We start from the raw sequence: 72,089 nt of genomic DNA, 5'->3' as shown, positions 1-72,089 counted from the left end.
AAATTCTTTGAAAAATACAACCTACCAAGACTGAATCAGGAACAAATAGAAAATCTGAACAGACCAATTACTAGTAAAGAGAGTGAATCAGCAATCAAATTTCTTGCTCAAAGAAAAACCCAGAACCAGATGGCTTCACTGGTGAATTTTACCAAACATTTAAAGAAGATTTAACACCAATATTTCTCAAACTCTTCCAAAAAACAGAAGAGGAGGAAACACTCCCAAACTCATTTTACAAGGCCATCATTATTCTGAAACTCATTTTACAAGGCCACCATTATTCCAATACCATTATTCTGATGCCAGAAAAGGACACTACAAGAACACTATAAGCTAATATCCCTGATGAATATGGATGCAAAAATTCCCAATAAAATAAGAACAAATTAAATTCAGTAGCACATTAGAAGAATCATTCACAGTTACCAACTGGGATTTGTCCCTGGGAAGCAAGCATATTCCAGCATACACAAATCAAAAAATGTGACATCACATTAATAGAATAAAAGGAAAAAAATAGATCATCTCAACTGACGCAGAAAAAGCATTTGACAAAATTCAATGTCCATTCATGATAAAGACTATTATATTAAGTATAGAAGAAGTGTACCTCAACATAATAAAGACCATATATGATAAACCCACAACTAACATCATATTAAATGGTGAAAGATTGAAAGATTTTCCTCTAAGGTCAGGAACAAGACAAAGGTGCTTACTTTTACCACTCTTATTCAACATAGTACTGGAAGTCCTACACAAAGCAATTAGGCAAGAAAAGAAATAAAAGACAACAGAACTGGAAAGAAAGAAGTAAAATTGTCTCTATTTGCAGATAACATATTTTTATATATAGAAATTCCTAAAGACTTCACCAAAAAAATTCCCAGATTTAACTAAAAAATTAAAGTTTCAGGATTCAAAATAAATATACAAAAATCAGTACTGCTTCTATACAGTAACAAGAAATTATCTGAACAAGAAATAAAGAAAATTATCCCATTTACAACAACATCAAAAATAATAAAATACCTAGAAATAAATTTAACCATGGGGGTAAAAGAGCTCTACACTAAAAACTACAAGACACTGACATTGATAAAATAAATAGAAGAATGTACAAATAAATGGAAAACTATCTCATATTCATGGATTGAAAGAATTAATATTGTTAAAATATCCATTCTACTCAAAATCATCTATATATTCAATGTAATTCCTAACAAAATTCCAGTGACATTTTTTATAGAAGTAGAAAAAAATCCTAAAACTTATATTCAACCACAAAAGATCTCAAACAGCCAAAACAAGAAAGAAAAAACAAAGTGGGAGGCATCACACATCCTGATTTCAAAACATATTATAAAACTACATTATAGTACAGGAATAAAAACAGACACATAGAGCAGTGGAACAGAATTGAGAGCTTAGAAATAAACTCATGCATATACAGTCAAGAAGTATTTGACAAGGGAACCAAGAATATTCAATAAAGATAAAAGAGTGTCTTCAATAAGTGGTGCTAGGAAAACTGGATATTCACATGCAAAAGAATGAAACTAGACTCCTATCTTACACCACTCATAAAAATTAACTCAAAATGGATCAGAGTTAAATGTAAGACTGGATACCATAAAACTCCTAGAGGAAAACATAGGAAAAATGCTCTTTGACATGAGTCTTGACAGTGGTTTCTTTGGATATGACACCTAATCCACAAGTAGTAAAATAAAAAAAACAAGTGGAAGTACATTGAACTAAAAAGCTTCTATATAACAAAAGAAACAATCAGCAAAATGAAAAGACAACTTATGGAATGGAAAAAAATATTTGCAAACCATATATCTGACAAGGGATTAACATCCAAAATATATAAAGTATGCATACAACTCAATAGTAATAGAAACAAATGATCCAATTAAAAAATGGGAGAAGGACCTGAGTAGACATTTTTTCCAAAGAAGATATACAAATGGCCAACAGGAACATCATTACTCATCAGGGAAATGGAAATCAAAATCACAGAGATACTACACCTGTTAGAATGACTCTTACCAAAAAGAAAAGAGTTAAATACTGGTGAGACTGTAGAGAAAAAGGGAATCTTTGTGTGCTGTTGGGGGGATTGAGATTGGTACAGCCAATTACAGAGGTTCCTCAAAAATTTTTAAATAGAACAACCATATGATCCAACAATTACACTTCTGGGATTGTATCTGAAGGAATAGAAACAACAAAACACTATGTCAGAGAGATAATTTCACCACTTTGTTCAGAGCAAACATTATTTACAATAGCCAAGACATGGAAGCAACTTAAGTATCCATTGACAGATGAATGAATAAAGAAGTTGTGTGAGAGAGAGAGAGAGAAAGAGAGAGAGATTATATATATATATATATATATATATATATATATATATATATATATTGCCACTAGGAAAAGGAAGAAATTCTGTCATTTGCCACAATATGGATGGACCTTGAGGATATATTGCTAAGTAAAGTAAGTCACACAGGGAAAGGCAAAGACCATACAATCTCACTTATATGTGGGATCTTATAAAACCAAAAAACAACAACAAAATGAACTTATAGAAACAAAGTAAAGATTGATGGTTGCCAGACACAGGGGGTTGGGGATGAGTGAAATGGGTTAAGGGGGTCAAGAGGTACAAACTTCCAGTTATAAAATAAAAAAGTCCTGCAGTGTGATGTATAACATGGTGACTATAGTTAATAATACTGTATTATGTATTTGAAAGTTGCTAAGGGAGTACATCCTAAAAATTCTTGTGAGAAAAAAATTGTAACTATGTGTGGTGATGAATGTTAACTAGACTTACTGTGGTTATCATTTTGTTATGTTATATACCTGAAAATAATATAATGTTATATGTCAATTATATCTCAGTTTTTAAAACGTTACTGAACAACAAACAAAATATAAAAGTAAAAGGTGTCTTCAGCTTTTAGTGGGTCTAAAAGGATGTAATTTACATGTGATTTCCCTTAATATGTCTTATGTCTCAGATGTAGTTTATTGCAAGGCTAATAAGCAAAAAAAACTCACAGTTGTTTCAATGGATCCACAAACTTATTCTTCATTTACACATAAAATACATATTTTAACAACTAAAATATCGCTATTAATGGCTCCCTGGTCCATGGGTTATTTGGTAGAAAGGTCCAAGTAGAAGTCTCTGAAATTTTCTTTCCCTAGCAAAATAATAAAGCAAAAACAATGCTGCATTCCTTTGAGCATTGCAAACCAACATGCCACCATAAAAATTTTGATATTGGGACCAGTGTCTAGTCCATATAGCAAGGGTGTGTAAGTGTAGTGGCAGATCCTAGATTACAGCTTCGACAGTAATTTCAGTAGCAGACTCCCACATCCATTTCTGCTTAAAATCAAGAGGTTTCTATTTCCTGCCTCTGAACTGTGGTTGATATAACACTTAACCAAGATGACACTGACACAAGGCAAGTAGCCAAGGATGGGTTAGTCAAGAAGGTATTTAGATGAGATCAGCAATGGAAACTTTGCACATCTCAACTCCAGATGGAACTGGAATACAGAGACATATTCAGTCAAGTAGAAGTTCAGCTACAGCAGGATATACTTATTAGCACGAGGAGGGCACTGTTGCTAAAGTTCAGAGTCGGTCAAAGATCTTATCTTCAAGATGGAATAAGAGGAAGCAGAGGAGACTAATTTAGTAGTAGAAATGGCAACCAAGGTTGTTCCTAAGAGAACTGGATAATCTCAGTGGACACTTGTTGGAAAGTGGTATCTTTACATAGGTTTGTCTTAAAGGAGGCAGGTCCATCCAGCTTCATGGTGATACAAGTCAATCTTTATATGTTGGACTTCTCTAGTTCCATGAAAGAGGGAATGCCTATCATGCACAGAAGACACTGATGGAAGTTACGTAGAAATTTAGTTGTTTTCTAAAATTTTCAATATGTGGGATTAGAATTCACAGAAGTATTTATTTAATCAGGGCCCTGATCATTGTTCCCAGGCAAAAAGAGCCAAATCATTTAGAAACTCAGAAAAAGGAAATAATATTTTGTAATGAGTAATCAGAAAATATTTCATAGAGAAAATGCATTTGATCTGAGGTTTGAAATACCGAGAGCAATTTGTGTGACAATTGTGGGAGAACAGAAGACACAAAAATGGGAATTAGGAGGTTCAGATGAATTTGAAAAAGAATTTTAGGAGAAAGAACAAGAAAATCAAAGGGCCAAAGGTGGTGCTCTATGATCATTTCCATTTTAGGAAAACAGAGTATGGAGAAATCATACAGGAAGTAGATTACGGCAGAGTTTGAAATTAAATCTCTAATTTCAAACTCTGCTGTAATCTACTTCCTGTATGATTTACTTGATATACCTCTCAGCTTACTCATATACCCCTGATAATACTATAGAAAAGTTTAAATTAAATAGCATATGTTAAATGCTTAGACTTTTAAGAAGTTTTTTTAAATGTTTTCTATAACCCCGGAAACTGTTTTTCTTTTATAAGACTTTTAGTTTTCCAAAAAAGATATTGTAAAAAACAAAAGCACTTGAGACAGATTAAGAAAGGCTTCTCAGCTAAAATTTAGGTTGAAACAGACAAAAAAGGTTTCCTACAAAATGAGGCAGAGGTGAGTTACCCAGGGAATAAGTGTCAGCATTAGAAAATTCACATTTCTTCCTGCACTCCCATCTCCACCAGGATGGCTCTTCCTAGTTAATTCCTAAGCATTTTTCAAGTTGTTGCCCATACCTTTTTAATGCCAAATTTTCTGATATTTCCAGCCAGGTAAGTGTTTCGTGCTAGTGATAACCATATACCTTATTTGGTACCATATACCATATACCTACTGGACACATATGTTGATATATCTGTCCCAGCCCTACCCTGAGAGGTCACTGAATGAAAAAAAAAAACATGTTTTAATATTGTTTGTATCCTCAGCAACTATAAAGTATCTGGAACATAAAAACAGCTTAATAAGTGCTTGCTGGAAAACAAACCAGAAGGAAAATGATAGCTGCTGACAGGAAACCCAAAAGCCAAGTGTTAACAACACATTTTGCTTAGAAATTTTGTCTAAAGCTAACTTTTATTTAATGATGTTTGTTGCTTGATATAACACATAAAACCAGAAGGAAGGGAGGGAGGGAGAGAAAGAAGGGGCAAGGAAGGAGAAAAATCATTATCCCAAAGCCAAGCAAAGAAAAAAGAAATTCTATATAAGAGTTATTGTAATGAATTGTCAAAGACTTTTGAAGCTTTGTGTGACTAGGTTAACAAATATCTTACTATGAGCCATCTGTTATGTTTCTGACATTAACTTTTTCACAGGTCATCATCCTTTTTTTTTCTGATATGAAGACACTCATAATAAGATATTATTTATTCAAAAATGTTTCATGAAATGTTGGTCCTTCTGGTTTGAACTTAGATAGAGTAGAGGATTGGGTAAAGTTCTCTGACTTTCAAATGGAAATATTTATAATTAAAGCCAACATATGGGGGTGGCAGGTGGTCAACTCCCGCAATAATAGCTATGATATGAGTTAATTTAGAAAGCTTAATTGAAGAGCAATGAGTTCCAAAATGTATAATCCACGCAAAGAAAATAGCACTTTGAGGCCTATGCCCATCAGTTATTAACTGATTCAAAAGAATTAACCCCTTAACACCAAAAGCTTTGTTAAGCAAATTTTATGGTACATTCCAGTATCCAAAGCACAGCGATTCTGTTATCTATCAATTCCACAATAAGCAACTAGGAGGGAAAAAAGTTATTTTTGTGAAATGCTTGGAAAGATACAAAGTGGTTCATGAGAACTATTTTTTAAAATTCCTTTAAACAAGTAGTTTATCTCTGGTGACAGGACATACCTCCCCCTCAACATATTAACCACGAGTAACTTTAAAGATGGGATTACATTGTTTTGCATAAGATTAGGAAATTGTCTTGGCCATATGCCATTCACCATGCCAAGCGAATAAGGAGATGGCCCTTCCAAACCTGATTCAAGTAAGGAAGCATTCACAAAGTTATAAAAAAATCTTGAAGCTGTGCTTCCTCCTATCTTTACAACCAAAGGGTGATGAAGCCATGCATCTAATGTTTATTATGTCCAGAAGACTTAACTCAAGTTTTGGCTTTCCATGTTAACACAACAAAACAATCCACAGTTAATAAACAAGGGAACAGAAATAAATACATTTTGAAAACATGTGAACATTTATGTTGATTCCACCTTGAAGAAATAACATCCTTTGCTGGAAGAGAATGGTGGGAATAAAGAACCAATAGTTCTTTTATTCCTCACTCTAATTCTGCTTTAACACTAAAACATGTTATGATCATCATGAATCACTGTACTATTTATTAGTCCTTACTTAAAATATAATATCGGTCAACGTCCAGTTCCCCAGTATGAAATTGTAATCATATAAGCACCGCATTTTCCATTAAAAGTCAAAGACAAGAAAATTAATCTGCTTCCATGAAGATCTTTAACTACAGATATTAGATACTCCCAGATGGGATCTAGATGGAAGCCAGATGTACAAAACAAAGAGTTGACAGTCACCAAGCAGCAAGAAGTGGATCAATATAATCAGTTTGTGTTTCTGTTGCCTAGACTATTTTTACCTATACAATGCCATAGTTCCACAGACTTGCAGGACTAAGATTTTGGTTTCCTATTCTGTCCACAACAAATTTCATACACTATACAACTCAAGTTACATCTCTGAGCCTAATTCTTTTTGTCTCAATTATATTTGGCCTAATGTTCTATGACTATAAACGTCTATGATTGTGAATCTATCCTAACAGGGTTCTTAACAGCAACAAAATTGTATTAATTGTCTTGTGTGTTGAGGGTATTATATTTATGTGTACACAAACACATAAATGTAGTCTAGAATTCTACATTAGGACCAAATTGTGAAGGCTATTAAATTCTGGAATGTACTGAAGTATGTTCTGAACTGATGAGGACACATTCAAAAACTTTTTAAGCACTGGGGTAAGGTGGCTATATGATGTTTTTCAAAGATTGCTATAACATAGATGGCAGAGTAAAAGGATAAATGGGACTTCCCTGGTGGCGCAGAGGTTAAGAATCCGCCTGCCAATGCAGGGGACATGGGTTCAAGCCCTGGTCTGGGAAGATCCCACATCCCACATGCCACGGAGCAACTAAGCCCACGTGCCACAACCACTGAGCCTGTGCTCTAGAACCTGTGAGCCACAGCTACTGAGCCTGCATGCCTAGAGCCTGTGCTCTGTAACAAGAGATGCCACTGAAATGAGCAACAAAAACCCAAGGCAACCAAAAATAAATAAATAAATAAATTTAAAAAAAAATAATAATAAATAAAAGGATAAATGACTAAAGGCAAGGATATCTTACAGAAAGCTATTTAACAGCAGATGAAATGAGGGTATGGTGTAGGAAAGGAGAGGAAAACCACAGGTAAAGTATTTTGGAAACAAAAACAACGAGACTCAGTGATCACCTATCTGTGGAATGAAGGGTAGGTAAGGCCAATCTCATGTGAGGTCAATACAAAGGAAACGGTGGCAAGAGCAGCCTTCTAGATATTTATAGCAAAATGTCATGGTATTGCATATGATCACCCAGTTTGAATATATATATGGAGAATGAGGAAAAATTAACGAAAAGAAATTCTAAAGGTCACAACTTCTAAGAGTAGGCAGGGGGTGGATGACCTACACAAATTCTGTAAAGAAAGCATTGGAAAAATAGAAAGGGAACCAGGTTTAATCAATCTATAAAAACCAAAGGAATAAGTAGTATTTAAGAAAGAATCTGTGACAAAGCGAGAGAGAGGCATGGACATATATACACTACCAAATGTAAAATAGATAGCTGGGGGAAGCAGCCACATAGCACAGGGAGATCAGCTGGGCGCTTTGTGACCACCTAGAGGGGTGGGATAGGGAGGGTGGGAGGGAGGGAGATGCAAAAGGGAAGAGATATGGGAACATATGTATATGTATAACTGATTCACTTTGTTATAAAGCAGAAATTAACACACCATTGTAAAGCAATTATACTCCAATAAAGATGTAAAAAAAAAAAAGTCACAGTAAACTCTCAGAAACTTAATAGGACATAAAGCAATCTTTATTCAAATTTTTCCATAAAATTTTTTACTGAAAATTTTTGATGCATTTGATTTTTATACATGGCTCCTGTCATATAAAAGTTTACCTGTGTTCTGTTATTCAGGAAAAAAAGAAAAAATCCCATGTCTAATATTGTCAAAAGGTGCAGATGTGAAAAGAAAATGATCCTTAAAAAGAATCCACTGGAGTTAGTAAGGTCATCAATTAACACTGGTCGGTGTGGTCCCACTGGAGTGGTAGTGACTTAAGCCCAAAAGTAGTTGATGGGAGTAGAGAGCAGGAGATGCAGGAACTTAGGTGGCAACTACTGACTTGTTCTTTTATATTTTCCTGACATGAAAATTTGGAAGGATTTAGTGGAGTAGGAGGGATGAAAAATAAGGATGTAGGCAATGGAACAAACAGAGAACAAAGCTAAATTTTGATATGCAAGGAAGATGTTGGGAAGCTTAAATGCTTTATTAAGAAGTCACCAGAGAGGAAAAAGTTGAATACATAGGAGAGAACACAAATATTGATAATATCTTTGTGGAAAAGGAAGGGTATGGGCTCATGAGCACAGAGGGAAGGATTCTTTTTTTAACAGAAAAGAATACTACTCCCTCCTGAGACTCAGTGTTAGAAATATCAGAGATATCCCTTTAACCAGTAGTCTCCACATATTCTTCTTAAATAATCAAATCTCCAGAGATTCCAGAGTTAAGGTTTCAAAATTCAAATGAAAATTTGAATGAAAAAAGTTAGGTCAAATGCAAATGAAAACTTTTCTGAGATTCCATTTCAGAGCATGCAGTGCCTTTACCAGGACACCTCTTTCAAATCAGAATATGCTTGAGTGAATAATCACTTATATATTAGACAGTTCTGAATTGAAGACAAGGTCAGCAGTGAAGAAATGAGGTGCTCTGGCCTTTACCGCATTTCTGTGCAGTGTTCCCCTCTGCTGTACATAGACCATCTCCTTATATTCTACATGTCAAAAACAATATAAACTAATGCTCTAGCTCAGCCACTCACTGAACCTTCCCCACTTAAATCATTCTCTCAATTGTCTGAACTGGACAGGATGCAGAAGGAGTTCTTAATTGTGCAAGTACTTTCTATGTCCCCCAATATTTTAAATGAAATAAAGCTCTTATTTTCTGCATACATTCCTATTGCTTGTGCTGCATTCATATACCCAGGTTTTATGGAGTCTGAAACTGATGCACTCTGTGGGGATCTTTATAAGTAAAAAATAGATATGAATTTCTAAATTCTAAAGGGAATGAAGGGCTCATTAACGGGAGGTTAAGTGAGAGACGCTGAGAATTAACCTTCATTAGTTTCATCTAAACCGGTTAAACCAAGGACATTTTAAGTTATATTCCAGAAGATGAGGTATGATTGTTTTGGTTTGTCATGAAGTTTACAGCAGCACATAGACCCAGATAGACAACATTACAAGGAAGAGTACTATTTGCTACCCCACAGTCCCATGTACGCCTAGAATAAGCTTCCACGACCAAAGTTATGTTGTAAAATTTACGAGTACCTATTTCTTGTGGTTTGATTGATATTACAGCCCAGATCATAGTCTCAGATTCATCTTTGATATACTTCCAAATTCAAGCACTAACTTAATATTAAGTGTGTTTTCATTGTGTCTTTTGGGTTTGTCTCTCCCTCTGGAATTTCATTACTATTCCTCTTGAGTGTTGATTTCCCCACTAGGCTTGCTGTCTAAGTCCTTCATTTGTAACTGTTACCCCACTAACTATAAATTTGAACCAGATTAAACTTCCTAAAACTCTGCTCCATGGGCATTACATTCTTGATCCAAAAACCTTCAGTGGTTCCTCAACACATATAAAATAAGATTCAAACAAACTGGCAGTCAAGGTGGATCACAATCTAAGTCTTACATTTACCCTTGTTTACTACCACACTCCAATATGACACTATATTTCAGACAAATTGGCTTATTGGTTGCTCCACATTCAACTTAATGCACGTCCTTTCATGTATGCTTTTCCCCCAAGTGGAATATTCTTAGAGCTTTTTACCCTATCTATGAAGTCGTTATCCATTCTACATAAGCAATTTCAAATGTTACACAAATCTTTTTCGAATTTTAGTAACAACTTCTTTTTTAATTGCCTAATCACTCTCGTATACTCAGTTATCTTCTTATTGTCAAGAGTAATCTTTTCTTATTTACTTCCTATTGGTTCATAAAAACCACAAACCCTTTGAGATTAGGAGACATTTAGTCAACTTATTTATTTTTCTGAACACTTAGCATACTGCTCTATGTTTAGAAGTAAATAAGTATGTGTTCATAAGGATTTGAATTTCAAATATAAAGATAACAAATCTAGACACCAGTGGCAAAGAGAAGCTCCTGTTTGATCATGTATAACCGTGTTCATTGTGCTTTAAAATTATTACAAGAAATTGGTTAATTTTTTCCAAGTTCCACAAACCAAATTAGTACATGAAACCTCAGCTTTATTCTTTTCTGATGTTACCTGCAGGGGGCAAAACACTGTTTGGCAGGCAAAACAAGTAGCTTCTTACTTGATGATAGAAAATGACAAGTGGATTTTCATACACATCTTCAAAAATGAGCTCTGGAAAGTAGGAGACTAATAGAAGTTGTAACAACCTCTGTTATAAACTATTTAGACAAAGAAGGGATATGTAGAATCCCTTAGATTCCCAGCCACATAGGAGATGACATATTATCAGAGATCAATCTACTCCACTTCCTTCGGCTGTGCTCAGTGACATTCTTATTTATAATTTCCTCTTAGAGTATTTCATAGGCACATATTATCAAATTCTTATCAAAGTTTTCTATGTATGATATATTAGAAAATACATTTTAAAAAATGCTTTATCACCTCACACCAGTCAGAATGGCCATCATTGTAAAGTCCACAAGTAATAAATGCTGGAGAGGGTGTGGAGAAAAAGGAAGCCTCCTACATGTTGGTGGGAATGTAAATTGGTGCATCCACTATGGAAAACAGTATGAAGGTTCCTTACAAAACTAAAAATAGAGTTACCACATGATCCTGCAATCCCATTCCTGTGCAGATATCTGGATAAAACTCTAATTAGAAAAGATACATGCACCCTAAAGTTCACTGCAGCACTAGTTACAAGAGCCAAGGCATGGAAGCAACCTAAGTGTCTACTGACCGATAAATGGATAAAGATGATGTGGTATATGTATATAATGGGATATTACTCAGCCATAAAGATAATGAAATAATGCCATTTGCAGCAACATGGATGGACCTAGAGATTATCATATTAAGTGAAGTAAATCAGGCAGAGAAAGACAAATATATGGTATCACTTATATGTGGAATCTAAAAAAATGATACAAGTGAACTTATTTGCAAAACAGACTCACGGACATAGAAAACAAACTTATGGTTACCAAAGGGGATAGTGAGGCAGGGGTGATAAGTTAGAAATTTGGGATTAACATATATATATACTACTATATATAAAACAGGTAAAAAAACAAGGGTCTACTGTATAGCACAGGGAACTAACTATACTCAGTATCTTGTAATAACCTATAATGGAAAAGAATCTGAAAACTCTCTATCATTCTATCTATCTATCTATGTATCTATCTATCTATCTATGTGTATATGTATAACTGAATCACTTTGCTGTATACTTGAAATACAATATTGTAAAGTAACTATACTTCAATAAAAAATGCTTTAACAGTTTATCCAGCTAATCATCTACTTTTAGTATTTTAAGTTGATAAATATCAATTTTTCTGTCCAATGCTTAGTGCTTCCAAATAAATTATGCTAATTCAATTTAATTGAACACCACAATTAAAATTTTAAATTCAATGAAAGTAACACTATCTTCATCAATTTCTAAAATTTTGGATTGCCCCAATCACAAAATCTTAATAGTCAAAGCATTCTAAGAACAATGCCATTATTATGCATAAGCAAAATATCTTTTCCATGTTATGCTGAGCATTCCATTTTAGTCCACCATTGTTAAAGCTATGGTTAAATTATCTATATAACCTTTCAGCACAGCATTTCTTTCTTTTCAACTGCAGTAATATCACAAGGAATATGTAATACTTTATCCACAATCCTTTTTAAGTCTAGCCTTATCATTGTCCATAGGTGCTCCTAAAATGCTCTCCATAACAGAAGTTAACCTTGTTCTATCATTTCACAAAAATTCTAGAACCTTATAGAAATTATTTAACACATGAGCTCAAACACTGAAATAATTCAGACAATGTTCTAAACATTTATCTGCAAAGCAGGTACTGCATATTTTTACATCCATTCACTGAGGGCTCCCGAATTTATTTCTCCAGCTGATATCCTTCCCCTGGTTTCCAGTCTCATATAGCCAATTGCCTCTATCACAGTGTTTAATGAGCATCTCAAACTTAATATCTGCAAAACTGAACTTTGTGTTTTCTGCACCTATGCCATGCCCACTGTTCCTTCTTCACCATCTCAGTTAATTCTATTCTCCATAACAGCAACTATATTCTTCCAGTTGCTCAGACCAAAACCTTGGAATCACACTGGCTTCCTCTTGCTTTCACATCACATAATCAATTTCTCTAGCAACTCCTGTCCCTACTATTTCGAAATACACCTGGTACCTGACAACTTCTCACATATCCACCACTAACCCCTTGTCCCCAGACACCATCATTTTAGGGGTACATGAATGTAGTTCTATAATACACGTTAGGGTGCTATTATGTATAAAGTGCTTCCCAGACTAGGAATATGTTACAAGACAGAGAGAGAATAGGTGTAACAAAAGAGAAAATTAATTAATAAGCCAGCATCTACTTGTTGCTCTGCATTTTATCCCGCTGCCCCTGTGAACCAGGTCTTTCCCATCATGTCACTCATCTCTATTTGCTTTAGACTTATATATTTTCAGATACAAATTCATTGGCATGATTTAAAACTTCATAGACCTAAATAAATTATTATTTTAGGTTGGTTCGGGAGCGCATCATAGATACCTCTCTGTGTTAAGCTCATCATTGTGAGTTGCAGAAATGACAAAGTTACATTCTGTAAACTGTTGGGCATTGCCAGATGACATGATACTTGTAATAAGCACAGATATACTCTGCCACCACAGATCAGAATGTATGGCCACAGGTATGTGCAATCTATAGGGAAGATTTCCAAAGCTGTGCCAGTATGGCACTTCAGTGACCCTCTCTACCACAGTCATGCCCTCTCTAATTCAGTCTGGATCACAGCCTTGTGTGGGAGCTCGTCTCAGGGGCTCTTCCTTAGGTGCTCTATCTCAGCCCTACAGGTAGTATAGTTCCTCCTTATATAGGCAATTTCCATATTCTTTAAAGTTCTCTTTATATATTACTTGCCAGTCCCCATTATTTCAATCTCCTGTTGTGAATTCTTTATATTAAACTTTCTCTGTTCAAATTACTGTGTGATATCGGTCTACTGATTGGACTTTGACTGATGCACAGGTACCTACGGCCTCATGATTTAAGATACAGCATTGTATATGAGTGGAGGAAAGCTTCATGTCAACAAATGAGGAGGTTTGGGTATCTGGATAGAAAAGGAAGAAAGAAAAATGAAAGAATTAGGCAGAAAGGAAGGAAATTGATTTTGGACCACTGTTTCATATTAAACACAAAATCAATTCTAGATGTTTTAAAAATGAAATGTGAAATACAAAACAAAGTAATGTTTAAAGAAAATATAGAAGAACAACATCTTTGTGACTTCAGGGTATAAATTTGCTTAAATGAGATGTAAAAAGCACTAATCATAAAGAGTTGTACTGATAAATTTAAATAAGTAAACATTACAAAACTTTGTATACATCATGAAATAAAAAGACAAACAATAAACATATGAATAAATTGTATTTCAAAAGAGAAAAGACAAGTCAAGACCGATTTTAAAATAAACAAAATACTTGAAACAAACACTCTCTCCACCAAGAAAAGGAATCCAATTTGTCAATAGCCATATGATAATGTGGCTTACCATTATTAATCAGAAATTTCAAATCTTAACTATACTGATGTATTTCAAACTTTCCCATTTGGCACAAAGCAAAAATTTCTCACACCAAGTGTTGTCAATGTTGAAGCAAAAATCTTAATTATATACACATCTGGAGAGAATGTAAGTGGCCACTCATTTGGAAAAAAATGTTTATAGGATCTAGATTAGTTTATCATTTCTGGAATCATCTATTTTCAGTGAGGTGGAATTTGAGTGTGAATTTATCTGGCTTTTCCTGGTGCTTTTGATTTAAATTTCATTGTATCCCTTTGACTAAGTTATACCTTATTAATTTGCTACAAAATTCTAGACACACCAGTGTAGAGACCTTACACATATAGGATTTCCTTCTCTCCTCTATACATCTGTACCTAACAGCCACCTACGAGTGAGTCTATCTCATTTCAAATAGAATCCAACAGTTTCCCAGTGTTTTGATGAGAAACAGCATTTTGTTTTTAAAATGGGAGTTATTTATCAAATACTGCATTTCACCAAATTACTACTTGATGAAAAGGAAAAACCCACACAGATGAGAAAACATTTTTATTCCCTTTCTCTTTCCCCACATGAATATTTAATTTAGTAAAATATGAGTCTTTTCATTTATAGGTGTAAGCCTCCTGGACATATTAACAGGTTTCCTATTGTTTGGTATTTTTTTGCTTGTTATGCAAAGATATTTCTACTCAAACTTTAAAGTGCTACATTTGGAAATTAGAGAGTATTTTTTATTCTGGAAATTCAAGTTTGTACCATATATGACGATCCTTAAGTGTTATATGCACGTGTGCATATGTATACGTGTGTAAATATACAATATACATGAAATATATGTTTCATAATATTTCATATATACATGTATATGTTTGTGTGTATATTCATTAACGTCAGTAACTTCTTTTTTTTTTTTTTTTTTTTTTGCGGTACGCGGGCCTCTCACTGTTGTGGCCTCTCCCGTTGCTGAGCACAGGCTCCGGACACACAGGCCCAGCGGCCATGGCTCACGGGCCCAGCCGCTCCACGGCATGTGGGATCTTCCTGGACCGGGGCACGAACCCATGTCCCCTGCATCGGCAGGCAGACTCCCAACCACTACGCCACCAGGGAAGCCCAGTAACTTATTTTTAAAAGGTATTATATTTGCCCTTCAGGACGCAGATTTCGTTATCAGCCTACCGTAAACATTTTGCTTGCTCCTTCTCTGAACCTCTTTATGTATGTGGTGATTTTACACTCTGTACTTAATTGGAGCTCAGATCCAGTTTTTAATATATCTCAAGCAGCGATAGCCCCAGAAATTGCAGAAGGTACAGCTCTTTGTGTTTTATGGGACAACGCTTTGGCAGAAGACAAATCACATAATAAAGAAGGTCACAGTAAATGACGTTCTAGAAAAAAATGTGTATTTGTAATAAAATTGACCACAAAAAAGTTGAAATCTGTAATATCTGTAACGAACAACTCTTATTGCTTCATAAATAAAGACAAACAAAGCAGGAGAAAGTTGACAGAATATATGAATAAGCGTTTTGTAGAAGAGTAAATTCAAATGAAAAAGAAAATATATTTCAATATGATACCGAAGGGAATGTAAATTAAAATAACCAGTTACAATTCATACTTATCAGGCTGCAAAAAATTAAAAAGAGAAACTTAATATTGGTGGGAAAACTGGAAAAAGAATACAATCATACATTTTGTATCCATAAATTGAGACTAATTATGTTATCTATACCACAGGTCTTATGTCTAACAGCCACAGATGAGTGAACAAATCTCATTTTGCTCTCGTCAGCAGTGAGTTCTATGATTTCCCATTGCTTTTAGGAGAAACAGCATTTTGTTTTTTAATTGGCATTTATTTATTGAATACTGAGTTTCACCAAAGTACCATGCGACTCAATGAAGAGGAAAAAAACATACTGTTCAAGACAACACTGACCCAAACCAATTCTGTTTTCTAGGAAGTAGAAAATATATTTCTGAAATGAGGTAGTCTTTTATTTAGCCAAACACCAACTCGGACAAATTGTCTATGAAAAATAAATTCTCTTTACTCATACTTTCTCTCCACGCTTTCTCTCCATTCTACAGTATGACATAGAAGAAAAAAGGTGAAGGTGTTTCAAAGAAAGAGGAGAGAGCTTTAATTTAAAAATTAAGAATAAAACTCAAAGTGACTGGGGCAGCCAGAGAAAGAGTAATGGGAAAGTGGAATAAAAAAGAAGAAATGAAGAGTGAAGGCAGGTACCTGGGGCAGAAAGTTTCCCATGGGACTTAGCAGTTTGCTACAGCATCCATGAATGAGCACGACACTGAACAAAATTGCCTACGCAAGGTGTGGCTGAGGTGAATTTAGAATAAGAAGGTTAGTATTAAATTAACTTTTTGCCCTATTGTCTAGAAAGAGGGAGACTTCCATCAGGAGGGGTAATCCTAAGAAATATTCTAGAGATTTCCCCCTTAACTCTCAGACAATATTATGAATGTGACTCACATACCAAGTAATAAGACCCATTTAAATAATCAATTGTGACAAGACACATATTACCAAGGCTGCTATATGACTTATTTTTAAATCATTCAAACAGGTACTACCAATCACAGAACAAATAATTGAGGACACTTTATAATGTTATGATTTATTTTCATTTATAATCCCTTATCTCTTCATTCTCTCTTCCCTTCCCCTCACTTACTTTATCACTATCATTCTGTCTTCATACTGATAGTTTATCTTTAGAAACACCTAGCTAAAGATATACTCTTTCCATGTGACACCATTAGGCACTTTGCTCTGGAAATGGAGTTACAAATTCCTGGATAAACTAATCTAACAACTAGTTAACACTCATTACCATCCTCATCTAGCCAAGGGAAAAAAAAACTGCTATATCACTGTCTAAAAATGATGCTTCCATGAATAACAATGTTAAACGATCTCTCCATTTTTGTGCCCTCTTGCCTTGTCAACCTTTCTTTGGTGTAGGGCACAGTTTTATTTTTGTAAAACAAACAAACAAAAACTTGGGGTTTAATTACTCTGTGAATTTGTAGGTACACATCAAATGCATTTGGTTTTAAATAAACTCCCGTAGAATTTAAGCTTTTTAAAATAATTACACTTTAAAAAGCATTTACACAATCTTCATATTTAATTCGTTAATACGAAAATTCTTTGGATTTTATAAACAAATAATTTGATATGCAAAACAACTCAGTGTTTTCTCCTCTGACTCAAGATGTCTTTATGCTACTAATGAAAGTAAACACTCTCATTTTCTTGTATATAATAAACGATGTGACCTGCACAGTTCTGAGCATTCTGTATATATCACACTAATCACAACCACCACCATGCAAAGTAGGTACCATTTTCTCCATTTTACACAGAAAAAGGAAAGTTGGATAACTTGCTTAAAGCCACAAAAGTAAAAACTGGCAAAGGTAAAATTAAAACCTAATCCTATCTTGTACTTTTTAAGTTGTTTACATTGTACTCACCAATTTCAGTACAGCATGTAGTTTGAGGCATTTTGGTAGTTGTATACCACTGCTTAACTCTCACCACAAAGAAAAAGACAGAGAACTGTTCTATTGTCCTAAACAGTTTTCTCATTGCCTCTTACAGACTATCTCCTCTTCCAGTATCTAGCCCAGGCAACTACCAATTTCCTGTCTCTAAAAAAATTTTTTCTGGAAGTTCATATGAATGGATCACACAGGATGTAGTCTTTTGTGTGATTATTTTTACTGATCATAATGTTTTCAGATTTAGTCGTACTTCTGTGAATAGTTTCTTTTTTCTTGCTGAGTAATGCCACAATTTTATCCTTTCACTATTTAATGCACATTTGGATTGTTTTTAGTTTTTTTTTGTCTTTTTATTATTAGATATAGTGCTGATGTGAATGAAGATATACAGAAACATTCAGCTGGACAAATAGTTTCACATTTATCTTGTGGAAAATATCAGAGTAGGGTTGTTGATTAGTATCATAAATGTATGTTCCACCTTATAAAGATATTGCTATACTGTTTTCCAATGTGGTTGTGACTTAGCATTTCTCCTAGTACTGTTTGAGTTCCGGTTAGTCCATATTCTTGCCAAAAGTAGTTATTCTCAGTTTTTTTAAATTGTAGCTAATCTTATGTGTGTATCGTGGTATCTTATTGTAGTTTATTTTTGAATCTCTGATGGCTGGTGTAGTTAAGCATGTTTTTATGTGCTTATTAGTATATTATGTCTTTTGTGAAGTGTCTCTTCAAATCCTTTGTCCAGTTTTAATTGAACTGTCTTTCTATTACTAATTTGTGAGATTTATACAGTTGACCCTTGAAAAACACAGGTTTGAACTGCACAGGTCCACTGATACATGGATTTTTTTCCATAGTAAACACTACAGTACTACAGGATCGGCAGTTGCCTGAATCGCCCGATCTGGAACCACATATACAGAGGAACCATCAATTCAGAGAAACCATGGATACAGAGGGCCAACTATAAATTACATGTAGATGGTCAGTACCCCTAAATCCCGCACTTGTCAACTATATATTCTTAATAAAAGCCTTTTAACATACTTTTGGAAATATTTGCTATGGCTTGCCTTTTCATTTCTTAAATATATCTTTTAAAGAGCAAAGGTCATGAATTTTGATGAACTCTACTTAATTGTTTTTGCTTATAGTTCACATACATTTTTTATTCGTGTACAAGAAATTTTACCTAACTCAATGTCACAAAGGTTTCTCCAAAGTTTTCTTTTGGAAATGTAAAAAAATGATCTCTTACAAAGAGGACTATGATTCACGTTCAGTTAATGCTTACGGATGATGTTAGGTAAAGGTCAAGCTCATTTTTTGCCATATATGTACCCTGTTGTCCCAGCACCATTTGTTGAAAAAGCTGTATTATCTTAATGGTGTTACATTGGCATCTTCATCATACATTAATTGATCACACAAATGTGGGTCTATTTCCAGAACATCTATTTTGTTCCGTTGATCTACATCTCTAGCCTTATACCAACACCAGACTGTCTTGATCACTGTATATTAGGTCTTGAGATCAGCTAATGTAAGTCCTCCGAGTTTATTCTTTTAAAAGAAATCTTGCCTCTGTTAGGTACTTTGCCTTTTCCTATAAATAACTAGTTTTTAGATGTTTAACCAAAACCCTGATAGGTGTGAATTATAAAATCTCTAAATCAATTTGGAGGTGTAATAAAGAGTCAGATCTCACTTTTGATGTTTGCTGACAGCTTTTTAGCCTCACTCTTCTCCTTCTGTCCTACACTTTTTTTTTTTTAACATCTTTACTGGAGTATAATTGCTTTACAATGCTGTGTTAGTTTCTGCTGTATAACAAAGTGACTCAGCTATACATACACCCTGTATCCCCTCCCTCTTGCGTCTCTCTCCCACCCTCCCTATCCCACCCCTCTAGGTGGACACAAGGCACCAAGCTGATCTCCCTGTGCTGTCCTACATCTTGGCAAGCTGTTCAGAAAGCCTGAGTGCTCCCTCCTGTGGTGTCAGTGGGAGGTTCCAAGGACAGAAGCTCCTGCTTATGTAAAGGGACCCTCTGGTCAAATTCAGCACCTACCCACAATAAAAACCCAAAGTCTGTCTCTATTCTTTTTCTTTTCAACCCGAGTTTGGAATGGCTTAGGAGACATACTCTGCTCTCCCCAGAAAGTCTCATGATGAAAGCAGTAAGCGTTTTCATAACCTCTTAGTGTATGTCATAAATCTGAACATCCAAACCAAATTTTGAGTGGCAGAGGGGGGTCATCCTGAGTCTTCAGAGTGGTCACAACGCTTGGCACTCTGAACAGGATGCTCTACACAATGACCATCACCACCAGGGTCTTTCTTCTTATGTTGACTTGCAAACCGGCTCTTTTGTGCCTGGTGACAAGCATGTACTTTGGGCTGTTGCTTGATAACTGGCTTGAGCCTTGAGCTGTGATACTTTGTGCTGCATGTCCGATTTTTTTTTTTTTTTTTTACTGAGCCTCTTTTATAAATCTAATTGACCTAAATCACAAGTTTTGATAGTTAATTATCTTTTAGGACAAGAGTATGTGATTGTGTTTCTCTTAAAAGTGGCCATGGGTCCTTTCTCTTGGTCTAGACCAATCTTTGGGTCCTAGAATGAATCATGTGTGTTAACTGCAGCATAAGCTGTAACTCATGCTAGACTCGGGGGAATGACTTTCACCCTGTGACAGACTGACTGTGTCTCAATCAGGCACTGGCCCCCATTCTATAGAGTGCTCAGGGGAGAGGCCATACACGGTGCAATAGAAGGGCCTCTCAAGTGGTCGCCCATGTGGAGGAAGAACAGGCACATTTGAGGAGCAATCACTATGTGAAGATTTGAATTAGTGAGGGCCACACTCCTAAAATCACATGACTCATTAAGACCCTACAAAAACGCCCTAGTTGCTGCCACTGCTGCCTATGACACTATTGAAATAAGGACCCTGATCCTCAGGGATATAGGGAAGAACATGCATGGTACCCCAAGGGCACAGCCAAGGGGGCTCTTCTACCATTGCCACGAGGCTCCTAACCCTGATGATACTAATTTGAATCTCTCTGGTGGCCGAAATATATAAAATGTAAGCAGGTTAGAGAGAAAATCCCCCAAACCCCACACACCCAAAGTATATCTAGTCACCACAAAACAGAGAGAGAGAGAGATAAGAAAGAAGATTAAAAAAGAAAGAAATTTGGGGCTTCCCTGGTGGCGCAGTGGTTGGGAGTCCGCCTGCCAATGCAGGGGACACGGGTTCATGCCCCGGTTCAGGAAGATCCCACATGCCGCGGAGCGGCTGAGCCCATGAGCCATGGCCACTGAGCCTGCACGTCCGGAGCCTGTGCTCCGTGGCAGGAGAGGCCACAACAGTGAGAGGCCCGCGTACAGAAAAAAAAAAAAAAAAGAAAGAAAGAAAAATTTGGATACAGTGGGAGGAAATAAAGAATAAATGAATAAAAATCTGAAAGAGGTTCACAATTCAGTTTCTCCCAAATGGGTATCCAAAATTTACTAGAAGTTATACAATAAAAGATAAAAATCATGCCGTTTGTCTTTTGCCCATCTATAATGTAGGTTCTAAATTAACTTTAACATCTGCTGAAATGGACGAATTGGCCAACCTTCACTACCTAGTCAATACTAAGACTCCAATTACACACATACTTGGGAATCCTGCTAAATTTGAAAAAGGTACCACCAATAATCTTATCAAATAGAGAATAGAGGCAAAAAGAGATAAGGCTCATCTTAACCATCAGCTTACTGCCTTGCTTACATTCCCCAGTCATAGCACTCAATGTTCTAAAGTAGCCTGTAGAGGGGCATGTTTGCTAAGACCCAGTGAATAATCATTTAAAATTCAGTTGTCTTTGGCACCTACAATTTGGTTTGCCAAATAGAACCCTATGAAATTTTCCCTAGTTTAAACAGTTAATATCGGTCAATCTAAGTCAAAAGAGGATCTTCAAGAATTGAAATTCATTATATAAGACCTATTTAGAGAAAGGATAATTAAAATAAGTTTTCAATAGTTTGCTTATATATGACCTTCCTTTCTCACAGAGGTTACCCCAAAATCTCTTTTCCTGAAAGCACAGCTATGCCTTGTCCTCCACACTGGAACACTTTTCCTGACTGCATATTTACACTCAAACGATTTCTCGAGTCACATTTATAGCATGCCTTTGACTCTCCCCTGTAGAGCCATAATCCTTCTCTGCTTATGGGACTCATACCCGGCAGGTGGTTAACTCCACCCCCCTCTTGCCAGAACTCTCTTTCACAGGTATAATCTCCATTTCAAATCTCAAACTGTTCTGTCTTTTCTCTGGAATTTGTAGAATATCAGAATATCACACTTTTTTTCATGGCACTATATGAATGTCATCTATAGCACCGAGTTCATGCTAAAGAGATTATGAGAACTTTTTAATATTGCCTCTACATAGAAGCAGCACAAATTTGCTCCAGGAAAAGTTATGCCCTCTTACATGCACATAGTGTTTCATAGATTACAAAATATTTTCAATACACATTATCTGTCTTTTGCCTATAAAGGGCACATATAGCATTTCCCCCATTTTACACTTTACATAGCAAGACTGAGGCTCAGTGAGATCAAGATGTTTACCCAAAATAGCAGGTAGTACTTACAAAAGCCAGGACAGAAAACAACCAATCATCTCCCCTGTTGCCCATCCCACCCCTGCCCCACCCAGGGCACTTTCTACCATATCACACAGCTTTACAGTTTTCTGCTTATACCATCTTTATCACTCTACCACCTTGATTTACTTTTGTGTCCATGAGGGTACCTAAGTATCTTAATTCCTACTGTGTTTGATGTAATAAAGACATTACTAACACTGAAAAAACTTAAGATTTACAGAAATCAACCTTGATTCGAACTGTGCAAATAAGGGAATCACTTATTTTAAAAATCTATATAAATGCACACTATGGCTGAAGACTTTAAAAAATATTAATCCATTCTATATAAAAACCTATGTAGTTGAATATACACTATGATTGAAACCTTTAAAAATTTTTAATCCATTTTAGCTAAGATAGACAGATAGTAACCCCCCCAAATATATAAAAACTTATAAGTGATTTAAATATTTCCCTAATTCAATTTTATATGAATTTATATGCTTGCAATACAGGGATAAATACATTTTTTCAAGAGACTGTAGTTAATACAAACGTTCCCCTTTGGTTTACTTCAGTTTATGATGGTGACAGACTCCACTACAGTTCATAGTTATTTCAGAAAATTGGCCCATACTCTTGGACCCTCATAAATATTGCCAGTTCTGTGATCTATTTTCTCCTTCTTCCACAGTCAATAATCTGCAAAATAATATTTTTCTTTTATTTGCTCTTATTTCTCCACATTCTTTTTTTCTTCCTTTCCTCCATTCTGACCCAATTTTCTCTCTCTTTTTTTTCCACCTTTTTAGGTTCATATTTTCTGCTGATGGGCAATAGAAAACATCTTAATAATTGTTCTGGAAGTTCTCCTTCCACCAGTGTTCTCTATTCCTTCAATAACTTCCACAGGTCCATCTAATGAAGCTGCAATAATATCTCCATAGCCAAAAATGCTATCAATATTTCTATAGCTATATCCTAATTTTAAGAGTCATTTCTCACATGTTTTAAAAACGTTCATTTGATTCTTAACAATATCATTGAAATGGAAAAATGTTATTGTACCCATTTTTCAAATGAGGTAACAGGTAGAGAGACATTTAGTACTTTTTCCAAGCCGTTGAAAAGAATATATGTATTCTTTTTCATATTCTTTTCCATTATGGTTTATCACAGGATATTGAACATATTTCCCTATGCTATAGAGCAGGACCTTGTTATTTATCCATCCTATGAATAATAGTTTGCATCTGCTAATATCAAACTCCCAATCCTTCCCTCCCCAACCTCCTCTTTTTAAAAAAATTTTATTGACCAGGATTTTAAATAGAGTTTATATCTATAACTTATCATTTGCAATCTTATTAATATAACTTTTTAGTAGATCTACATAATGTCAGAAGCAATTCATCCACATTAAAGAATTAAACATTTGTATGTTTCAGAAACTTTTCTTGAGTATGGATGTAATAAAATATTACTAGTGCTGAAGAAACCAAAGTTGACATGAACATGTGACAACTAGAGTTTGTATTTCAATTTTAACAATGTTTTTCTTTCTCAGATGTAAACACCTAGTATTCCTTTTTTGCTGAATATTAATTAACATATATCCTTTTTTCCCTCCAAATTTACATAGTCATTCATTTGAACCAAAAAGAGTATTTAAAAACAGTATTTTTTCCTGCAGTTTGGTGGTATGTATATTTATAAAATCTCCTATGCATGAAGAAACACATTATTAACTTTTTCAGGTCAGGTAAAATCAAGAACCCTTTAAAACGTCAAAAGAAAACTCATATCAAATCACATCGACCTCAGTCCATTTCTGATTTACTTAGCTTTTCCTGATTTGTGCTGATTATATGGCTACAGGATTATGGCTTTTTATGAGCCCAAGAAGTCAACAGAAAGATAGAATATTAACTTTTCCTCTCTTGCTAAATTTATGAAATAGCGAAATAACAGGAATGACTGTTAATCTAATATCATCTTTATGATTATTATTCTTAAGTTTATTTTTTAAATCAATATTTTAAAATGGAAATAGGATAACAGGAGGTAGGAAAATTATAAATAACCTCAGCGTTCCATTTGCTTTTCCAAGAGTTACCATGACATTAACTCCAGCAAAGTATTCTAGGCTGCCCTCATGCATAAACCACTGGCTCCTCATAATGGTGTATGGCATTTCAATTTCAAACCTGCCCTCAATGAACAGGATGAATAATTACTGTGCTCGTGTATAAATTGCTTTGTGACTTAATGTTTATCTACCATAATCAATAACGCCCAAATTCAAAAACAATCAAAGCACATGAAAAGTAGAACAATCTCATTTCATATACTAAGAAAATCCTTTGTTCTTTTCTGAAGTAGAAAAGATTATTAGAACAGTAAGTGCCACAAGGTAAATTTCATCATAAAAAAAGCCGAAATATAAATGAAGCAGTAAAGTATTAACGAATCTGCCTAGTTTCTAAAGGTGATTTTGTTTATGCACTTATTGATTTCTTCAGATGTATAATATAGTCTAGCTCCTTTGTCAGCCTGACCTGTCCTCTGTAAACCCTCAAATAATGTAATAAACATTATCTAGGAAAATACATTATACTCCAAAGCAGTATCTTCCTATGTAAAAAAAAAAAAAAAAAAAAAGTCTGAAAAAATGAAGCAATCTAAATAGCCTTCAGCATGTCACAAGTTAACTAAATTGAAAAATAAGCTCATTGGAACACTTTGTTTTTAAATTAAATTCTAAAGTAAATTTGTTATTTTCCCATAATATAAATTTGGAATACAGCTTATGTGTTCAGAAGCCTGGAATCTGCTCTTCAATTATTTTTTTCCAGCCCTCAAAGCTAATATTTTCTTAAGTATCTATTAATTACCATTTTAAAGGCCATACTATGTGAAACGTTCAATTAAGCTTAGCTTTTATTGTGACCACCATAACAAAAAAAGTCAAGATGTCACCATCTGCCTTCTACTGCTCCCATGAGGAAAATGCTATTCCTGACTTTGCTATCTATGTAAAACTTTAAGACCACATGATATGAGAATCCTCACCTTCCCTTAGTTGGTTGGAATAAAAAGAAAAAGAATTTTGGAATTAAGGTTCTTGTGATTTCTTAGCTATGGCTCTTCTCTCATTTTATTTATTCATCCAATAAATTTTTATTGAGCAGCTACTATGTGCTAGGTACCCACCAGGCTCTGAGGCCACGATAGTGAACCAGCCAAACAATGTATTGACTTCTCTGTGGAACACACATTCTAGTGGATATGACAGAAATTAAACAAGTCCATTACATGGGCAGCTAGATAGAGAGATAACAAAAGTGGAATATCATGATAAAATAAGAAGTACAATTTTCAATAGAATGGGCAGAAAGAGCCTCTCTGAAGAAACAACATTTGAGCAGAAGCACGACTGAGGTAGTGAAATAAGAAATCTCACAGTAATTCCTGGTAGACGGAAGAGTGAGCACAAAGCTCTGGAATGAGAGTGAGCTCTGGGAGTTTGGAGAAGCGAGAGAAGGAAGATCCATGTGGCTAAAGCCGAGCACATCATGGAAAAGAGGGGACAGGTGAGTTCAGACCAACATGTGGAAGCCAGATTGTGTGGGCCTTGTAAGCCAGAGCACATTGGTTTTGATTCTGTGTAGGATGGGGCATCTTTGGAGGTCTCGTGTAGAAAAATGACTTGAATTCTTTTTTGCTGTAAAAGGTTCACACTAGCTATAGATAGAGAATGTACAAATTATTTAAACTTTACAATCTCAATTTCTCATGTTTGAAATAGGAATACTAATGTTTACCTAGTTTGTCCTATGAGCACAGACTAAATTAGTATGCATAACATCTAACACATAGTAAGATCTCAATAACAAATGTTTCCTTTTGTGTTTCTTTCTCTTGAGTGAAATAAAATGATACTCCTATTTCTTTCAAAGTGAATTTCACTCCTAACCCCTTCCCTTTATTCCATCTTTTTTTCTAACTCTGCCAGGTTCTTCTCTGTCAAATAATTGCCACTCCATCCTCTTTCTTCCAAATGATTTATTCTCCCAGTCTAAAAGCATACACATATCCTCTTACCTCAAACAAAAGCAATTTTTCTCCAATCCTGCTACTTCAGATATCCCGTCAAAATGCACCACTCTCCTTCATTTTTGTAAAAAGTTTCATAAAAGCAATAGTCAATATATAATGTTTCCATTTCTTTCACATTTCATCATTCCCTCATGTTTACAGCCTGGCATTTGCCATTACAATTCTACTGAACCTAAGTCCCTGATTGTTCTACCTGGTAGACAAGGCAGTGAAAGACTTTAATCATGATGGCAATGAAATAATTCTGCTGCTTCAGGCCCAAGAGTTACATGTTGGCCAAGGCTTCTGAAAGGTGTAGATAAATTTTAAAAACAGGTCCCTTTGTCATATTTCATCCTTGGAAAAGGCAACAGCATGAACAAAGTTCTTTGTAATAAGGAAGTAAACATGCTTTCAATGAAGAGGCTGTGGAAAGTTTCAATTAAAAATTGCTCTGGGGGCTTTCCCCTTCTGCTACAATCGGGGAACCACTACAGTACTTGCCTGCCCATTGTAAACAATTCGACAGTTGGAAAAACTTTAAGACATGGGATAAAGGCATTGCAGAATTTTGATCCATGATATAAAGGAAATAAATGAGTGAAGTGTAAGATTATTGAGTTTCTACCTAGAGGCACTTTTTGGACTGTAGCACAGGGAGAAGGAAAACAAGCAGGCATGAGGCTATGGCTGAGCTGAGCTTTTAGAATCTTAGGAGGCCAAAATGGCTAGAATTGATGAGAAAGATTATTGTGAAGAAAGGACCTGTGTAGAAAAAGAGATGCAGAAATCTCTGGAAGGTTCCCCCTGAGTGCTGCTGAATAATAAGCGATACATATTTAGGGTGAAAGATGTCAGGGAACAAACTATTAGGGGGATATAAAAAATAAATGAATTCCCCAACACTCACAAGACCAGGAGATAGTTGAGCTCTTACCATCCAAATTGGAGAGACTGTACTAAACACCCAAAGCATTCAGGTAGACCCCAGAAGTGTTCTATTTTAGCAGTCACCAAGTGCTCACGAGTGCCTGAAACTTACATGTTGACTTGGCTTGACCTAACTTTAGTCAGACTTTTCTCCTTCCCTCAAGAATAAGCAAGTACTAACATGCAGAATATTCCCGCTTATCAGCTCATTTTAGAAACTGGCTGACCACGGAGAAGGTCATTTCCTATAGATCCTCTCCGATCATGCTGTCTGCTCACCTCCACTTGCTTGTCCCCCTCTCACAATATCCCCGCTAGCCTTGCTGATTCCTTGTAGTGGGGTGAATGCTGGCCCCCCAAAAGATATGTCCATATCTTAACTCCCAGAATCCATGGATGTTACCTATTTGGAAAAAAAGGTCTTTGCAGATGGAGTTAAGCTAAACATCTTGAGATATCATTCTGGATGATCCAGTTGGGCCCTAACTCTGATGACAAGGGTCCTTATCAGAGACAAAAGAGGAGAAGACACAGAGAGGAGGAGAAGGCTGTGTGAAGATAGAGGCAGAGACTGGAGTGATGAAGACACAAGCCCAGGAGTGTCTGCAGCCACCAGAGGCTGGGAAAGAAAATGAAGGGTTCTCTCCCAGAGTCTTCATAGGGGGCACAGCCCTTCTGACACCTGGATTTCACACTTCTGGCCTCCAGACTGTGAAAATAAATTCCTGTTATTTTAAGCAAGCAATTTTGTGCTAATTATTTATGGCAGCCCTAGGAAATGAATACAGTCCTCTTTATAGAAGAAAATATTTTTCCCGTTTAATTTTGTGATGCCTACAGAAGCTGAGGTTGGAGTCTCTTCCTACTGCATTAGTCTTTTTGAATGTAGTCTCTCCTTATTTTTTTTAATTTGCCAGGAGTATAGATATATAAGCCCTAAAGAAAAGGCTACTTTAGAACCATCATAACTTTAAAAACAAAACAAATAAAAAGCCTGGAAAATATAAAGCCAAACATTAGTAGCTTAACTTCCAGTCAATTTGAATTACATGTTCTTAAAGAAGACAACTTCCTTAAAAAATAATAGAAAGTATATAAGTATATTGATCTCTGTCCTCTTGTTTCTGGTACAGAGCTCCTAAAACCCTGGTAATTTCCTAATTAGGAAAAGCATCTTTTGTTTTAGTATTTAGTCTTTGACACTGGTTCCTGGGTTATAAGACTGCCTTTTATGCTAATGAAGCAACTCTTGGTGGGCTTCTAGAGAGCATGAGGATGAGGGCTGGTGACCAGAAGAACCAAACCATGATTAGAAGCTGAGAACTTTCAGTCCCACTCCCCAACCCCCGGGAAAGGCAAAGGAGCTGGAGACTGTGTTAATGATTGATCATGGCTACATGATGAAGTCACCACAAAAATCTACAAAGTACAGGGTTTGGAGAGCTTCCAGGTTGGTGAACACACTGACATGCTGGGAGAATGGTACGCCCCAAATTCATGAGAACAGAAGCTCCTGCACTTGGAAACTTCTACACCTTGTCCTAAGTATCTCTTTGTCTGGCTGTTCATCTGTATTCTGTACAATAACCCTTATTAAATAATAAACCAGTAAATGTAATTAAGTATTTCTCTGATTTCTGTGAGCCATTCTAGCAAATATTGAATCCAAGAAAGGGGTCATGGGAACCCTGATTCATGGCAGGTCAGTCAGAAGTACAGGTGACAACCTGGGACCTGCAATAGCATCTGCAGTTGGAGAGGTGCAATTTTGTGGGGCTGAGTCCTTAACCTGCGGGAGCTGATGCTATCTCTAGACAGATAGTGCCAGATTTGACTTACACTGTAGGACAACCAGCTGGTGTCAGAGAATTGCTTGATGTGTGGGGAAAAAAAAAACCTGACAGATTTGGTGAGCAGAAGGGAAGTGTGGTAGTTGTGTGAGGAGAGTAAAGAAGAAATACAGGAGAGTTTTTCCAACTCAACAAAATCCAAATACTCAAAATATAACATTCATCCAATAAAAATTATAAGATATGTGAAGAAGAAGGAAAATATACCTCCTGAGGTATAGCGTAATGATGTAGACAATCAGTCAATAAAACAGACACAGAAATGACAGATGATGGAATTAGCAAATAAGGACTTCAAAACAGCTATGACAAAGAGCAATGAGTTAAAGAAAAACATGAATACAATAGTAAAAGTGATGAACTCCTTAGGAACATGGTACAGTGGAAATGCTACAGTTTAAAAATACATTAACAAAAATGAAAAATTCACTGAAGAGTCTTAACAGCTGATGATACAATAAAGGAAATTCAGTAAAATAAAAGATATAGCATAGTGTATATGCAAACTGAAGGAGTAAGAGGGAAAAACATCGAAAAAAAGAAAGAAAAGCAGAACCCCAATTAAGTGTAGGAAAATATTAACTGATGTAATATAATTATGATTGGAATCCCAAAATAAGGAAGAGGAAGAAAAAAGTTTTGATAAAATAATGGCCAAAATATTTCAAAATTTAATTAAAACTATAATCTCATAGATTCAAGAAAGACAAGGATACCTAAGCAAAATAAAAAACAAAAAGACAAAAAGAAAAACACACAAAGGCATATAATAAGCAAATTAGGGAATCCAGCGATAAAGAGGACATCTAACCAACACAGAAAAAAAAAGACTCATTTCATATGAAGGAAAGAAGAAGAAAAATCTCAGACTACTCTTTAGAAAAAAAAACAATTCAGAAAACAATTTAAAAATAGTTTTATAATATTGAAAGAAGAAAAAAATCGGAATAGAATTCTAACCACGAAAAATACCCTTCAAAACTAAGTGCAAAATAAGATTTTTTTCAGACAAACAAAATTAAAAGAACTTAGCAGCAGCAGACCTGCAATTAGAAAAGAGATACTGGACAGAAACTTGGATCTACACAAAGGAATGAAGGGTGACAAACATGCTAAATACATGGGTAAATATAAAAGACTTTTACCATTAAAATTCTTTCAAAAGATAATTGACTATTTAAAGCAAACAATGTTAACAATATAACAATTATAGCATATGAAGAATATATATGTATGACAAAACCAGCACAAAAGACAAGGTCTACTTAAGATTACTACTGTGCTGGGCCTCCCTGGTGGCGCAGTGGTTGAGAGTCCGCCTGCCGATGCAGGGGATACGGGTTCGTGCCCCGGTCTGGGAGGATCCCATATGCCGCGGAGCGGCTGGGCCCGTGAGCCATGGCCGCTGAGCCTGTGCTCCGCAACGGGAGAGGCCACAACAGTGAGAGGCCCGCGTACAGCAAAAAAAAAAAAAAAAAAAAAAAGATTACTACTGTAAGGGTTTAACCTCATATATAAAGTGATATAATATAATTTGAAGTTATGAAATTATGAAAGATATTTATTTTAACCCTAGAACAATATCAAATAAAAAAGTAAAATTAAAATTCCATTAGTGAACATAAAATGGAACACTAAAATATACACAATTATTGCATAATAAAGGGAGAAAATTGAGTAGAGACTTCTAAGGCCTAGTGTTGCCAGAAAGTATCAAAATTTGTATAAAAAGTAGTAATTTATATCAAAATGTAAGAAGTCAAAGTTGAATGTTCTAATCTCTAGGAAGCCTCTGGAAGACTATATGAGATATATAACATCAAGTTAATAGAGGAGAAAAATAGAATATTAACACATTGATTCATCCAAAAGAAGGAATGACAGTAAAAGAAAAAATTGATGTTTAACAAATAGAAAAGTTAATCACAACTTAAAAAATAAAAAACTTGAACCTTATAGATGCTGTTAAAATGAGGAAAAGAAGAAAATAAATCACTTTAAATACATGTTAGAAAAGAAATTAAAAAGCTAGAAATCATGCATTTATTTTAAGATTTACAGGGGAAAAAGTTAACCCCACAATCAAGAAGGAAAAAATAATAGATAAGAGAAGACAAACATGAAATAGAAAACAAAGATATGAGAGAAAAATCACAAAGCTAAGAGGTGACTCTTCAAAAGTCAATTAGTATTGCAAGATTTTATAGCAAGAAGGAAAAGAATATAGTTCATCAAGGTCAGGAATGACAATGAGGATATCATTACTGTTCCTAGATATCAAATAGTTAACAAGAGTATATTATAAGCAACTTTATGCCAAGTTACTTTAAAAAATCACATGAAATGTCCAAATTTTCAGAAAAACACTGCTTTCCAAACCTCAGTTGTCCAATATGTACTAGAAAAATTGAATTTCTTTTTATTTTCCCACAGAGAAGACACAATATACCTTTACTCAGTGGATTCTTACAAATATTTAAAAACCAGTAACACTATACACAAATTCTTCTGTAATGTAGAAAAGAGGGACCGATTCCAAGTTGTTTCAGAGAGCCAGCACCTTCTTAACACCAAATCCCAGCAGAGATTAAAAAAAGAACATTATAGACACATCTCACTCATAAATACAGATGTAATAACCTCCTCAAAGATATAATTATATTAAATTTGGGAAATACAACTAAGTACAACACATCCTTACCCTATGGGTTCTATTTTAGTAATGCTGCATTGGTTTAATATTTGGAAATTGATTGGTAGTATTTACTACATTAACAGAAAAGATAAGAACATAAAATAATCACCTGTATAAATTTAAAAAAGCTTTATGAATGTCAACACCCGTTAATAGCAAAAACAAAACATAAAAATTTTGTGACAAACTAGTAATATAAGGAGACTTTCTCAAATTAATACAGAAGAGTTCCAACATGCCATCAGAAAATTTTCATCTGTGATCAGGAAAAGTTTGTCCACTATCACCACTTTTTAAAAATATTGTACTTTAAATACAAGTCACAATAAGGCAAGTAGAAGAAATCAGAGCTATAGGATTGGGATGATGAAAACAGAAATTATTCAAAGGGAGCATAATTGAATTCCTAGAAAATCTAAAGTTCTAACAGACAAACCTTTAGAATTTATATCTGAATTTGTAGAGAAAGAAAATTTCCCTGGATTTCTCAGTGCTCTTGCAAAAAAAGCCCTAGTCATCTAAGTCTCTTCCCATATCATGATCATTGAATCTATAATCATTTGTCTAATTAATTGTTCTGATCCAAAGGATAATAAAATTTATGGTATTTCCCTTAGAGGGCTAAATGGCTACATCCTGGCAAAGTCTTTAACACCACAGTGCTAGAAGACTCCAATACTACCTTCCTGAATATTTACATGTCACAAGAGATGAAAGACAGAATATGGAAACATCTTTAAGTTGTGAAAACTGAGACAGGCTGGGGTATCTTGTTCCTGGGGAGATTTTATTCATATACCGAAAGGCTGGAGTCAGATCCTTCCAAGAGGGGAGGGGAGCAGCTGCATTTGTAAGCAGAAAAACATCAGTTTTTGTTATCCACTGAGTATGGGGTATCCAGCTCCTAAGTTAGGAAACTTAACCTGACTCACATCCCATCACACTTAGAGTAAATTCCAGGACAAAGAAGGGGAAGGGGCTGACACACTTATTCTGTAATGTGAGGTAATCAATCTCTTTCTGATGTAGAAGCACCTATTATACACATTCAGGATAAAATTAATCAGTATTAAAAACCCAACAGAGTTCATCAAGATCTTTGAATATAAGATCTTTATTCCATATATGATATTTCTATACACTAGAAAGAATGCACAGAAAATATGCTAACTGTATAGACCAAAAAACTGATAAACTGTGCTTCATTAAGATTAATGTATGTTGATCAAAACACAGCATTAATAGAGTGAAAAATCAAGCTACAAATTGGAAGAAGATATTTGCAGTTCTTAGATCTGATAAAGGTTTTGCATTTACAACACTTATAAGTTGGTGAAAAAAGACAAGCAATCACGTAGAAATGGACGATAGATCTGACGGAGCCATTTAGAGCACAATTTTCAAACCTTCACTGAGCATATAAAGGGGCTCAATTTTATTAACCATCCCAAAATATTAATTAGAACCACAATGAGATATTACTACTTACTCAACAGAACAGTTAAATGAGAAAAAGGACTAAAAAAATACAACAAGTGTTCGTGATGCTGTGGAGCAATTGGAATTCTCACAAGTGGATGGTGGGATGTAAATTTCTAGAGTCCTAGATATTTAGAATAAAATCGTCGACCACCCAGAAAAAGAAAATTATTCAATTACACAATAAACAAGCCACAGAGTGGGACATGCTGTTAGTTTTGTTTATATATATCATACATATATTTACATTCACACATGTATTTGCATGAGTGTACGTATATACATATATACACATATATATGTGAAAGAACTTGTATTCAGAATAGAAAGAACTTCAAATCAATTAAAAAAGTAAAAGTTCACAGAGAAAGTAAAAAATGTATCACTCTCTAGTATATGAAAAGATGGACTCCACTTGTAGTAAGGAGAAATAAAAATGAAAACTAGACTGAGATGCCATTTCTCACAAATCTGAAGAAAAAGTGCAAAAGTTACACAATATCAACATATGGTGCATCAGATGCTCTAGTACAATGCTGGTAGAAGTGAACGACTTCACACAGTCTTAAGGAAGAAATTGGAGGAACTCCTATCAAAATTACGAACTCAATTATCATTTGACCCAAGAGTCCCTCTTCTGGGGCTTTATCGTTCAGATACAACAGTATGAGTAAAAACAAAACAAAACAAAACAAAACCAAAAAAAAAAAAAGGAACACATACATACAAAGCAGTCGCTGCTGCTTTGATTATAATGACGAAAGATTGAAAATAACTCATGTCCATTACTAAGGTACATCCACACAGCAGAATGCTGTACAGCTATAGAAAGGATCTGAGAAAGTTATTTTTGTACTCATCCGAATAATTAAATGACAACTGAAAAAAGAAAGGTATAGAATGTGCATAGCGCTCTGTCTTTTGTAAAAGAAGGGAGAGGCACAAAGAAACATAGAGCATATTTGTACTTGCCTTAATCTGCATAAAAAAACAGTGATGAGGTTATATGTTGAGGAAAGGGATTGTGGGGGGTATGGATACAGGAGCAAGAGTAGATAGACGTTTTAATTTATACCTTTTTAGATCTTATTAATTTTTGCTCATATGCTTGTGTTACGTAGTTGAACAAAGAACAGAAATATATATACGTTTAAATATTTTCAAATTATAAAAATTATAGTACTCTCTTTATGCTAGGATATGCTATCTACATTTTGCTGTAAATTCCCTTTTGGTCATGACAAAACGTTCATCAGTGAAAGATTGTTTTTACCATCTTATTTCATTAAAAATGACAACTCTGTGGCTGTTTCCCTATTTAATTATGATTTTTAGTATTTTATTATTAAATTATGTCAATTTATCTGAGAAACTCTGGGTAAATGCACTTGATATAAATTTCTCCATTATGAGTTTACCTTTTTCTGGGTCTCCATAAAGTATGTACATAATGCACATTTAATTTATACCTCATGAAGAAATATCTTACCTGAATTTTGGTTATCATTCTTTAAATTGACTGAGAAACGCCATAAGGAGTAACTATTTCACGAATTTCGTGTATATTCTACAAATAGGTAAAGCCCATTATGCTTCTCCTTGACAATTATATTAAAATAAATTAATTAAATAATTAAAATTAATGAAAAATATCCTTTTTGAATTTCCAACTAAGGAAAAGTATATTTCTTCTGAAAAACTGGTATGTTTCCAGTTAGCTGTATTTACTGCTGATTCTACATTAAATTAATCCTTACCTTATTAATATTAAATATTTTATTAATTAATCTCAAATTATTAAAACATTTCATTATAACATATTAGTGCTTCTGTTTATTAAAATTCACCTTAAATCATTTTTGATAGGAGGTAGGACATAAATTAGGGTCAGTTTTCTATTGCTGACATAATAAATTACCAGTAGCTTAGCACCTAAAAACATCGTATATTTATTATCTCACAGTTCTGTATGCTGGAAGTCTGGATTGGCTCAGCTGGTTTCTCCACTCCAGGTTATAAAGGTTACAGGAAATCAAAGTGTCTGCTACTGGGCTGTCATCAAGAGGTTCTAGGAAAAATCTACTCTCAAGCCCATGCACATTGTTAGCGGAAACTGTTTTCCTTTCCAGCTGTCATCTGGTGGGGGGCACCCTTAATCCCTAGAGACCATGCTGTGGTCCTTGCACATGGGCCCCTATGTCCCAAAGCCAGCAATGGAGCAATGGCATTTTCAACCTTTATCACTCTTGAATTCTCTCTGACTTCTTCTACCACATCTTTCTTCTACCTCAAGCCAGAGACAATTCTTTGCTTTAAAGAGTTCATGTGATTAGATTGCTCCCAACCAAATAATCTCAGGATAATTTTCTATCTAAATGTCCATAACCTTAATGACATCTGCAAAGTCCCTTTACCATATGATGTGACAAATTCAAAGTTTCCAGTGATTAGTGTATGGACATATTTGTGGGTCTGGGGGGGGGGCACACACTTAATAACAAATACCACAATTAATGTCAAGAAAACTAAAATACATGGCTGTTTTCCATACTTACCCCCATCCTGAATATTCATAAATTATAATTATAGCTGATTACTGTTTACTTTAAAACTCCTAAAATATAGCACTAATGTATTTCCATAGATAAGCAAAATAGAAGAAAAACAAATATCTGTCTGCCAAAAAATTGAAAATGTTAAAAAAGAGAATCCTTCAAAAATAATTTACTTGTATTGGAAAGAGAAAATAAAACCCTTTATTATTTGTTCCTGTTTTACATTCCGGAATCTAAAATATGTTTTTAAAAGCTGCACTAATTGTCAATCTGTCATGAAATATATTTCAGCTTCAAGCCTCATGCTCCTGGGGAAATCACAAAACATCTAATTCAGCTGAAGAGGCTCAAACTCTAAGCAGTGCAATTAATATCTTCCATTTTTGCCATCGGCATGGAAGGCAGCTCTTTGGACTCAGAATCACTAATTGTGTCTAATAGCGTACATCTGGCTTGTGCAAGTTCAGCATGTTAGGACTTGCTTTATGTGTCCTGATCACTGGCCACTGAGTGGACACGTTCTGACCTGAACTTCAGAGTAGCTGCCACATTCTATCCTTCTCAAGAAAAAGAATATTCATTAATGAATGAAATGTGGCTTCAGGAAACTGTCTGTAGACATTGTTCCACCAAATGCAGCTTTATTATAACTGGCAGTCTTGAATAAGAGGATGGAAACACCATAAAAACAAAAATCTTCCCTGGAGTGTGTCAAATAAAGTTTTGCACAAAATATGATATAAACAAGGTTGTTATTCATTTAATTTTCTCTTCATGCTATGAAAACTCAAGACTCCTGCATATATTAATTTTAATAGATGTATCAGAAAACCACTCATCTATGAGTACAGTCTAGAATATACCAAAAAATTACAAGTATCTTGCATAACTGAAATTTATACCCATTGAACAAAATTTCACATTTCCTCCTCTCCCTAGGCCCTGGAAACCACTATTTCTAATCTCTGATTCTTTGAGACTGGCTATTTTAGACATCTCATATAAGAGAAATCATGAAGTATTTGTTCTGTGATTGGCTTATTTCACTTGGCATCATGTCCTCAAGGTTCATCCATATTGTCACATGATGTGTATATATCACGTTTTCTTTATCCATTTATCTATTAATGGACATTTAGGCTATTTCCATATCTTGGCAACAGTGAGAATGCTTCAAATAACATGGGAGTGCAGATAGAGTGCTTCTAATTAACAATATAGCATTGTACATGTAAACATTTGTCAAGAGGGTAGATCTCATATTAAGTGTCTTACCACAACAAAACCAAACCAAAGGAACACAAGGAAATTTTTGGATGTGATGGATATATCTATTACTTTGATTGTGGTGATGGTTTCACAGATAAATGCATATGTCCAAACTCATCAAACTGTATAAATATGTGCAGTTTTGTATACCAGTTACACCTCAATAAAGCTGTTCAAAAAAAGAAAAGAAGTATAGAGTTATCTGAGCCTCAGCCCTGCCAAATGCCACCTTCCAACTCAGAAAAAAATTTCCTGACAATCCTCAAAATGGGTGTCCCCAGCCTAGTCCGTTATGGGTTCAGCCCCTGGTCCCTGAAACAATCTTCCCCAAGAGATAGAAGTGTTACCACCTAGGCAGCACCCACGCTGAAGGCTATGCCATGTCACACACAAGCCTCCTCCATTCTGGGAAGGAGCTGGAAAACAATGATCTGGCAAAATCTTCAGTAAATAGAAAGATGAACTTTTTCTGGGTTTTGCTTTTTATGTATGTGCCTTGTTCCAAACAAATTCAAAATTGTGAATGCATGAAATCTAGGAAAGTATGACATTTTTTTTGTTCATTTGAAAATGTCAAGAAATAATAATTCATAGCTTAAATTGAATTAATAAACTTTGAGCTATATTATTACTTAATAAAAATATTTGTTAAAACTAAATTCTTATTTAATAAATTTCATCCTAGAAATGTGCTGTAAAACATGGTGAATGATATTGTATTGTACATTTAAATTTTGAAGAGTAGATCTCATGCTAAGTGTCAAGAACATTTTTTAAAAATTTAAAAAGATAAATTTCCACTGAATAAAATATATGCAAATTATTATTCAATGAGAAAGGAAAAAATTTAGCAATGTTACAAAAAATATGATACAGGTCATGAAATAGTTTTAAAAGTACATAAAATATTGACATTTGATTATACCTAAAATACAGTAAACAGCAGCTAACATTTCTTGTTTTTTTGGCTTTGCTGAGGTGCAATTGACAAATAAACATTGTACATATTTAAGATGTATAACTTGATGTTGATGGTGATGCAATTCTACTTGCTATCTCTTACATTTTTTCTGCTTGGAAGTATGTAATATTTAGATTCATGAAGCCCAGAAGAGTTCAGAAGCACAAAAGCTTATCTTTGGACTTAAGGGACAAGACCATTATTTATCTTCTCATGGAAGACAGGCAGTTTTCTCTAAAGGAACCGAAAGGGGGAGACTAACTCAGAATGATTTCATCTCTTAACTCTTCCCTTAACTAAAACCTATGAAACTAAATACACATCAGAATACATCAGTTAGGTACGGGATCCCTTAATGGAAGTTCCCATTATTTCACCTGAAACACCCCATTTCAAACTCACTTCTCACTCTAAATACACACTCGAATTTTTGATCATAATATTCTAGTCTTTGGATTACAAATCACTCAGACTGTTATTTCTCCCAGAAAATATGCCTTATCAAGATTTACCCTAATAATTTTCACATAAAAATCAATCAACAATTATGACAGAAGTCACAATCCCTTATTTGAAGCCCAGAGAGTATTATATCTGAAATACTTCAGATTTTGAAAAGGTAATATAGTACATACATCATAGACCATCCTCGCTTATCCTGAGGCTACATCCTGTTATCAAATACTTCACTATTTCCAAAGTAAAACATTTGAATATTCATGTAGGCAAACAAAAAGCGAAACTTAAGAGTCTCACAGTTTTTTCAGGGTCAGGTTTTGCCTCCAAATAAGTTTGTGTAGGATTTATGGAATTTTTTTTTAATTTTTAAAATTTGGGGAGTGTTTTGGATTACAGAATTGTGAATAATGGACTTTGAAAACACATTTTGACTTCTAATTTGCTGTGTTTAAGGTTTTTCTTTTCCCTGGTTTTCCTTTCCAAATAGTTTTTTTTCTCTTTTTTTAGAAAATGATATTATTATTGGACGCTAAACATTTTTAATGGAAATATTATGCAGATACTGTGCCAACACTTAAAGACATACAACCTACCTGGCATGGTGTTTTGTTAATCAGTTTTATCAAGGGCTTGGGGATAGTCACCAGACCTTTTCTGGCAGATGTTTAGATAAGTATGAATTGTTACTAAAAAAAAGATTTCTAAGAGGTGATGTGCAACACTAACAGAATTGAGGTAAAGCTTTATTCTGTTTTACAAACACAACTGAATATCTCCTTAAATTTAAAACAAACATCAGCTACTGCAGGCCAAGTCAATTTACTAAGTCACAAAAAAGGAAAACAAATGATATGACATCACTCCATGGCTCATTTAAAGATATACACAGGGGGCTTCCCTGTGTATATATACTTCTCAACTCACAATGGTTGAGAGTCCACTTGCCGATGCAGGGGACACGGGTTCGTGCCCCGGTCCGGGAAGATCCCATATGCCATGGAGCAGCTGGGCCCATGAGCCATGGCCGCTGAGCCTGTGTGTCCAGAGCCTGTGCTCCACAATAGGAGAGGCCACAACACTGAGAGGCCCGCGTACCGCAAAAAAAAAAAAAAAAAAAAAAAAATACACACACACACACACACACAGAATCCAGATTTCACATTGTTCAGCTCTGAAAGGTAGTTATTGTCAAAGAGATGGTGACATTTTCCCTAGGATCTAATTTCTATAGCATTACTAATCCTTGATAATGTATTCATGCTCAAGGAGAAACAAATGGCAATATCTTGGCTTCCTGACAGTCTAGATTATTCTTGTCCTCTGTTCTTTGTATGTATCTGATTATGTTTCTAAACTCCTATTTCTCTAGTTCTGTTTTTTTCTCCTATCAACAGTGGCTATCTTAAAGTTGTTTTTAATACTTTTATAGAACTTAAAGTTTCTTAAGTGAAATAAAGATAGCCAAAATATCTTGTAAGAATATGTTGGCTATAATGCTTTGGTTGGCAAGTTAAAATATTTTTTAATAAAAGTGTGTGAAAATGTTAATCCAATTCAGAATGATTGAGTGGGATGAATATTAAGTCCAATAATATGCAATGGGATGATACTGCTTTTATGGATACTCACATAAAAATACGTCATATTTTTCCAGGTCATCATTTATATCACTATTCTTTACATATAGTCATGGTGCTTTATAGTTCCAGTTAATACAGAGAGAAGATAGTTTCCTAACATTTTGGTGGGGCGCAGGGGAATATATTAAAATTGGATATGTGTGTTTGTGTGTGTGCGCCTATGTGTGTGTTTGTATTTATGTCCTTCAAAGACAAAATCAGCAATTTTTAAAAATTTTAATGATGTTCTCTCTACATTAAGGCCACTTTATGCATAAAGATACTATATTGCTATGCTTACTCTTTGCCCGAGAGAGTATTTTTAATGAGCTTTTCATGTATGAAGCAAAACATAATGTTAAGTAGATAGAACGAAAACAGATGATACTCTATAGTCATTGAGTTTTAGCTATAAAAGGGACTTAAGAGAGAACTTAATGAGATTTAACCAACAATTCAGCCTTTCGTAGAAGGTGGTTGTTAAAACACTGCTTGAAACATTTAAGAGAATTTTTATTATACATTATTTTTTATTTTGTATCCATAATAGTTGAAATATGACTTTTTAAAGATGCATCCACTGTGCAATCTTACTAGAATATAATACCCCAAATTATCCTCACTCTATTTGAAACATTGTTTAAAACTTCCAAGTATCAACTTAAACTTTGTCTCCCATCTTACCATTCTTCACCTGCTTGCTTTATATATAAAAATTATGCCCTCCAATTTCTTCCAATGAGCACATTTTAGTTTGTCAGTATGCATAAATACACCTCCTCCAGCCAAAAGAGTAAAGAGAAACTTCAACATAAGTCTATCTTTTCCCTTGTTTTGAATGTTGTATTTCAACACCTCATGCAGTGTTTAGCCTATTGGGCTAAAAAAATACTTTCAGCTGGAAAGTCAAATTCTGGAGTTACACAGATCACAGTCAGTTGTAACTAAATATCCTTTATAATATAAAATTGTGACAATCCTAACCTGTCCCAGAACCCACGTCTCTGAAATCATTTTTTATATGGTTTCAAGCTACATGACTTAACATTTACCATTAATACATTTTTCCTATTTATTTTTACAGCATAGTGACTATTGTTAATAACATTGTATTATATACTGGAAATTTGCTAAGACAGCAGATCTTAAGCATTATCACCACACACACACAACTATGTGAGGTGATGGATGTGCTAATTAACTTGATTTGAAAATTATTTCACAATGTATACCTGTATTAAATCATCACATTGCACACTTTAAATATATACAATTTTATTTGTTGATTATACTTCAATAAAGCTGAAAAATAATTAACTAAGTCACTTTTAATATTGCTTTTATTTACCTTAATAGCTTATTTATGATCTCTTCTAATTATTTTTAGCAACAAAATCAATATGACTTTGGTGCTCTCATACACGTTTCCACAAAACACTGGTAACAGAAGGTGAGAGGTGTGTTCTCAGAGATAGTTTATTTTATGAATATATAAACTTACCTTCAGAGGTACTATATGAGTTAATAAAGAATGTAAGAATGAGTTAAGCTTCTGGTTTCTAATTGTCTTTTCCTCCTCTATGCTACTATTTCCTTTACATTAATTGATTAGCCCAGCAAACACTGAATACTTAAGTTCTGTGCTATGACTAGTAAAAGACAAAGGTGACTAAGTCATTGTTTTGTGTACAATGAGCTTACAATTTATTGAGGTTAGGGAAAAAAGTAAGACATTAAATACACAAGCATAAATTACCATTGGAATCCATGGTATTATGCAATAAATTTGTAGTTCTGATTAGAAGCGAGGGATGGCTAGTGAATATATACTGATGCTTGTGGGTCTGATGCTTGATAGATTGTCATAATTCATCTACTAGTACTTTCTTTGATCAAATAAGAGGTATCATGTTATTCCTATTCACTACTATATCCAAAGCACTTTGCAAAGTATCTAATACACAGAAGCCCAAAAATATGCACAATATCAAATTATATCAACTTACTTAAATTATCAGGTACTGTGATAATTATTGGAGTACAAATAAGAGATAGGCCTTTTATCAATGAAACAACCAAAAACCAAAAAATAAGATATTTTCTTTTTTTTTTTTGGCAAAATCAAGATATGGTGATAAATCTAAGTTTAGTTAAAGTGATCATTTTCAAGAAGATTCCTCTTGAATTTCTCACTTGGCTTCGAAATCGATGTTACCAGATAAGTAAAAACACACAAACAAATAAAAGAAAAAGCAAACGTGTGTCCCACTGAAACCAAAGGTATAAAAACTGAACACAAGTGTGAGGGATGTGGGCACATATATAAGGACAAGGTTTATGGAGTTTCCTTAGCACTACTTCATGTAGGATTTCCTTTGGAGGTGCAAAAACTTCTACAAAATTATTGAATGCAAGCACTACATAGAACCATGACCTGTATTTCCTGCACCAATATCTAGACCATCCCACTCAGCCCAACACAGGAGAACCAGAGAAGATGGAAGTATTGGTATTATTTTTAAATCTCCCCAAATCCTGCTATAAAATACACAGAGAACTAAAAGAGTAAAATCAAAAACTTACAGGCAGCATCTGCAAACAAATTAGATGACAATTTTATTCCATAAACCCCAAAACATGAGCAGATGTGGGTGGAAGTCAATGACAGCTATGAGACTTACAATCAGAATCTGTGCATGAGAAAGTAAAAAAAGCAAAGAAATGCCTGATTTTTTTTTTTTACTAATGTAAATAGAATGGATGGCATCTTTGACTTTATACAAAATATGTATAGGATCTTCACTGAGAATATTACAAATATTTTTAAATTTTATTTTAAAAAGACCTGAATGACTGGAGACATGGGTGGGAATGCTAAACACTGAAATAGTATTCATCATCCCCACATTATTCCCAAAGTAAAATATAACTTGAACTGATACTCCCACAATTATATTTTGTCTTACTCAAAAGGCTGATCCTAGAATTCATATGAAAGAACAAAGGACCAGAAAGAATTTATTTAAAACTTAGAAGAAGAAGAAGAATGTGGCAATTTTAATTGCTTTATTTGCTTTCTATACAGATGTATTAATTAAGATTATAAATCAGTACATGGGAAATTAAATAGATAAATGAAATTTAAAAGCAAGCGTAAACATAGACTGACATATATGAGAGCACGAGAGCTGGGTATATAAAAAAATTAGTAATAAGAATTAATTTATTCAATCACATACATACACACCAAATATTTATATAGATGTGTGTAGATAGATAAATATAGATAAAGGGTAATTTAACAGATAGATTTGAATTGGTATTTATACATTTATTACTTAGCTCTGACCACGGTAAGGGTCTAGAAGCAATGACACCTCACAAGCAATGAGTACACCTAGAGCCCAGAACTTAGTTTCTAAATACTATTCTCAAATAGAAGGAGTGGGAGTCCTTAGAGAAATGTCTGAATCTGAGGCTGGCCCAGGGAAACTACAGGATAAGACTCAAGCATCTTATTGTATCAGAAAATAAAGAAAGTCTTAAAAAAAAAAAAAAAAAGGGTGGGTGTTGTTTCAAAGGAACAGAGGAACCAATCTTAAAAATATTCCCATGTCCAAAGCCAGAACAATTTTAAACAAAATAAGTAAGGCAGCATAGTATTATAATCCAAATTATAAAATAAATATCCCTAAATTCACACTGATGTGAATAATGACTGAATAAACAAATAAATAAGAGAAAACAGACATACTCCCTTACAGATGAATTCCAAATAATATATATAACTATTCCCCCTCCAAGAGGTGGAGTTTAATTACTGGCCATTCCCTTATTTTGTGGGTGAAATAAACTTAATGACTCAAAACCTGGCAAAATTGCGTTAATCAACTTTCGGTAAGAATTAACATCACCAATAAAGTCAGATAGATATCATAACACTTTGATGTGATGTGAAGAGAACGTTTCAGTTTTGTGATATTATTTCCAAACTCCTATAATCCCAGACAAATTCTGATAGACATCAGGCAAACCTAGACTGGGGGACATTTCACAGGATACCTGGACGATACTCTTGAGGATCATCGAAATTATAAAACCAATAATAATTAAGAAACTGCAACAGAACAGAGGACACTGGGGAGACAAGAAAAGTAAATGCAATTTGTACTCTGAGTTGGATCCTGGAACAGAAAGAGGAACTAATAGATAAAATACAGATAAACTCTGGAGTTTAGTTAATAGTACTATACCAAGTCAATTTCTTAATTTTGACAGATTCACCTGGGTAATAAGATGTTAACAGTGGGCGAAATTGGCTGAATATTATATTGGAACTCTCTGTACAAATCTCTATAAATCTAAAATTATTCCAAAATAAACCTTGTATTAAAAAACAAAAAATAACATTATTCTACATTAAATTTCAAGTGTCTATGAATCAAAATATATCTTTGAATACAAAGACAAGTCAGAGACTGAGAGAAGACATTTGCAAATTCTATTACAGGTGAAGAATTAGTATCCAGAATATTAGAAAGATAAAGAAATAGTAAGAAACGGTGAAATTACCTACAAATTATAAGGAACCAAGATACAGACTGGGAAAAATTATTTACAACCCATAAGGGACTAATATTCATGTTTTCAGAGAGAGGAAATAAGAGGAAGAGAAAAAGTAGATAATGGGAAAAGTTAATAAACAGAAGAAGCAACTTGAAAATCTGATACAATATATCATGAAGCTATTTTAAGTAATAATCCAGGTATGTTCATTTTTAATTTATGGCTTTTCAGCTCTAAACCGACCTTCTCTGCCCTGATTAATGATACTGGAACATGACCCTGCAGACTATATTTCTCTTTTGCAAGCTGCCTCAATGTTTGGCTACTCGAGGGACTCTGTGAAGAGGGAAGAGGAAGAGAGATTCTTTCTTCTTGTGTCTGACTTTTCTATTTTGCAGCAATCCTACTAAGATTCAGGTTGCTGGCACCATTTACTGCAGCTTAGTCCCTGGCATCCCTCTAGCCAAAATTTTTTACCATATCAGCAGTGACTCTTGGCTCTCATGGCTCAAGGTAGCCAAATTCTTTGTCACCAGAGCAACAGTCAATGTTCATGTTTTTCCTCTCCTTAGATGTGCTGAGGAATCCTTCCCTCTGATTTTCTAAATTCTTGGTTCTGCAAAATATGCTGGTACCATTGGATTGCTGTGGCATTACCTCTCCACTCAAAGGGTAGTCCAGAAAGACTAAAATGAAGGAATATGCTCTCAGTGGACCGAACTTCAAGTGATTCATTTTGCTTTCACTTTTTCTGGAATGATAATGGACAGAAACGTGAATTTGAACTTACTCCTGTGTGGTTGTTATTGTTTTGGTGGATGGTAACAGATTGGAAGGATGAGGATTAGAAAATTGGTGACAAGGAAGTCTAGGGAAGAACTGTGTTGATGAGCTGCTCAGAAAGTGCAAACAGTGCAGATATTCACATCCTATTTAAAGGCTCACCCAAGACATCTCCTGTAGTTGACAACATGACATGTTTTGTGCATGTCAATCAGCTTCTTATCCAAGCCATGCTAGTGATTTCCACTGTTTGTTCAATGAGTTAATGAAAAAAGTAGCCACAGGGGCAGTTAATTACATGGTCATGGAACTTCAATGGTAACATGATGGAGATAAGGTATTCCATGAGTGCATGGATGGTAGTACTGAAAGAACATTATAGACCGGAAAGGAAAATTCATAGCCCAGTGTACATCCAGTGATGATGCCATGGTACTGACAGCATTCCTTCTGATCAAGGAACTCATTTCAATGCAAAGGAAGTGCCGCTACGGTTGGTCTTACCACATACCCTATCACACAGAAAACCCAGTACAAACCGGAAGATGGAATGACTTAATGAAGACAGAGTTATGGTGACAGTGAAGGGTCAATATTTGTAAAAAGTGGGATATGACAGGCATCTTACAGGAGGAAGTATATGCTTCATATCAAGAGACTGTTATCCCTCTATCAAAAATACATGAGTCCAAGAATTAAAGGATGGAAGTGGAAGTGGATTCTCCCCTCATGTTACTTAATAATTCATTCATAGAATTTTTGCTTCCAGTCCTAACAACTTTGAACTCGGCTGGTTTAGAGATCTTGATTACCAGAGGAAGAATGATTTCATCAGGGGACGCAACAATGGTTCCAGTGAACTATAAGATACAACTGTTACTTGAGCATTCTCGGATCCTTTGACCAATGAACCAATCAGAAAATAGAGGCTACTTTACTTGTGGTGTACCTGATTCCAATTAACAAGAGGAAATTGTGCTGCTGCTGACATTGTGGACAAGGAGGACTATGTCTACAAGCTAGAGGACTCTCTGGGTGGCTTTTCATTTTTCCTTCCCAAGTGTCACAGAAAACTACAGCACCCAAAATAAGTAAGACCACAGAGATTGAGATTCTTCAGGAATGAAGGCTTGGGTTATCTACCAGGGAAGGAATAAATCTCATGACTATAATACTGAAAGAAAATAAGTATAATATAGAATGATGTACACTTAAAATGTGCAAAACAGTGTTTTAAATATAATACATACATATATTTTATGTATACTGTATGTATACTGTAAACAAATATATAGTAAATATATACACATATTTATAATATAGATACAGAAATGGGAATGAAAATATCTCTGGGGAGAGTAAGAAGAGAATAGCATTGTGGAAGGGAAAAATAGGGAGTTTTTTTTTATAGGAAAATTATTTGTTATGTCTATTAATTTAAAATAAATTCTAAACCATCCCAAAATCTTGTCATTTATCTCTTGCCTAGAAACAAATGAACGAGTCATATTTAACTAAGCAAATTTAACAAGAATGTGTCTTACTTCCATGTTTTTAGACAGTAAATACTCTCCTTTAAAGATGTCATTTGCCCACTTTATTTCTTTCGACTTTGCTCGGATATCACCTCCTCTCAGAAGCCTTTCAGAATTTCCCTAAGTTTAAGTTAATTGATTCTTCTTCATGGGAGTACCTTTGCTTTAACACTTATTATTCTGTATTTGTTTATCTCCTTGATAATCTAAACATCAATATACACTTATCTCTGTTTAAGTTTTAATTATAATACAATGCCTGGCATAGAGAAATCACTAAGAGGCATGAATGCAGGTTAAGACTATTTGGGGAAATCTGAAACTTACAAACACCTAACTAGGAGCAAGATCTGAGAATTATAAATATTTTACATAAAACAGGGCACAGAAGAAACTGCAAAATAAATTATTTACATTGACTATAAGCATCTTAGTCTTTAAATTCAAAGGATGGAGACCTACATTTATAGAAATTATCAGTTTCTATTTGTCAGAATTAAAGGGAAAGTTAAGAAGTTTATTCATTCATTCAACAAATATGAAAATTATATTTTAAAAAAGTAATGTATTTAATGTCTACTGCATGCCTGACGTTATACTAGGAACTGTAGATTTCAGGATGAGGAAGATGGACATGGTCTCTTTCTTCAAGAGAAGAGAATATCATATATTCTAGTAAGAAAAAGAGCCCCCGACTCCCCACAGATACATAAAAAACTTATTATACATAATTATCTATTATGATTATTGAGGGGAAGAAATGCCCTGGTTTCTTGGTGTCTATTAAAAGATTTACCCTTGAAACAATCTACCTCCTGAATTATTACTGGGTGGATTAAGTGTTCATGATCATCATCATCACATTTTTTTATTTGGTTTTCTGCGACACACACACACACACACCATATTAATTGATAGCCATTACATACTTTCATGACTACAATGTAATCAGAAATGGCAGTAATAGAAGAATCCAAACCAATACTAGGTGAATATCCTGAGAGAGTTCAGCCATTGGTAATTTTCAACGAGAAGTAAAAGAAAGGTAGTAACTATAAAAAGCAGGCAGAAATCGTTTTCTACAGTTTGGTTTCAACTCATAAATTATCAATAACTCAAAAGCAGAATAATGTTTTTTATTTACTCAGTGTAGTAAGCAGATTTTTAGCCTTCATAATCTGTGCTCCCTGGTGTTACTCCTCAGCTTAGGTTATATGGCAAAGGGATCTTACAGATGTAATTAAGATTAAAAGTTTTTAAGAAGGATATTATCCAAGTGGACTCAATGTAATCATGAGACTTCAAAAGCAGGAATCTTTCCCTGACTGGTAGTAGAAGGAGAAGGCAGAAAGATCTGAAGCACAAAAACGCAACACAATGTTGACTACAAGATGTAGGAGTCCATGTGGGAAGCATGAAAAGGAAGTGAGCTCTGTCCCACAAGCAGTGAGCTTTGAAGAAAAAGACCCAAAGCCCAGATGAAAGCCACAAACACAGAGGATAGCTTGATTATAGCCTGGTGGAGCTCTGAGCAGAGAATCAAGCCATGTTGTGCCAGACTTCTGACCTACAGAAACTATGAGATAATAAATTTGTGTTTCTTAAAGCCACAAAGTTCATGGTGATTTGTTAAAGCAGAAATAGTACACCCAGATATTTACAACTTATATTGCTTCTTCATTTTGATATTCAAAGTTTTTATCTGGCATTATTTCCCTTTGGCTGAGTAACAGTCTCTAAAATATTTTTTAGAGCCAGTATTCTGGTTATGCATTCTCTTATTTTGATTTTAACTCTTTATTTTACCTTCATTCCTGAAAGATATTTTCATTCGTGAAGGATATAGAATTCTGCGTTAATTTTTTTTTAAGTACTTTAAAAATGATGTTTCACTTGCCTCTTGCCTTCGTGGTTTCAGATGAGTAAACGTTGATGATTCTAATTGTTCCCTACAAGTATTATTTTTTTCTGATGTTTTGTTCAAGATTTTTTTTTTTACTTTAGTTTTTATTATTTGGTTATGATATATGTGGACATGAATGAGTTTTCTGCAGTTGCTGAGTTTTTTGAATCTGTAGGTTTGTTTTTTACATTTGACAAGTTTTCAGGCATTACTCTATCATATATAATTCATATATACAACATATTTGAATGAATATATGCAAATTCATTAATTCATAATACATTTTATATATATATATATATATATATATATATAAATTATATAACTATGTGTTTTCCCAGATTCTCTCCTGGGATTTCAATGACATGAAAGTTTGATCTTTGGGTCCACAAGGCTGTTTTTCAGATTGCATAATTTCTACTGATACATCTTCATGTTCAGTTTCTTTCCTGCCATCTCCATTCTGTTATGACTCAATTCAGTGAGGAATTGTTTTATTTTGGTTACTGTATTTTTCATTTTTGAAATTTCCATTTGGGAATTCTTTATATCATCTGAATCTTTGCTAAGACTTTCTGCCTTTTTATTCATTTCAGGTATGTTTGTACTTACTTCTTAGAGCATTTTTTTAAAGTTAAATGTGTTAGATGATTCTAACATCTATGTCCTCTTAGTATTGATCCCTGCTAACTGTATTTTTTGTGATTTGAGTTTCTCCTAGTCCTACATATGTTAAGTCGTTTTGGACTATATCCTGAACATTTTGAGTATTATATTTTGAAACTCTGGATGTTGTTTCAGTCTTATAGAGAATGTTGATATATTGTTCGTTTGTTTTAATAGGCTCTCAACTTGAATGAAATTGGGCTATAAGTTGCAGCCAGCCTTCTTTAGGTTGGAGTTTCAAAGTAAGTTACATTTTCAAAGTTTTTATGGTACGATTTGGACATGTTTTGCATGTATACTACTCAGTCACAGTCTGGGACCTGGGAAGTGGTCTGTATATAGTTCAGTTTCCAAGTATTTGTCATGCTATTTTAGATTAGCTTACAGGTGATCTCGAAATTCCTATACTATGTGCTGGGTTGCATTCTTAAACAATTCCTTCTCTGTTGTATCCCAAATACATTCCAGTTCCCTAGGACTCATTTTTCTGTCCTCTGGGCAGAAAACTGTGGCTTTATTTACTCTCTCTACTGTACACTTCCTGAAAATGCTCCCACATCTAAGGTCAAACAGCAGGATAGAGAGAAAATAAAAGCAATGGATGTTTGATCCACCCTCTTGAGACCCAACTTCTCTGATCAGAGTGGAAAATCCCCCTCCCTCAGAATTTTAGTTGACAGCAGGTCCCTTCTGCTACAACTGTTGCTAGCACCAGGATCCTTGTATCAGAATTGCCTTAGGACGTGTGTGCATGTGAAAAAAGAAAAAAAAAAATAGAGAGGAATTTTCCCTCCTGCTCTGGGCCCTTTCCTTGAGCCAGAACTAAATTCTTTCCCCTGGAACTGTCTCTGTCCTGCCAATGCTAACTTCCTAATTTTGGGTGGGCATGAGCCCAGGGCTGGGAATACTGGAGAAAAAGTAATGGTAACTCACAGCCAGGTTGGTGATATTACATCCTCAAATAGCTGGTTCATGCATCATGTCACAGTTCTGTTGTGCAGTCACTGGGAAGGACAAGGTGGAGTGTAATGATTCCATTTCATCTAGGGATGAAAGTCTGGAGCCCATAATTTTAAAACTTAAAAAAAAATTTAATTTATGGTTTTACAAAATTCCACAGAAAATATATATTTAATAAGAGTGCTTTCCTTGTGATTTATTGCATTGTCTTACTGGTAAAAGTAGTCATGAAGAACTGGCTGGTGGAACTCAGTTCACAGTAAATGTAGCATGATTAATGACAGGGAGTCTAATACTGAGTGAAAGTGAATGAAAACAAAAACACCTTAAGAGAAGGCAGACAAAATGGGGAAAAATCCAAAATATCTTAATAATATTCAGCTTAATATCAATATTGTTGCAATAAGTGAATTATTTATAATCCTGAGTTAAGAGGCAATAAAACTACAAATATTCATCAAGAAATCATTATTACAGAGAAATAGGATTTTTAAAATGGGTACAAAAAAAGGAGAGACCTTCAGGATGGCAGAGGAGTAAGTCATGGAGATCACCTTCCTCCCCACAAATATATCAGAAATACATTTAAATGTGGAACAACTCCTACAGAACACCTACTGAACGCTGGCAGAAGACCTCAGACCTCCCAAAAGGGGAGAAACTCCCCACGTACCTGGGTAGGGCAAAAGAAAAAAGGAAAAACAGAGACAAAAGAATAGGGACGGGACCTGCACCGGTGGGAGGGAGCCGTGAAGGAGGAAAGGTTCCCACACACTAGGAGCCCCTTCACGGGCGGAGACTGCGGGTGGCGGAGGGGGAGAGCTTCGGAGCCACGGAGGAGAGCACAGCCACAGGGGTGTGGAGGGCAAAGCGGAGAGATTCCGGCACAGAGGATCGGTGCCGACCGACACTCACCAGCCCGAGAGGCTTGTCTGCTCACCCGCCGGGGTAGACGGGGCTGGGAGCTGAGGCTTGGGCTTAGGTCGGTGCGCTGGGAGAGGACTGGGGCTGGCGGCGTGAACACAGCCTGAAGGGGCTAGTGCACCACAGCTAGCCGGGAGGGAGTCCGGGGAAAAAGTCTGGACCTGCCAAAGAGGCGAGAGGCTTTTTCTTCCCTCTTTGTTTCCTGGTGCGCGAGGAGAGGGGATTAAGAGTGCTACTTAAAGGAGCTCCAGAGACGGGCGTGAGCCGTGGCTAACAGCGCGGACCCCAGAGACGGACATGGGATGCTGGGGCTGCTGCTGCCGCCATCAAGAAGTCTGTGTGCGAGCACAGGTCACTCTCCACACCTCCCCTCCCAGGAACCTGTGCAGCCCGCCACTGCCAGGGTCCCGGGATCCAGGAACAACTTCCCCAGGAGAACGAACAGCACGCCTCAGGCTGGTGCAACGTCACGCTGGCCTCTGATGCCACATGCTCGCCCCGCACTCCGTTCCCCTCCCTCCCCCCGGGCCTGAGTGAGCCAGAGCCCCCGAATCAGCTGTTCCTTTAACCCCGTCCTGTCTGAGCGAAGAACAGACACCCTCAGGTGACCTAAATGCAGGGGCGGGGCCAAATGCAAAGCTGAACCCTAGGAGCTGTGCGAACAAAGAAGAGAAAGGGAAATTTCTCCCAGCAGCCTCAGGAGCAGTAGATTAAATCTCCACAATCAACTTGATGTACCCTGCATCTGTGGAATACCTGAATAGACAACAAATCATCCCAAAACTGAGCCAGTGGACTTGGGGAGCAACTGTAGACTTGGGGTTTGCTTTCTGCATCTATTATGTTTCTGGTTTTATGTTTATCTTATTTTAGTATTTAGAGTTTATTATCACTGGTAGATTTGATTACTGATTTGGTTGCTCTCTTCCTTTTATATATATATATATATATATATGTATTTTTTTCCTTTTCCTCTCTTCGTGAGTGTGTATGTGTAAGCTTCTTTGTGTAATTTTGTCTGCATAGCTTTGCTTTTACCATTTCTCCTATGGTTCTGTCTGCCCTTTTTTTTTTTTTTTTTTGATAGTTTTTAGTACTTGTTATCACTGGTGGTTTTGTTTTTTGGTTTGGTTGCTCTCTTCTTTCTTTCTTCTATTTTTCTTTTTTTATTACTTATTATTTTTTTAATTTTAAATATATTAAAAAATTTATTTTAATAACATTATTTTATTTTATTTTTCTTTCTTTCTTTCTTTTTTTCTCCCTTTTCTTCTGAGCCATGTGGCTGACAGGTTCTTGGTGCTGTGGCCAGGTGTCAGGCCTGTGCCTCTGAGGTGGGAGAGCCAAGTTCAGGACACTGGTACACCAGAGACCTCCCAGCTCCACATAATATCAAAGGGCAAAAGCTCTCCCAGAGATCTCCATCTCAACGCTAAGACCCAGCTCCACTCGAAAACAAGCAAGCTACAGTACTGGACACCCTATTCCAAACAACTAACAAAACAGGAACACAAGCCCACCCATCAGCAGAGAGGCTGCCTAAAATCATAATAAGCTCACAGACACTCAAAAACACACCATGGACATGACATGCTCACCAGAATGACAAGATCCAGCCTCATCCACCAGAACACAGGCACTTGTCCCCTCCACCAGGAAGCCTACACAACCCACTGAACCAACCTTAGCCACTAGAGGCAGACACAAAAAGCAACGGGAACTACGAAACTGCAGCCTGAGAAAAGAAGACCCCAAACACAGTAAGTGAAGCAAAATGAGAAGACAGAGAAACACAAAGCACATGAAGGAGCAAGGTAAAAACTCACCAGACTTAACAAATGAAGAGGAAATAGGCAGTCTACCTGAAAGAGAATTCAGAGTAATGATAGTAAAGAGGATCCAAAATCTTGGAAACAGAATGGAGAAAACACAAGAAATGTTTAACAAGGACCTAGAAGAATAAAAGAGCAAACAAACAATGATGAACAACACAATAAATGAAACTAAAAATTCGCTAGAATGAATCAATAGCCGAATAAATGAAGCAGAAGAACAGATAACTGACCTAGAAGATAAATAGTGGAAATAACTACCACAGAGCAGAATAAAGAAAAAGGAATGAAAAGAATTGAGGACAGTCTCAGAGAAGCTGGGACAACATTAAATGCACCACATTCGAATTATAGGCGTCCAAGAAGAAGAGAAAAAGAAAGGGACTGAGAAAATATTTGAAGAGATTATAGTTGAAAATTTCCCTAATATGGGAAAGGAAATAGTCAGTCAAGTCCAGGAAGCACAGAGAGTCCCGTACATGATAAATCCAAGGAGAAACATGCCAAGAAACATATTAATCAAACTATCAAAAATAAAATACAAAGAAAACATATTAAAAGCAACAAGGGAAAAGCAACAAATAACATACGAGGGAATCCCCATAAGGTTAACAGCTAATCTGTCAGCAGAAACTCTGCAAACCAGAAGGGAGTGGCAGGACATATTTAAAATGATGAAAGGGAAAAACCTACAACCAAGATTCCTCTAACCAGCAAGAATCTCATTCAGATTTGATGGAGAAATTTAAAAGTTTACAGACAAGCAAAAGTTAAGAGAATTTAGCACCACCAAACCAACTTTACAACAAATGCTAAAGGAACATCTCTAGACAGGAAACACAAGAAAAAGACCTACAATAAAACACCCAGAAGAATTAAGAAAATGGTAATAGGAACATACATATCAATAATTACCTTAAATATAAATGGATTAAATGCTACAACCAAAAGACATTGACTGGCTGAATGGATACAAAAACAAGACCCATATATACACTGTCTACAAGAGACCCACTTCAGACCTAGGGACACATACAGACTGAAAGTGAGGGGATGGAAAAAGATATTCCATGCAAATGGAAATCAAAAGAAAGCTGAAGTAGCAATTCTTGTGTCAGAAAAAAATAGACTTTAAAATAAAAACTATTACAAGGGACAAAGAAGGACACTACATAATGATCAAGGGCTTGATCCAAGAAGAAGATATTTCAATGTAAATATTTATGCACCCAACATAGGAGCACCTCAATACATAAGGCAAATGGGAACAGCCATAGGAGGGGAAATCGATAGTAACACAATAATAGTAGGGGACTTTAACAACATATTTTCACCAATAAACCCATCATCCAAAATGAAAATAAATAAGGAAGCACAAGCTTTAAATGACACATTAGACAAGATGGACTTAAATGATAGTTATAGGACATTCCAACCAAAAAGAACAGAATACACTTTCTTCTCAAGTGCCTGTGGAACATCTGCTATGATAGATCATAACTTGAGTCACAAATCAAGCCTTGGTAAATTTAAGAGAATTGTAATTGTATCAAGTATCTTTTCTGACAACAACGCTATGAGACTAGATATCAATTACAGGAAAAAATCTGTAAAAAATAAAAACACATGGAGGCTAAACAATACACTACTAAATAACCAAGAGATCACTAAAGAAATCAAAGAGGAAATCAAAAAATACCTAGAAACAAATGTCAATGAAAACACGATGACTCAAAACCTATGGAATGCAGCAAAAGCAGTTCTATGAGGGAAGTTTATAGCAATACAATCCTATCTCAAGAAACATCTCAAATAAACAATGTAACCCACATCTAAAGCAATTAGAGAAAGAAGAACAAAAAAACCCCAAAGTTAGCAGAAGGAAAGAAATCATAAAGATCAGATCAGAAGTAAATAAAAAAGAAATGAAGGAAACAATAGCAAAGAACAATAAAACTAAAAGCTGTTTCTTTGAGAAGATAAACAAATTGATAAACCATTAGCCACACTTATCAAGGAAAACAGGGAGAAGATGCAAATCAGTAGATCTAGAAATGTAAAAGGAGAAGTAACAACTGACACTGCAGAAATACAAACGATCATGAGAGGTTACTACAAGCAACTATACACCAATAAAATGGACAACCTGGAAGAAATGGACAAATTCTTAGAAAAGCACAAGTTTCTGAGACTGAACCAGGAAGAAATTGAAAATATAAACAGACCAATCACAAGCACTGAAATTGAGACTGTGATTAAAAATCTTCTAACAAAAAAAAAGCCCAGGACGATTTGCTTCACAGGCTAATTCTATCAAACATTTAGAGAAGAGCTAACAACACCTATTCTTCTCAAACTCTTCCAAAATATAGCAGAGAGAGGAACACTCCCAAACTCATTCTATGAGGCCACCGTCACCCTGAAACCAAAAGCAGACAAAGATGTTACAAAGAAAGAAAACTACAGGCCAATATCACTGATGAACATAGATGCAAAAATCCTCAACATAATCCTAGCAAACAGAATCCAACAGCACAATAAAATGATCATACACCACGATCAAGTGGGGTTTCCCCCAGGACCACAAGAATTATTCAATATATGCAAATCAGTCAAAGTGAAAAACCATATTAACAAATTGAAGGAGAGAAACGATATGATCACCTCAATATGCAGAACAAGCTTTTGACAAAATTCAACACCCATTTATGATAAAAACTCTCCAGAAAGTAGGCACAGAGTGAATTTACCTCAACATAATACAGGCCATATAGGACAAACCCACAGCCAACATCATTCTCAATAGGGAAAAAGTGAAAATATTTCCTCTAAAGTCAGAAACAAGACAAGGTTGTCCACTCTCACCACTATTATTCAACATACTTTTGGAAGTTTTAGCCACAGCAATCAGAGAAGGAAAAGAAATAAAAGGAATCCAAATCACAAAAGAAGTAAAGCTGTCACTGTTTGTAGATGACATGATACTATAAACAAAGAATCCTAAAGATGCTACCAGAAAACTACTAGAGTTAATCAATGAATTTGGTAAAGTAGCAGGATACAAAATTAATACACAGAAATCTCCTGCATTCCTATACACTAAAGATGAAAAATCTGGAAAAGAAATCAAGGAAACACTTCCATTTACCACTGCAACAAAAAGAATAAAATACCTAGGAATAAACTTACCTAAGGAGACAAAAGACCTGTATGCAGAAAACTATAAGACACTGTTGAAAGAAATTAAATATGATACAAAGAGATGGAGAGATAGGCCATGTTCTTGGATTGGAAGAATCAACATTGTGAAAATGACTATACAACCCAAAGCAATCAACAGGATGAATGCAATCCCTATCAAACTACCAATGGCCTTTTTCACAGAACTAGAACAAGAAATTTCACAATTTGTATGGAAACACAAAAGACCCCGAAGAGCAAAAGCAATCTTGAGAAAGAAAAACGGCGCTGGAGGAATCAGGCTCCCCAATTTCATGCTACAATAATCAAGACAGTATGGTACTGGCAGAAAAACAGAAATATAGATTAATGGAACAGGATAGAAAGCCCAGAGATAAACCCACACATAATATGGTCACCTTATCTTTGATAAAGGAGGCAAGAATATACAATGGAGAAAAGGCAGCCTCTTCAACAAATGGTGCTGGGAAAACTGGACAGCTACATGTGAAAGAATGAAATTAGAACACTCCCTAACACCATATACAAAAATAAACTCAAAATGGATTAAAGGCCTAAATGTAAGGCCAGACATTATAAAACTCTTAGAGGAAAATATAGGCAGAACATTCTATGACATAAATCACAGCAAGATCATTTCTGACCCACCTCCTAGAGAAATGGAAATAAAAAACAAAAATAAACAAATGGGACCTAACGAAACTTAAAAGCTTTTGTACAGCAAAGGAAAATATAAACAAGACGAAAGACAACCCTCAGAATGGCAGAAAATGTTTGCAAATGAAGCAACTGACAAAGGATTAATCTCCAAAATTTACAAGCAGCTCATGCAGCTCAATACTAAACAAACAAACAACCCAATCCAAAAATGGGCAGAAGACCTAAATAGACATTTCTCCAAAGAAGATATACAGATGGCCAACAAACAAATAAAAGAATGCTCAACATCACTAATCATTAGACAAATGCAAATCAAAACTACAATGAGGTTATCACCTCACACTAGTCAGAATGGCCATCAACAAAAAATCTACAAATGATAAATGCTGGAGTGGGTGTGAAGAATAGGGAACCCTCTTGCACTGTTGGTGGGAATGTAAATTGGTAGAGCCACTATGGAGAACAGTATGGAGGTTCCTTAAAAATAGAACTAACATACGACCCAGCAATCCCACTCCTGGGCATATACCCTGAGAAAATCATAATTCAAAAAGAGTCATGTACCACAATGTTCATTGCAGCTCTATTTACAATAGCCAGGACACGGAAGCAACCTACGTGTCCATCAACAGATGAATGGATAAAGAAGTAGTGGCACATATATATAATGGAATATTACTCAGCCATGAAAAGAAATGAAATTGAGTTATTTGTAGTGAGGTGGATGGACCTAGAGTCTTTCATACAGAGTGAAATAAGTCAGAAAGAGAAAAACAAATACCGCATGCTAACACATATATATGGAATCTAAAAAAAAAAAAAAAGTTTCTGTAAGACCTAGGGGCAGGACAGGAATGAAGACGCAGATGTAGGGAGTGGACTTGAGGACATGGGGAGGGTAAGGGTAAGGTGGGATGAAGTGAGAGAGTGGCATCGGCGTATATACATGACCAAATGTAAAATAGATAGCTATGGGCCTCCCTGGTGGCGCAGTGGTTGAGAGTCCGCCTGCCGATGCAGGGGATACGGGTTCGTGCCCCGGTCTGGGAGGATCCCATATGCCGCGGAGCGGCTGGGCCCGTGAGCCATGGCCGCTGGGCCTGCGCGTCCGGAGCCTGTGCTCCGCAACGGGAGGGGCCACAACAGTGAGAGGCCCGCATACCGCAAAAAAAAAAAAAAAAAATAAAATAAAATAAAATAGATAGCTAGTGAGAAGCAGCCACATTGCACAGGGAGATTACTTCGGTGCCTGTGACCACCTAGAGGGGTGGGATAGGAGGATGGGAGGGAGATGCAAGAGGGAGGAAATATGGGGATATATGTATATGCATAGCTGACTCACTTTGTCATAAAGCAGAAACTAACACACCACTGTAACGCAATTATACTCCAATAAAGGTGTTTAAAAAATAATGGGTACAAAAATCAATCATTATGTTTTCTTCAAAGCCTGTTTATTGACTCTGTCTTCAGAAATCTAATATTCCAGATCCTTTTTCCAACCTAGGAGTGTGTATCTTTCCATGTCCAGCAGGTAAAGATTATACACATATCAGTAGTCCAAAAATAAAACAGTATATATAGGATTGATTCTCTACAGTGGATATGAGATAGAGTGGAAACTCTATCTTCTACAATTACTATCATGTGCCTTTCTCTCTTCAATTCCCTTAGTCATCCATTTTACTCCCCTGACTTTCCTCTGTGTCCTGCTAAATATTCCATTTTATTACTCTTTTCTTTCCTCTGTGGAACATTATTAATGCTCTAAGGAGAAGATTTTCACATAACCTAAGGAAATCTCCACCTTTATTCCCTTTGTATCAATGAACCTTGAAAACACCTTGACTTCTCTCTGACTGATATCTTCTGTGAAAGATTCAACCTTTGCCACTCTTTACACTCAGTGGAGGGAGATAATCTCCAATAATATTTGCTGCTCAGAACACATTAAAAAATGATACAAACATTTGATCCATATATATATATATATTTTTTGCAGTACGTGGGCCTCTCACTTTTGTGGCCTCTCCCGTTGCGGAGCACAGGCTCTGGACGCGCAGGCCCAGCGGCCATGGCTCACGGGCCCAGCCGCTCCGCAGCATGTGGGATCTTCCCGGACCGGGGCACAAACCCGTGTCCCCTGCATCAGCAGGCAGACTCTCAACCACTGCGCCACCAGGGAAGCCCAATCCATATTTTTCTCCACTCTCTATTAACTGGGAAAGTTTTCAGAATCCTTGTTATCAGTGCATTTTACAGTTCTGCCTCACAATTCATTACCTCCTGAAACACTGCAGACATTTATTTTCATTGTCAAACAAGAGTTCATCAGCCTGGCATATATGAACCATGACACAATACCATGCTCCCAGAGTTTGGATATACTGTTTTAAATTAACTCCCAAAGTTTTTAAAGACATTTTTTTTCTTGTGGAAATTATCACTCAACTTCTAATATCTTAGAGTTTTTTCTCAGATATCTTTGTTTCTGTGACCAAGACTAAGGGAGAAATTTTCCATCTGAAGTTTGTTCATCCATTTCGAGTGTGTATTCTTACAGTTATCCATGTCCTGACACTAGAGAGAAATTCATCCTTCAGAGAGATCCCACACATTACTTATAAGGAAAATATGTAACTACTCAACATAGATTTCTAAAAATATCCCCCGAATAAATTAGATACTTGGGATTGGGGTGTGGGGCAATATATATAAAGTATGTTTTTAATATTCAAAGTAATATCCAGACCAAGATGGGTAAGCATACTTTTCCCTATTTCTTCTAAGTTCAGCTAAAAAACTTGGACAACCCTTATAAAACAAATAAAAGAAAATTCTGAATAGTGGAGAGATAAAGGTACACTGCCCAGGGACTTCAACCCCTGAAGAACAACACACCAGTGAGTTTGTTGGGTTTACTTTTTCCCCCTCATGTATCCCAGATTGGGCGCTAGAGACATCAGCAACCCAGAAATGTCAATGGACCACATAAGAGAGGTCCAAAGAAAGTCTTTTGTTTCTAGACAAAGGATGAGGAGAGAAGGGCAACCTAGAAAGATGACAACAACAACAACAAACTTTTAGACAATAAAACTCTACCCCAGCAAACACCATGGAAAAAACTGCAGTCCCAGCAACAACCCTGTCATCAAAGGACAAGTAGGGACACTGGGCATAGAGTCTTGCCTGGCTATGGTAAGGCACCCCTCCTCCCTCATCCCTGCTGGGGTGGCATCAGCAAAGACTGAGTGAGGTGCTGAGAATATCATCGTTCTTCAGCCGTAATGACCCCCACCCCCTTCCATGGCTTCAGTGTGGGTCATACAGGGATTCTGTACTTTCACCCCATCTAGCAGTAACAAGGCATATCTAGACTCCCTGCTAGAGTCAGAAGAGCTAGATCAGAAGCTGGAACTCTCATCACCATCCAGTGGTAACAAGCCATGCTCTGCCACCATGTTGCTAGTAGAGGCTACACAGGGAGCAAGAACAAGGTTCTGTCCTTCTTCCACCCAGATGGGATTAGCAGAAGACTCTCAGAGAATCTGAAATCCCATCTCTGCTCAGTGGTGACAAGGCATCCACCATCCACCTTGGGATGCCAAGGAAGACCAACTGGAAAACCAGTCTCTTAGCAAAATGCTTGTGATGGGAGTTCATTCTGGTTTAATGTTTATTAGATAATAAAATTGTTTTCTTTCTCTTCTACCCTTGTGGAGAGGTTTTCTGGATTGGAGGGGAGATTTTGTTTTACATTATAGCTCCCCAACAGTCTGTAGAAGAAATATACTTTCCCAAGTTTCTACCGACAACTGATTTCACTAGAGAAAAAAGGAAAGAAGAGAGACCTATCTCCTGTGCCCTAAGTATCACATAGCTTTTATGCACCTAAATGCAGTAAGTGTCCCCTATTAACCAAGTATGTAGCAGGAATAAAGGACAGGAGTGCTTTGGGGACGTCCATTATTATGGAAAATGTATCGTTCATGGAAATAAATTTCTAGTTTGTTTAGAAGATTCTAGTTCAGTGACCAGATAGAAGTACAGTAAATATTTGTAGAGAAAAAGAATGAATGAATGATTGATGATTCTATTTTATTTTTCTATTTTATTTCCTATATCTTTACCCTACACATGGACTCTGGTCTCATATATTTAACCTTGCAATAATTTGTTGACTGCTCATCCGTTTTCACTCAGGTCTTAACTTTTCACTCTTCCTGCATTCAATCTTTCTACAGTAACAATCTTGCAGGTCATTGTATTTCCAGCACATGTCCATATTACTCTACTGCCTCCAACTAAACATAACTGGTATGGAAATAAAGACCACCCAAATGAAAACAGGCAACAGCTATTTATTCAGAGTTCCTGTAGCAACAGAGTCAACCACCATCATCACTTGGGTTTAACAGAGACACAAAGGCAGGCAGAAGAGTGGGAAAGACTTATAGCAGAAAAAAAGGAAGACTTCAGGTTTGCCTTAATTGGAAGTTCTTGGCATTAGGAATGCTGGGAGCAGGCTAACTAGAAGCAGGGCCTCCTATGTGATTGGTTAGGGGAGCACATTTGGCCTTCCTTGGTTGGCCCTAAGGGACACACATAATGTTCCAAAGGTTGTGGTTTGGCTTCTGGAGCTGGTTGCTGTAAATTATGGCTCAGAATTCTATCATAAGAGTCTGGCCATTATCTATTTGTATATTCCATCTCTGGCCATGCCTGAGCCCATTTTTCCTTTCCAGAATTAATTCAATCAATATCCTCTGTGATTAGATCGGTGTTTCCATTAACCTGCAACCATCCCAGGTCCAAATGTTGCTTTGTTGTAGCGATTCCCTTTTTCCATAATGCTTTCCACCATCCTCCATGATTATCCAACTTCTATCTGATTCTTAGAGACCATCTCAAGAAGCATCAATGTCCTAAGAATCTCCCCTTCACCTATCATCCATTAAATACAAAAGTCCCTCTTCTCTAAGCTCCTATAGTTCTGATTACTTATTCAACTCTCATTGCACCACATGGCACAAAATCTTGCCTCGTTAGACATTTCTTTTTTTTTTTTTCTGATCTATTTGAGGGCAGGATTCAAGTCTGAAACTTCCTGTTTTTGTGACATCGTAGATAGAAAGAGTTTCAATCAAGAAGATCACATTTGGAATCACAGCTCTGTTCCTCATTATTTCTGCAAACTTAGACATTGAACCTCATTTTCCTAATGTATAAAAGTGGGAAATACAAATGAAATCTGGCTAGGTGGTGAGAATTTAAAAAGAAAATACATCTTAATGTTTCTGTCAACAAAGAATCATTTTTACTCTCCTTTCGTATTCACCTCATTATGTAATGTTAAAATAATACTTGTAGCAATCAGACTAGGCCCGAACTTCATTAGCTCAGATTTCATACTTGGGTTCCTGGACATCTGAGATAATAATTGGCATTTTCTTTGGCTTTCTCAATTAAGTAAATATCTGATATAGATCAAATCTAGAGAACATTTTACTTTGTTGAAGAAATTGTTCTTTCATTGTTAGAACTAATTACAGTTTGAAACCACTTTGGTTTTTATAACCACTGATGCAAATGCAAGTGTCTTTTGAAAATTTCTTGAAAGAAAGGAGATTAAGAGAAATCCAAGTGATTTATTTCTAGGAAAAACACTGCATTCCATTCAGAACACTTTTTAAATGTTCTTCAAAATTCCAGTTGTAGACTTATTGTGAGAATGAATTTACCTCCAAAGAAAATCTAATTTTAAATATAATAGAAATAGAGAACCTAGCCTCAATAAGACAACATATAAGAAAACTGTCATTTACTGAAGCTATGACAAGATTCCTGCATTCTTTTTATATCAGTTCTAACTTCACAATGTAGGGTTCTTAAGTTTTAGTGTCAGTGAGAAATACCATTTTGAAAGCTTGAAAACTGGCTTCCTCTTCTCAAATGAAGAAGACTCGAAGTTTTTACATATTTTGACATAGCTTATCTGATTTGCATTCCCAACCACTCAGTGGTTGCATCTAAACATAAAACAACAATATTCTGTATGAAACAGTGACAAAGTTTACTGTCACAAACACAGCACAATGCTTATAAGCAGTCTAAACTACTAGAAAAAAATATTTTCCTGATCTTTTTGGAATAAAAACAGGGTGAAAACTACTTTTTTTTTGTTTCTGCATTTTAACTGCATGTGTTGGGTAAGTACAAAATATATTTTATTATTTTCAGAGAACTATAATATCATTAATTTTATTAACATTATTAATTTCTCTTCCAGGTTATCATACAATATTCTGTCTTTCTCCAACTTAAAAAAAATCTGAACATTAAACATATATTAATATACATCAGAGTAAGTGATAGTAAATTATTAATATGTTTCTTGGGATAAGAAAACTTTTGAAATGCATCTAAAACTCTAAATGAAAGAGAAATCTTATTATAGTACTTGGCACAGATGGTATTATTTATAGTACATTCCCAACTAAATCTAAATATGGAATCTTGTAAACATTTTAGCTAGATTTATTTTTCAGATTTGGGAAGTTAATAAGGAGAAAAGACAAGTACATGATGGTTCTTATTTTCTATAGTATGCCCACTTCTTTATTTCCTTTATAACCACAGTGTGCATATAGTTATCTTTTTATCTGATATGCAAACAGGGATTTATACAATAACCACTGTAAAAAATTAATAAACTTTTGAAATCCCCAAACTTAACTCCCTTAAAACTGAATTGGATTACAGTAACTCAACAATTTCCAGAATTGAGTGGAATATTTATTTACGTTGGTATCTTGAAGCTTTCCAATATTATCAGGGGTTTAACATTGCCTCTCTGAAAAACAAGATTTTAAGATGAACTGAAGCAAAAGATTAAAGAGAGATAAAATGGCTTCCAAAAACTCGGGCTCTTCTTCCTTTGCTTCTTTGCCTCAGGCTCTACCTCCGACGCTATCTTCTTCCTTCCCTTCTATGCCTCCTACACCTCCACTAAACCCTCAACTCCTCCCATACAAATTCTCTCACCAAACTTCCCCTCTTCCCTGAGACTCTCTCCACTCACTTTTCCTCTGAACTTGTCAGAACTTGTCCCTTTAAAATTAAGACTTCTGAGGATTCAGAAGCTAAACGCTTAATTCCTTACACTCATGGACTGAAGCTCAACTGTGAGCCGTAGTCAAAGATTTTCCCAAAGTAAATGAAGATCCTCACAGATTTTCTGAGGAATTTAAAACAGACATTCAACCTGACCAACCTGGTTTCTCTGACTTATATCAGCTAGTTCTAATGCTTATTGGTTAAGGGCAGGCCCAGCACTGCATAAAACTGCTCATTGGAAAAGTTCTGAAAGGTCTCTAGAATTACAAACAGGAGACCAGCCCTCTAGCTTCTTACATGATCAGACTCAGGGAATTGCTAGGCAAAGTCATCAAGCAATTCCTAGAGCTTTTCCAAAGCCTGCTGATTGGAATAAAATTTAGGCTTGCACACAAACATCTGATGAACATCTTCATGAATATCACAATCAACTTCAGATTGTTTTGAAAGAAAATTCTGGTCCTTCGTCAGATGCTGATTCTACCTGAGTAGCTTTTAACTCTATATTTATTAATAGGCTGAACTAGGACCTTTCCCTTCTAGTAAGAAGGATCAAGATGGAATGAAAAATTATGTCCACTCTAGGTTTAGTTAATCTGGCAAAGCGACTTTCTCACAGTCTACATGAGTCACTTCAAAGGAACACCACCACAATTCTTAATCTTCAGTTCCAGTAAATGAAGGCTCCTAAATGAAACCAAAACCCTCCTAGTTTTTGAAAAAGAGAGCACTTGAGGCTCTTTCAGCCCTCTAACCAGCCTTTTCAATGTCCTCCCAATTCTCAGTGATGGGGCTCTAAGAAAGTACAGGGGGTCTTCCCAACCCTCCCTCTTAATCAGCTTGGAGAAACATCTCTCCAGGTGAGGGGTGAACCTCTTCCAATCCTAACCGACACAAGAGCCACACTCTTGTTGCTCAACCACACTACTATAAAACAGCCCCTGTCTTGGAGTACTAAAATAGTTCAAACAGTGGGAATCTCTAATGAACGTCAAGAGGTTCCTATCTCTCATCCTATTCCCTTTTTTCTAGGCCCTTTGAGAGATACACATCGTTTTCTCCTTAGTCCCTCTGCCAGTGCCCATTTATTGGTCTGAGACTTCAAGTATGATGCCAAAATTTGTTCCTCCCCAAAAGGGGAAATAATTCTAGAATTTGACAGTAGTCATCAAAGTAACCTATCTTTACATTAAATGACCCTTTGGCATCTTTGATTTGTTCCATCTCTGACGGTACTAGAACAAAATCTGGAAACACTGATTATTTGTCCATATTGAATCAGCCACCATTTTCCTTATGGGCAGAGCTCTGGTTTGGACCAAATGACAACCCAGTTTTCCTGGAGACTCTAACATTTCCACTCCTCACCACTGTACATGCATGAAACCACTGGTCTACTGGCAAATTGATAGCTTTCATGAATCACTGTTGGTAACGAAACATTAACAAGGCTGCAAAAGAAGTGCCTACACCTCACTTGTCCTGCTTGTCCCAAGTACAATCCAGAGAAACCTATTTTGCTCCCAGGCATTTTAAACTACCTAATGGACCATTCAAGGTCTGGCTCAGATTTCACACAACTGTGGATGTCACACAACTTCCTTCATCTAGTGAATATAAATACGTTTTAGTCATGGTTTTCACACTGGACTAAAGCCTTCCCTTGCAGCCAGGCTACTGTCTTTACTGTGGCTCAAGTCTTTTTGGAAAATGTTATCCCTGCCTGGGGAAATCCTCTCAAACTTCACAGTGATCGAGGAACCCATTTTACTGGCCAGGTGCTTCTACAGGCAAAATTTGAAGAGGCCCTCCAAAATACCTTGGCAAAAAGCATTGCCCTTGGTCCCACCCCTCTGGGAACTCATAAGCTCTCACTCTTTGAGATAGTCACAGGATACACAATGCACTTGGCTTCTGCTTTTCATCCACAACTGATAAAAGGAGAGATAATCCAATATTGCAAAGGCCTAATTGCTTTTATTAAAAATAACCATGTTTCAATAGAGCAATCTTTTCCCAGTACACCCTTGGGTGATGAAGACCTTAAGCATCACACCTTGCAACCTGGAGATTTTGTCTATTGGAGAAGACACCTCAAGATGAACTCTCTTCAACTGTGCTGGAAAGGCTCTTATCAGGTGCTGCTAACCAACCCTCATGCTGCTAAGTTCCAAGGAATAGACTCTTGGATTCATGGCACACATCTAAAGAAAGCACTGGACACTGGCTGGACCTACACATCATCTGAAAGTAAAGATTTCCCAGAATTAAACCAGGTAACAGCTTTCCCAAGATAGCTGGACCAGGCCTGTTGGCAGTTTGTTGCCAAACCTTTGATGACGACATAATACTTCAGATGATCCCCAGTGTTTATGATCTTCATAACATATGGACTTTAGATAAAAAGTGCCTGAGAATTTGCCCTCCCACCCCTCCTTCTTACTTGAATGTGACCTTAATAGGTTTCTAGTCTGTGCACTTTCCCTCTGAAGTGAAACATTACACCCAGGAACGGTCATTCCTAACATTGAGGGACGAAAAACAAAAAACAAAAAACACCGAAACTAGAAAACTTGACTCTTGATTAGCAGTGCTTTCAGGGAAAGATCTTGGCAAAAGGGGAAAATTGTAAAAAAGTAAAAAATAGAAACGGTCAATTAAATCGAGCTGAGAGACCAGAAGGGGGAGTGCTTGTGCTCAGAGCAGAGCCCAACAGCAAGAAGAAGGAATTTCTTCCTTCCTAGCAAGGGGTCAACCAATGAAAAGCCAGGGACTCTTTGTTTACTGCAGCCCTCCAACTTCTTTTTCCTCTCTCTAAAAGCATTCTCCCCTTGCCATGTGAGGACTTGCACCTGGTTCATCATGGTTGCAGACCCCAAATTGCAATTTTCTGCTGATCCTGAATAAACCCATCTTTGCTAGAGAAACATCTGGCAGTCTACTTGTTCCAGATCAATACCATCAACATCATGCATGATGAAAAACAGGTGCATCATTCCGAAGGATCATTTATATCATTGTCAGAGAGGGAGAAATTTCCCCTTCTACCTCTCTTGAATTCTTGCAGCTAGACTAATAATAGAATTGACACAGGATAAAGTAACAGGAGAAAAAGAAACACATTTTAATCATGCATATGGTCTCATAGAAATGGCCAAAGCAGGCAGCTTCTATACTTTTTAGACAAAGAAATAATACATTGGTGAGGAATTGACAAAACAAAAAAAAAACTTAGGTTTTTGGTGTCAAATTAATGAACAATCTAAACAGAGTTTGGGTTTGGGATAGTAAATTAAAGAAGTAATAAGGTTTGTTTATACAAGCTTATTCCAAATTCCATATCTTTGATGATAAGGGTGTTTTTCTAACTCCAGATGCAGGGAGTATATACCTTTCATGTGAGAGATTTATTTTCTGCCTTCAGGGAGACAGGAAGGAGGGTCAGAGTGACCCTCTTGTGTTGGCCATATGTTAAGTAACTTTAATTCAAAATATGCCATTGAGGCATATTTGGAGCAGCCTACTCTGGACCGCAACATCATGTTATTATTAGGTCCAGAATAATGTCCCCCCAAAGATGTTCACCTCCTAATCCCTGGAACCTGTGAATATGTACCTTAAATTTAAAATAACTTTGCAGATATGATGAAATTAATCATCTTGAGATAAAGGGATTATTCTGGATTATACAAATGGGTCCATTATAAGCACTCTTACAGGAGAAAGGCAGATGGAAGAAGAGGTCACAAGCCAAAGAATATGTGTGGCCTCTAGAAGCTGAAAAAGACAAAGAAATGGATTCTCTCATGAAGCCTCTAGAAGGAATGCAGCCCTGCCAGCACCTTGATTTTAGGCATTTGACCTCTAAAACTATAAGATAAAAATATGTGTTTTAAGTTTGTGGTAATTTGTTACAGTCATTAAATGAAACTAATAGAATTAATTTAAAATTTTGTGATTTGATTATTCTTATTGTTTTGTTTCTATACTTTGTGAATAGAAAATTATTTTGGAATGCATGTGTAAACAGCCCCTAAAAGCTAACAGACAACAGACTTTACCAAGCTGTATTTTAACTTAAACTTTACACCAGGTTCTCCCATGTTTCACTAACCTCCAGCCCTAGTATACCTTTCAAGTCTTTTGATCACCCAATGCCTTGCCTAACATCTTGATTCTTTTCTAAAATTAACGAAGTAGTTAACAGATCTTTTCCCCAGCTTCCCCTTCAGTAATCCTGTGAGCAAACTACATGAACAAGATAGTACCTAGAGGAAGATCATGAGTCAGCAAGTCTGCACACAGTGAAAGATGATGAAGAATCTGACCCCCACCTTAATGTTTAACTGAGATTATTTCCCCTTTTTCCCTTTAAAAACGTTTGTGGCCAAGCAGACTCTTTGGAGTTGGTTCTTAGACATTAGTCTGCCTTCTCCCCAGGTTGCTGGGCTCCTGAATGAAGACCAACACCTGTCTCTCAAGTATCAGCTTTCAAGTGGTGAGTAGCTGAACCTGAGTTCAGTAACACAGGTTTTTTCCAAATGTATGCTTTTAAAAGACTAAATATTGAAAAATCTCCTTTGGCAAATATTAGCAAATAATTGGCTATTTATTCACTTACTCATTGGTAAACTAAGGGATTAAAATGTTTTTTAATATCTTTACCTTTTTCTTTTAACTCAGAATTTATATTAACAATTTTCACTGTTTTTTTTTTTTTTTTTTTTTTGGCCTTACAGGGTGTCTTGAAGGACCTTAGTTCCCCAACCAGGGATTGAACCTGGGCCATGGCAATGAAAGCTCTAAGTCCTAACCAATGGACCACCAGGGAACTCCCAATATTACCAATTATTTTTAAATGCCAAGAAATGAATGCCCAATAGTATAGGTTCATAGGCAAGAGTGTGTCGTGCTCTGGAATATAGGCCCAGATTGAGCCTTTACCTAAATACTAGAGTGACACATTCAGCAACAATATCCTTTAATCCCTAATATCTCCATTCATATTAACGTAAGGATAACCATCCCTAGGATGAATTAAGGATTACATTAAATAATACATATAAAGTGTTTTAAAAGGTGCTTGCCATATAGTAAGAGCTCAATAAGTTACAAGGACAATAATGCTGATGAAGAGGTAAAAAACAGACAAAAGGCCCTAAATGGAGTTGCTTACTAAACTCCATATCACCAAACCAAGATTTAACTTAATTACAGTTTCAGCTCTTCCAGAATTGGAATCTTAAACCAGTCAATCAGGCATCATTTGACCAGCATTATTAAGTAATCTGCCAGATGTCCTCTCCCATCCCCTATAAGGAAAGTAACCTTGCAATAACCAACTCACTTTTTTCCCCAGTATAACTTCCTTGTTCCCACTGCCTTCTGCCTATAAAATCTCTTACATTTTATAGCTTTCTGGAGCCACTTTCTATCTGCTAGATTATTTTATTTTTTTATTTTTTTTTTTTTTTGCGGTATGCGGGCCTCTCACTGTTGTGGCCTCTCCCATTGCGGAGCACAGGCTCCGGATGCGCAGGCCCAGCGGCCATGGCTCACGGGCCCAGCCGCTCCGCGGCATATGGGATCCTCCCAGACCGGGGCACGAACCCGTATCCCCTGCATCGGCAGGCGGACTCTCAACCACTGCGCCACCAGGGAGGCCCTATCTGCTAGATTAGATAATGGCTAATTCATGAATTGTTGAATAAAGCTAATAAGATCTTTAAAATGCACTCAGTTGAATTTCATTTTTTTAAACAAAGAAGATGTCAATGATGATGAAGAAGATAATTTTCTGCTGTCAATACTGACAGCAAGCCTAACGTTGAAATCTTCACAAAGACTGCATTTTAAGATCTTGAGGATCTAATGTAAGAACTCAACTCTTTAGAAATATCAGTAATGTCAGTACATAAAGTCAGGAGGCAACCCAACTTTTTAAGAATGGCTTAGTTTGTGTGTAGAATGGCTGTGATAGAAGGTGGGTGGTGAGGGTGGTAGTGTTAGAGGAACCACTGATCGAAACCACCTACCCTGGCCAGGCAAGACAGTAACAATTTGCGTGAATTATTTTACAACAGGAGGTCCTGTTAAGGGATGTGGAACTAACAAGCTACCGCCACCCGGAAGAATTCGAGAAAGTTCAAAAGGAGAGAGGAGACGCCAGTCCATATGTCCTACCAACCCTTCAGAATCCTTCTCGCTGGAATCTACCTTGGCTGAGTGATGCTCCTGCCACCAGGAAGGACCCTGAGTCAGAATGATTGGCCAGAGAAACCCAGAAACTAACCGCATTACCATAAAACCCAAAGCTGCGAACCACATGGCGGAGCAGTTCTCCTGGGTTCCCTTACCCTGCTGCTCTCCGCCAGGGAGCCTTTTCCCAATAAAGTCTCTTGCTTTGTCAGCACGTGTGTCTCCTCAGACAATTCATTTCCGAGGGTTAGACAAGAGCCCACTCTCGGGCCCTGGAAGGGGTCTCCCTTCCTGCAACAGTAGAGGCCAGACACAGAGATGAAGAAAAGTTAAGGATATGACAAGTTTACTGGGAGCCAGCATGCAACAAAGATCTAATGAAAGATTAATGAGCTAATATCTACAGAAGGCAAAAACAAAACTAGTAAATAGGGGGAAATTTTTAGCTCATAAATCCAGAACTCTTTTCAAATGTTTTTAAATGAGTGATGGGCAACTCTTCAAAACTTTCATTTTAGCTCATTTTTGTGAAAAAAAAAGGCAATTTTAGTCACTTTTATGCAAACAATTTCCAACAAAGATTGGCATATTGAAATCCAAAGTTATCGTTTAATAGTCTATTAATATTTTCCCAATAAACATATAGTGTTGCAGTAGCTTTTCCCATTGTGATAGTGCAAAAAATTAGCCATCTCTCTGGAGAATGTTAATTTCTCATTCCTTTCCACTCTTCCCCTACACACAGTCACAAAACCTATTGATACAATCGATATACACTTAAGTCAAAGTTTTCAATAAATAAATTTATTGTATTTTCTGAAGTGTTTGGTAAAAGAATTTGGTGTTCTAAAATGTTTTTCTATAGCAAACTCTAAAGATCCTGCTCCAAATCTACTCACTGATCTTTCAAAACACTTAAAGCTCAAATGCTGTTAAGCATCTCTGCCTGATATTTTCTTTCAATAGAAAATTAGGGGTGATCAATAATGATGGCCTGAGGGAGTTTCCAGTGAAAAGAGCCATTCGAATATCTGACTTCTAGGCTTCCGCCTCCTAATTTGTTATGAATATGCATTTCTCTTTTTATAAAATGAATATTAATAAAACACTGTGGGATAAAACTTTAATATAAATTATTTTTAAAAGAGCCGTGCTCTATCTTGATCTCATGCTTAAGAAAATATTAAGATGTGTATTGGTTTCTTTCCATAATCAGTTATTTTCCCATTTTCTTTGATTTATATTAGTACTGTTCTAAGTCCAAACCATTAAGGTAATAGTTGAGTTTTATTCTAACATAATTGTATAATATGCCTTGTCTAAGAACATAATAAAGGCACATAAGATAATGTCTTTAATACTAATTGATTTATTAAACTCTCTACTGTGACA

This window comes from Mesoplodon mirus, assembly GCF_964341445.2.
Source record: "Mesoplodon mirus genome assembly, chromosome: 9".
Lineage (NCBI taxonomy): Eukaryota > Metazoa > Chordata > Mammalia > Artiodactyla > Ziphiidae > Mesoplodon > Mesoplodon mirus.
Note: the sequence above shows the minus strand (reverse complement) of the source record.